A 72,089-nucleotide genomic window follows, 5' to 3' on the forward strand; every position below is an offset into this window, starting at 1 on the left:
AGAACAACTGACCAGAGGGAAACATTACTGCACAATCTATAAAATACTGCCAAGGTCAGCAGAACCTCAGCTTTTTTTTTTTTTTTTTTTTTTTTTTTTGTCTTTTCTTTTTTTGTGGCAATGGTTGTTGAGAAACTCGTTTCTTGCAAGCCTGTCTTAGATGTCATGTTTAGAAGTTACTCAACACCAAGGATTTGGAAAGTACTTTTATTTCCTTTACTAGGTGATGATGGGAATGAGTTAAAAATATGTTCAGTAAATCTCTGTTTTGTAAAAAAAAAAAAAAAAAATTTATGTGGCTATCCCTTAATGTCAGTGCTCTTTTAATTTGTTCATTCATGCTGGATCCTCTGGTTTTCCCTTTGCTTTGAGATTCTGAGATTTCTCAGCAAGTTACCATGCCTCAAAGATTTCTAAAGCCATGTTTTTTAAAAGTCCCAAGAATGCAGTTTTTAAATAAAGTGTCTTAGCTGTGTAGAATCAGAGTTTCAAAGTCCCACATGGAATATCTTAGTACATTTATGTAAAATTAATAGGCAAGAATTTTAGCTTAAGACTGAGCTTCAGCTGGACTTGTGGGGATCCTGGCCTCCCTCTGTCCCAAGCTCTTCCAAGCTTGCTTTCTACTTTTCAGATCAGTGGGGAAACCTGTATTTTCTGTGCTTTTTAAAAATGCTACCACCATAAACAGGATCATTTTTGTTTTGCTTTGTTTTGTCACAATAACTGGGTCCTGGGTTACCTGTGCATCTGGCTGTTTTAAGCAAGAGAACACCTTCCAAGGCAGATGGCTGGGTTAAGGACCAAGACTTTGGACCCCAGAGGAAAGAGAAGCAACCAGGCTCACATTAGAATTAAACCTGGGACCTGAGACCACATCAAACCATTTCACTCAGAGACTTCAAGGAATTTCCATGCTTTCTGCACATTAATCCTAGGCAGTATCATGGCTTGTTTTGTTATCAAATGGCTCAATCTAAGAAAACCCTGTTTTCTTCTTGCTATTTGAAATCATAATGAAAATCTCATATATGAAGATTTGTTTTTCTTTGAGCAAGTACTACTGCCCCAAATCCAAAAGTTCCAAAGTAAACTAATTCAGGAAAAGTTAGGCCAGATTTTATAATCTTCTCTAGACTAAAGAACAAAGCTGAAGTGTAAGATCAGAAAGTGGATAAGAAAAGACAGATCACATTTAGACAAAGACATGGTTACTTTTTTATTTGAAGGAAAAAAAAAGTATGTTTTAATAAATACTGCGGAAACATTGACCAAACAAACATACAAAGTGACTTCAACATTAAAAAAAAATGCAACGCAAGTTCTGCCTTACAGCAGTTATAACTTATTTTCTTTTTACAATATTTAAATACAGAAAGCACTTGCCAGCTATTTTGTAATACTGCCCAAAGCATAATGCTGCACCAATCAAAGCATATTATGTTGGTAAAATGTCTGTATTTCATGGGAAATGACTGGAATGGTATTTTCTTGCAGAGACAAAACAAAGTGCTTGTAAGACACAGAACTGAGTGTTGTAATTACCTTAATCTCCTCTCCTGCCACAACTTAATGGGAGCACGGCTTCAACACTTCAAAAATGAAGCATTATCATTGGAAGGAAAGCTTGTTTTCAACAAGCGCCAACAATAAACGGGTTCCATCAGGTTTATTTTCTGAAAGAATCTCTAAAAGGAACTGGTCAAAAAATATCTGTAAACTGGTTTAAATGCTTATTATTCTATGAAACAACAATCAAGTTTTGAATATGAACCCTGGCTGAATGTGGTTAAGTGAGGTTCAGCAATCACGCTCTAGAAATGGCCTAGTGTTACGTCAGGACTGACATTATATAATTTTCTACTAGGGATTCTCTAAAGCTTGGGTAAGTGGGTCCTTCTCAAATTGAGGTTCATTTAAAGAAAGTGAAAGAAACTGCAGATCATTAGATGCTGTCAGTTTTGGAGCTTCATCCCCAAATTGTCCTTTTGCTTTGTATATTTGGTAACTTGTTCCAGACAGCTTTACTCACAAACTGTGCTTTCTGTTACTATTCCTTCATTACCTCTCCTGGTGAAAATAGTTACCTACATTTTCCCTCTTGGATCATTCTATGACATCAAACCAAGACAACTTTTATTTGACTTTGCATTTTTATCAACGATGGAAAAAACAAAACAAAACAAGAAAATCACACACCCTCTTTTCTAAACAGCACACAAAAATATTACATTGAGCAATTTACCACTTGTTAATGACAATCACAATGATGAACAGAACATCCGACTGAATAAAAAACACTTTTTTCTATTTGATCTATGCGATCTGTGCAGTGCTGGTCTACACATCTTGCAAGGCTGCAAAAGCCTTTCTTTAGAACCATCTCGCTCAGCGGCGATCTTCAGGAAGGCAAGATTTCAAAGCCTCATGAAGTTTTCCTCTGGAATCCCACGGGTTCCGATACAATTTCCATTTTAATGATGAGCTAGGAGGAAATTAGATCACATCCTCTAGAAAACTAAACGCTAAGGTCACAGTGCCAGTTCCCCAACGAGGATGGTATATTAATATATACTTTTGTAAAGGAGATTAAAACGTTTTAAAAATTAAATCAAAGTAAAGATTCATGAACAGATTGGAACAAGAACAACAAAAAAGCCAAACAAAACAACAAAACAAAACAAAAAAAACCGCAAGCACCATTCAGAGTGTGATTTTTCTTCTTGGAGGTACTCGCATTTCTCCTCATCTACCTCTAGCACATTTGAATCTCACTTTTTTGGCATATTTTTCAAGTCACACTTCAAAACTCTTCAATGTTTTCACTTCTCAACACTCGGTCTACATGCCGAACCTAAGGACAGGATTCCAAAAAGACAGGCAACCTTTCAGGGGCCTCTAGCCTGTGGGACACGTGACTTTGGCTGTGCACTTCACTGGACTTCAGCTTTTTGTTTTGCTCGTGTTGTTTTTTTACACTAGATTCCTTTGTCCTCCTTAAAGGTAACGCAAGTTTCACATCACACTGCAGCTCTTCGCTTTGTCCTTTCGTAAGTCCGTAGCAACTGCCGAGAGTTCTGGTCTGCTAGGCATGTGTGAAATCCGCTTTGTGGCCCTCTGTGATTTGTTCCGCTTAACGTTTTTATTTGTCTTATTTACACATGCCAAGGTGGCAACGTGAAAAATGTCTCTGACGCTGTTTTCTGACTGTAAAGCTGAGCATTCAATGTAAGTAGCTGCTCCAATCTGTTTGGCCATATTTGCCCCCTGGGAAGTAAAAGAAGGGATTTTAATCAGCAGTATGACTTTGGAGGAAACTAACAAAGTATCTTCTAATAACACAAAACAATCCGGCATTGTCAAACATTTTCTAATACGTCAACACTATTTTCCAAGTGTCATTACAAAAAAAAAAAAAAAAAAAAAAATGCTTTTTTAAAAAAACTGAACTGCTTTATTACTTCATAAGTATTTGCAGTAAAGATCCAGTTCTGAGATACTCAATTGTCAGTACTCAACAGATACTGCTATGGCTTCCCATGGATGCTGAAGCCGATCCAGCATCACTGGGTCATTAATAGATGAGGGCCCTGAGCATCAAATATTTAATGTGAGGTGAAGTAGGAGAGGAGTTAAGGGTACAAGTCATCCTATCAAGTGTAGCTAAGAGTCATTGGTTCATAGGTTCTTCCAGGGTCACAGAAAAGCATAAAATCTTACTACTGAAACAAGCAGCCCAAGATCATGAACACAGACTCTGCACTTGCCACACAGCTCCAGCAGGGGCAATATGGCCCCTCATGAGGACTTACTTTCCTTTCTATAACTTCTTGACTGTAAATGGCAGCTGAAGGTAGTCAACAGGTTGAACAAAACACAAGGACAAAGATTAGAGTTTAAAAGCAATTTTAAATAAATTTGTGTTTGTGTCCTCGAGTAAGTTGAGAAAAGGATTAATAGTATTATGACATCAGTTATTTTATGAAACATGAAATAGCTCATTTCTAAATGTGGATGATTCTAGCAGTATATACAATAGTAAGCATGTAAATGATTTCTTTAAAGAACTACATTTTGGTTTATTAGAAACGCACAATGAAGAAAATAAGAATATTTTTTCCCCATACTTTTGTGGCACTGAAGATCAAACCCAGGGCTGTGCTCATACTAGGCAAGTGCTCTACCAGTGCATCCACAGTCCTAGATGGTAGTATTTTAAGTGATGAGTACTAACTATCTTTCTAGCTATTTCAACACAAACTCTCTTTAGAATCTGATTATGGGCTTTAGAGAATGAACTTTTGGAACTGGTTCAGGGTTTCATGGGAAACTCCTGCAGAAATGAAGAATCTCTAAAAGATTGTTTTATGGAGTGGTCTACTTTACTTGCAACTGCCTATTTCAGTATTCTGTTGGGCTTCTGGGTGTAAAAAAAGAATACCTCTCTCTTTTTAAAAAGAGTACCTCTCTCTTTTTTAAAATTGTTTCAATTTCTTCTACTTAGTTATACATGACAGTAGAATGCTTTTATGCACTTTGACATCATATATAAATGGGGTATAATTTCTCAACCTTCTGATTGTACAGGTTGTAGGATGGCATCAGTCATGCAGTCATATATGTACATAAGGTAATAGTCTGTTTCATTCTATTATCCTTCCTACCCCCTCTCCCCTCCCCTCCCATCACTCCCCTCTACCTAATCTAAAGTTAACTCCGTTCTTCCCTAGCACCCCCACAACTTGTTATTGTGAATCAGCTTCCACATACACATGAGCCATTGTGAGACCTCACATCTAAACCATATCAGAGACTCTTGTTCCACCACATCTTCTTGTGTCTTCAGGCTTTCCCTTGTACTCTCTCCTCCCCATCAAGAATAAAGGTTCACAAATCTGTGACACCTTGAAAACATTAAAACTTTAATCTGATGTCACCTTGAGGTACTATCCTGTTTCTCTCCTGTCCTTCACAAACTATTTGAATGAATTATTTGGACTCATTGAACCCACTTCTTTATCTCCCACTCATTCCCCAGCCCGCCTCTACCTGCCTCATACCCTGCCCCGTATTCATTCTTCTCAGAATTGTGCACCCATTATCATACTCTAATCTTAGAACATGTTCACCACCCCTCAGTAAAAAAAGGAAAACTTGTACCTCTGAGAAGTCAAACCTCATTTCCCTTCCCGCTAGCTATAGTCAACCATTAATCTATTTTCTTTTTTCTTTCTTTTTTTTTTTTTTTTTTTAGTTAAGAACTTCAGATTGCCTCTTAGTTTCATTGATTTTTAATTTTTTTTTTGTTTTTTTTAGTTGTAGATGGACACAATACCTTTATTTATTTTTATGTGGTGCTGAGGATCGAACCCAGTGCCTCACCCATGCCAGGCAAGCACACAACCACTGAGCTACAATCCCAGCCCCTATTAATCTACTTTCTAACTCAATAGATGGGCCCATAGTAGACATTACGTATCAATGACTTTGTTCACTTAGAATGCTTTCAAGGATCCCTCATGTTAAAGCATGTGTAAGTACTTTATTCCTTTGTTGTTGTAGTTGTTCTAATTGGTTATACATGACAATAGGATGTATTTTGACACACTGTACACAAATGGAGCATAACTTCTCATTCCTCTGGCTGTACAGGGTGCTGAGTCACATCCGTAGTGTAATCATACATGTATATAGGGGAATAATGTCTGTCTTATTCTACTGTCCTCCCCATCCCCATCACCCTACCCGTTCCCCTCACTCTCCTCTGCACAGTCCAAAGTTAAGAGTACCTCTCTTCAAGAGAACTATTGATTTTGACTACATTCTCTCTAAAACTACTGAACTTAAAACTCAAGGGGATTGCAGAGACACAGAAGGGTAGCATATGATCAACCAATTATGTACTCAGATATCATGTAATTAACATACTGAATGACAGGGCACTTCACATTCCACAGTTGACCACTGGCTGAGTCTTTAGAAAAACAGCTATATTTTATTTATTATGAGTGATATTCCATTTCTTTCACTCTTTTTAAAATCTACTTTTACACACTGACAACATACATACCTGGTCATATGACACTGGTGTCTGCCTGTGATTTGAGAGCTCTACCAGTGTACTAACATCTGTCCGCAGATCAGACTTGCAACCAACCAAAAGCATTTTAGTATTGGGACAGAACTCTTGGATTTCACCTTTCCACTGTGAGGGGGAAAAACAAAAGATAGAAAATTAGCAGAGCACCACTATTCACAGAATGAGAACCATTTTTCTACTGGCAGACATTGGAAATGGGACTTTCAAAAGGACATTAAAATGAATGTTACTTCAGATAAAGAAGCAAACTTGCATTTATTTCCTAATATTAAGTTTCACTACTTTTTAAAGTGGATCCATTAGAGAATGTCTATGCATATTATTATCCATTCCCTCTCTGTAACTCATGTGCTCCTATAGTAAGAGGCTTATTGGGTATTGTCAGAAGGTAGCCTCAACAATTTCTTAATCTGGGGGTAGTTCTGAAAGATAAAAGTGCCTTAAGAATAACTACAATGAGTGACTATGTCCTCAGATATGTTGAGCAGGTAGCTTCTAGGGAGAAGGTTGGAAATCAGGCAGAGGCGTGCACTCGCTGGCTAGTCAGGGAAGACTGACACATGCCACATGCGTCAGGGCTCTGTCCTAGGACCTGTGCTGGAATTAGTAAAACAGAACCCGCTGTCTTCAAGGAGCTTCCATTCACGTGATTGAATGAACAGACAATGGCAAGTACAATCAACCATTTCTTGGGTTATCAGCAAGGTCTAGCAACTCATTTGCCCTTGAGTTAGTTTTTAAGGTACACAAACTGTAAATATTTCAATATAGTCCAGTTTGACTAGTAGTTTCAAGACCTAACCAAAAGTTATTAGAACCTCCAGAAATGTCTGGCAGGGAATGCTAACTGTGCTCTTTAAAAACAAGCAGATGGTTTTGTGGTTTCACTTCCTGGGGCTTTTGCTCTTGGCCATCAGGAGGGGAGTCAGGGGTTCCAAGTATCTACAAGTTATCTCTGGCTCTCAGAGACCCAGGGGTGAAAGGGGCTGAGGCTCTTCCAAACCACATTCACAAATCTGTCCTATGTGCTCTAAGAAGGATTATGGTGATGACAAAGATGCCTAAGACATAGCTGTTTCTCCCAGAAAGAAATTCATAGAACAGCAGGGTTGGTGAAGTCATGCATGTGACACTAGACAAGAGGGACATCCTGCAAGAGTAACTCAAGAGACCACCAGGAGGCAATCCCAGGTCTAGCAGTGTGCTTTGGGCAGTGAACTCTAGTTAAACACCCAATTTGTACTCCGATGTCTTCCTTCCCAGGATTTCTTTCCAGAAATTGTTTAAGAGCATCTACTATCATTAGGAAGCACTGGAGTCAGAACTGGAGATGAACTGAAAACAAGAATAAGAAATTTTTCCTGCTTCAAGTCAAGCTACCCTCTTCAGTTAATTGAGATGAACCATAGCAGGGGGTTATCTAAGTCTCAAACCTAACACAAATGTAAAATATACTCAGTAGAATTGCTAAGGCCAAAGTCAGTATTCATTTGGTCTTAGAAGACAAAAGCAAAAAAAAAAAAAAAAAAAAGCCAGGAGAGAAAGCCTGTTCATCATAAATTATGCATAACCTGATAATACATCAAGTAAAAACCCAGTAAATAAGCAACCTCTTTTATCTACAGACAGAACCAGACATGCCGTTATGTTGATCTTCAGCTGTGTAACGACTGTGGCCTCCCTCTTCATGTCTAGCAATTGTTTACAAGCATTAAAGACAGGAAAGGTGTATTCCTGCCTGAATCTGACAAAACATCAGCCCTATTTGTGTTTGATATACATTACTCAAAATCAAAAGGAGTTAAGTTTAAAAACAACAACAAAAAAACCCCTTTGTTCTGTTCAGAAGGTCACATTTCCTTGAGTTATGTTTGCAATGTACAGTAAAGACAGAAGGATGATTAATTTTAAACTCTAATTTTTTTTAATGGCACAGAAGCCAAAATCATTAAATACCCCAGAGACGTACAAATTAATAAAAGCACAAAAATTTTGAATCCCACTAAAGGTAAAAACCAAAAGAACCCAACCAAACCAAAACAAAAAAATAAACTCCAGCCCTCTGTAGGTGTTTGTCCTCCTCTACCCCACCTTCCATGCTCACTTTGATTGGTGATCACTTGGTTGATCCCAGCTGGCTCTCGACAGCCTGTGTCTAAGCCACAATGCATGGAGAGAGGGATGCTCCAGAAAGAATCTGACCCTGATTCTCCACAACACTCAGTCCAGGGTTGAGAAAATAGCTCATGGCTAATCAATGCTGCCCTACTGACACACATGTGCCTCTGCACCTACCTGAGGGCTGAGTTCCAGGCTGCTGGAGGCCAAGGGACATCTCTTCCTTCCACTGGCCTCCCTAGGACCTGTGGCCCATCCTCAACTGGTCCCTTTCCTTTTGATCTCCCCGGGTCCCTTTGGTATGCAGCTGCCTCAAGTTCCTTTTCCACTACAGAACCCGCCTTATCTTTGCCTCCAGAAACTGGGAAATGTGATAATGTACAATGTGCTTATAACTACTGTCTTGATTAGTATCTGACACACCTAACATCACTCACACTGTTCCTTGTCTGGAGATGTACCTCTGTTTCTCTTATATCAGTTCCATTTCTGTTTCTAATAAATAACATCATGACTGAAACACAGCTTCTTTATTAAAATATCCTATTAGATTCAGCTTAATAGTTAAGCTAAAGTCAAATATAAATCTATAAACTAAGGCTTAATCTGTCTGGTAAATGAAAGAAGGAGAGAAAGTAGGCAGGAAGCAAGGAAGGAAGGAAGGAAGACAGGCATAAATGATAGTACTCAGACATAACTATTTTGAGCTGCATCATTTCCCCTAAACAAAACAAAACAAAACTAACATGGAAGCTTTTAAAGGGTATTTTGTCTCAGAGCTTTGAGAAAAATATTTCAAGCAGATTCATCATCAAAATGGTGACACATGTGTGTGGGAATCCTGTTTGGTGTGTCTTTTCTGGTGTTTGAGTTACAAAATATAAGGCAGGGAACTAATTAGAGTCTTGGAGCTCCCCAGCCAAGCACAGGTTTCTGTCTTACACGTTGCTTAGCACTGAGCTGTGTCACCAACTCACAGCACTTGCCTTTTTAAGGACACTGTCCAGGGTCTCTGGTCTACTGATGTCAAAGCAAATCAGCACAGCATCCGAATCTGGGTAAGAGAGGGGACGGACGTTGTCATAGTAAGGAGAACCTGAGAAGAAACAAAGACACACAAGTTTCAGATTAAAGTCCCCTGTGTCTGTCATGCATTAACTCTCTGCTTTTAATCTAAATTTCTCAAATGTCACAGTGCAGCCCCACCCCTACTTTCTGGGAAAGAAACGCAAACAAATATACAAAAACCATGTTAGTAATATATTCATTTCTACCAGAAGATGAATGACAACTCACATGTACCTGACCTGAATCAGAGAGCAGGACCAGGATCTTAAAGTGAAATCTACACAGTTCAAAGACTAGAAGCTGAAGGCACCTAGGTGAAGTGAGGCAGCACCTGGGGCCAGGTGTCCCCACCTCCACCACCAAAGTGGGAGGGAGTCTGGTAGACTTAGGTCTCTGTGCCCCTGATTCGTCACTTATAAAATGACAATGATGACAGCACGTCTACCTGGGATTTAAAAAAAAAAAAAAACAAAAACAAACCCAGGCAGTGCCTGGTATTTAGTAAAGGATCAGGAACTGACTGGGATTACTGTGGTGGTGGATATCACTCTTGTTAAAATCTGAGTGGTAGCAAGCACCCTAAACAGAGCTGCTTCCTGGAAAGAAGACCAAAACTCAAGATTTGCCTGATATTCAGACAGGGGAGAGGGAGGAAGAGGGTAGGTTCAACCATGCAAAGAGAATCACAGTAAACCACATCAGTGGCCCCTTATCTTTAAGATATAAGTTTGGTTAGGCCTTTGACCTTTGAGCTTACTTACTTAAACTTATTCCAGGCCCTATATAGGCTTTCTTCCTGTTGTAACAAGGAATGTAGTAAATGCCATGCTAGATCACTTCACACAGATTCACCTCCAAGAGTGACTCTGAGGCATAATACAAGGATCCTAGCTTGAGTTAAATCCAGGGTACACTAAAAGTTCACACCACCAGACAGTTAATTTAACCACAGAACTCTCCGGTCGTTTTAACTTTCTTTTACTCCTTTAAGAATTCTGAAGGATGGGTAATTAAATGAGGCCAGTAATTACAAAGTAGTGTGGCTATAAAATTAAATACAGCTTGCCAATTGCTACTTTTTTAAGAAATTGCTTTTAGTATACTGACATTTCACAAACCTTACATGAAAACCATCTTACCAGGCAAACACATATACACATACATATTTCACTGCAGAGAAAAGAAAACTGAAAGCACCAAAGTCTTTTTGAAACTATTTAATTTTGACATCATTTTCCATTTCTAGAAGAAAAACATGACATGTTGTCCTCTGATAAGTCAAAACCTCAACAAAGACAGGAGAAGAGAAAGAAGCTTTAAAATCATCTTTTATACTTCTATCAAAATGAAAAATTTCAGAAGTTTGTTCTTGATACCTAGAAGTTACTGTGTTAGGACACCTCATCCCATGTCCAAAATGTCTGAGTCCTAGGCATTCACTATGGACCCCAGGCAAAACTGACTTTAGGGATGGAGAGTAGTAACTTCAAATCCGGTGTGTCTGCTACCAAGGAAGAGTGTTCCAGAAATCAGGAAGAAAAGTGAGAATAAGCCAGAATGGTTCTGGAGCCTCAGTAGCTGGTGTAGCTGAGCTTGACAACTGAAACATATTTCCTCAAAGCTCACAGGGTGTAAGCTTTAAAGTTTAAAAAGTCAAGGCATTAAAGACAGTCACACATCAAAATGAGGCTATCCCTGAAATTGACAACCTGTGCCTGCCACTTAAAAGAAATTTGAGGTCACAGGAATAATTCACAAACAGTTCACCCATTTTTGAGAGGTATCAGAAACAAACTGGCTTAACACTATTTATGGATACACTGGTATCTCTATATTAGTGCTAAAATGCAGATGGTCTCTGTTGCAGCCCTCTTTGTTTCTGTGTCCAATGTCAAATTTTGACACAATTCCTGCTGTAAGCATCAGGGCAGGCATCGCTTTCAAAGAGTCAGAAAATTCCAGATCAGAGTGGAAATGCAAACACTGGATGTTTCCATTGCTCTTCAAAGTTAGCAAAAAATGACCCGACCCCAGACTCATAGTCAGAACTACCGACAAGGTTGTCCAAACTCTGAGCCAATCAGGAATCTCCCCTTTCTTGGAAGTTATTCACATTAACAAAGACAACTCTCTGGATGCTTTCCAGTCTCAAATGGACCTGCACTTGAAGACAACCCTCTCCAGGTGTCTCACTTCTTCAGGAGATGCTGTATGATATAAGCATACTTCCTCTTAGTCTGGTAATTTTAGAGTACCCTATATGACATTGTAGACCATCTTTTCCAAATGTAAAAACAAGGAAAGGTGGTGGAAGAAATCCAAAGGGGACAAAAGTAATTTAATTAAAATTGGGACTACCAAGAAAAATGCAGTGGAATAGTTTTAATATCCAGGTCACCACATGGCTGCAGAGAATAGCCTACCCTCTGTAGACTGATTCCCCTCCCCCACCCATTTTATGGTCACAAAGGAGATCTGGCTTTGTGTTCAGCCAGCCCTCTATCACAGGCTGAAGACTCTGCTTGCAGAAATCAAGTGAGCCAGCTTCTGTACTTAGTGAGCCTATGCAAAATTTAGACTCCAGCTTGAATTTAAAATGAAACAGATTTCTCAAGCTAAACCAAATTCTCATGGAGTTTGGTTTTTGCTTTTGTTTTTATTTGGTTTAACAGTCTGAATGAAAATACATATGTAGTGTAAAGGTTCATGAGAAATAAACCTCGTTGTTTGTGGATGTGAACAGGTAATTTTTAAGGCTTTTACACAATCTAATTAGCAATCACACTTTGATCTGGTGCTATTACTTCTGTTAATAAACAGTGCTGCTTTTGGATCAACAGGAGTGTCCAAGAGTACTAATAAAACCAATCCCTGCATTTATTAGTTTAAGCGTAATTTGCCTGACCACCAAGGATAAGACTAACTTGACTTTAAAAATAACAAGATAGCTTTTCATTTTATTTTTTGGTAAGTTAGGGTCAAACTTTTTTTTGAATAGAGAAAACTATTGCCTCTATTTTTTCCACAGCAACAAAATGGATACAGAATTGTAAAAGAACCATTCTACCAAGAAAGATTTAACAATTCATCAGCTAAAGAGGAACTTCAGGGGAAAAAAATCTTGTGTAGCTTTACAGTGTTTACTCTGAGTTTAACCACTTTGAATTTTTCCCTGTGAAGCCCAAGCTACTGATCGAAGAATGCACAGCAAAGCTGGAGAGGGCCTGGCAGTCCCAGGCCTGTGCAGGCTATCTCCCAAGCCAAGAAAAGAGGAAGAGGAATCCCAGGAATGCCCATGTAAGTGAGAAGCACAACAATGAAGCACACATGACATCCAAGGAAGGAGCCAAAAGTAAGCCAAGAAAGCAGGAACCATACCTGCCCTGACTCATGCATCTCTCCAGAAAAGCCGTCCAACACGATGTGAAGGCAAACAACAAGGTTTCTACAGATTATTTTTTTGAAGATGCACATGAAAAGCTTCCAAGGTACTAACTGTATAAACACAACACACGAAAGAGAGCTGAACGTATTTTACTGTGTATGCAAGTATTAAACTTTAATTGCACTACACAGTGGTGTGCATGCAGTCTGTACTCAAGGACCTAAGAATGCACTACAGTTAAAGTCCAATAAATTTAGGCACTGAGCTTTGCTTGTCAAATAAAACTTTTTCTCAGCATGTGGAACAGGCTTCATGCATATGGAAATTCTCAGATGCAGCATTTCTCTTATACTCTATGAAATTTTAAGCCCACAGCACTGTTCCATGGTCCTCACTAAGTAACCTACCAGACCATCAAAGGGAAAACTGCAGGAAAATCCATTATTGTTTAAAAAAATAACCACATTGCATATACAAAATACATCACCCCCTCCCTAGCAAAAAAAGTATAGTTGAAGGGTTTTGTTCTGGTGTGCATTGGAGTATGTGTGTTTTGGGGATTGTTAGTTGCTCAAGTTTGCAAACATCAGCAAAGTCCTAAAAGGCTTTTGAAATTGCAGTTCTACCCATCTTTGTCTTCAAGATCATTAATTTCAGGTGAGAGCAAAATTTCCAGACTAAGAATAGTCACAAAGTGCCTCACCCAGAAACTAATTCTTCAGACACATACCTACCTGTTGAAGTCACCCTTTTACAGAGATAAAACACACCATATATGTACATAATTAAATGTATATGTCAGAAGATTCATGCCCAAAAGGGAGGCTTTATGGACCTTTGCAAAACCGGTTCAAACAGTGGGAGGATTTAGAGGAGTTTAAGAACCGAGAACTCTTCTTGTTGAATATTTCATAACTCGAGCTTCTTAGGTTTGAACTTTAATTTGAAAAGCATCCCTTTTCCCCATTAGAAATTCCTACCAGGAACAGTAAGTTAGGGATATTGTAAGTTTTGGGCAGAGAAACTATATTAACTTTTGGTATTTTTAGTGACTGACAAGAGCACATCTGTACCAAATAGCAACTAATGTGAGACTGCATGATCTGCCCAATTATTACAAGACTGCACTTCCTCATGCCATCTCTACCACAGTGAAAACTTCAAATGAGCAGCAGTCTCAAGAATGTGAATCAAGCCTGGGCAGAACTTTTATACCTGGCTCACTATAAGACTTTATTTAATTCTTTTGCCAACTGTTGACACAACAAATACCATGCCCCAAAATACGCCACAAATATTCCCAGGAATGATATTTTATTTGTTTCTTCTATAGAATCAGACTTAATGTTCAGAAAACTTGTGGGCACTTATATGATGTTATAAAACTTGACACAATATTTTCTATTTCTGGGGGCAATGAATGCAGTTGGATAAGAAGTCAGGATTAGGATGAAATAAAATTGCTATTTTGGGGCTTTAAATGAAATGTTAGCTTTAAACTCTAATCATGTTGAGAGACTTAAAAATATAGAAGAATCAAAATATTTTACTAATCAAAATATTTTACTTGCAGTGGAACCATGGTGAGTCATAGAGTTTAGAGATAAAACTATGTAGGCATAATTTTTTGAAAATTACATTATCATTCAGTAACAGATTGAAGCTTTTATGTTTCATATGATATATGAGAATCAGATTCCTCAGAGTGAAGTCCCATGAGTGAATTCCCCTTTCCACATACTTTGTCATCAGGTTCATTTTTCAAAAACCAATGTGCACAACACCTGGTCAAACTCTGGAGGCAACTCACATTCCATGTCAGTAAAATTCCTGTTTTTTGCCAAAGGGGACTCTGAGAAATTTGCCAATATGTAGTAATTGAAAAGATATTTCAAGGACACCAGAAAAGGACTGAAGCACTGTTAATTCATTTGGCATAGCCCACCAGGCACCATGAACTAACTGGAAATAGTATTGGTCCTTGGTGTCATATTTACATGCAAAAGAACTGGACTAATGAGGAAACATCTGGTTATTTCAGATGGCATCAGAATGACCAATCTGGACACCTCACTGAAATGCACAAGTTAACAAGAAACCAGATTGGAAAAACACAGCATTAAATGGGGTTTAAAAAAAAAAAAATCTAGAGACAGATGAAGACTTAGGAATTCACACCTCCTCCTCTCTTTTGGGGAGATTCCATGGTCTAAATGGATATTGTTGCATGGTAAACAGATCTCCAAATGCAGTATTCTGTATTGCTCATTGGAAAACACCACCCAAGCTATCTGTTTTGCCTTATCCTTCAGAGTGTGAACACCCAATTTAAAAACTGAACCTGGTTTTGAAACCCTAAGCTCTCAGTGATCATTACCACTTAACGAAAAACCTGATCTTCTGCAATTTTATCCTTGATAGTCACATCACCAGCACACATGCTTCTGTGCTTTTCTCTAAATTTTTCGCCCTTTCCCTTTCAAGTTGGAATTCTGAACTTTTGAAATCTTGTTTTCCTTGGTAGCCATTCCTGAAATCATGTTTTCAAGTGGGAGGGATGTAAAGGCCTCCAAAGAACTGAGTCAGCTTCAAGAGAAGAAAAGGAATTGCGTCTGGTTCCATGAGCAAGAAGACCTGAGTCAGGGGGCTTGGGCTGGCCCGGCCTTCAACAAGACTTTGGCTCTTGTTGTTACTTGGAAATCCAGCTTTCGGAACTCTAGGTTCACTCTTAATGTTTCCATGCCCTCCATTTGTCCTGGGAGTTTTCTCAGAAAGATGCCAAGCCAAGAATTCCTTACCCTGTTCTAGCTCCAGTTCACAAATATTTCTTCCCATCTAACCTCCTGACCCCTAATCTGGGTTCCTCACCTGGTTTCTGACATTACCCTAGAAGAACCTGAGTATTTCTTATTTTATAGTCATCCATTCTTTGACCTTTCTAATTTGTCTCCTCACTCTAACTAGATTGTGAGCGTCTTTTGGGCAGAAGATGCTCTTTCTCAGGTGGGTACCAACTCCTGATCCCAATAGCACTAGCTGTGTATGCACAAAGTCAACCAGGTTGACAGGTTTTGTACAAGTCTATAAATTTTGCCCAGATATATCCATTTATAAGTCAAATCACAGAAAGGCAATGTGGGGAGGGGAACCAGTGATCTCTTTTTAAGCCACTTTTCTGGATTAATTATATACTTATCCCCAAAGTTGCTGAGATACTTCCATTCCTGTTAAGAAATATTTCACTGGAGCACCTGTCACCGAGACCCTTCTTCAAACTTGATGAGCTATAAGTTTAATCACAGAGGTAGATTTATGGTTATAGACGGGGATGTCTTCCAAGTGAAGCCATAAGGTCATTAAGATTTTTCTTTCCTCCCTGTTTCTATATAAAATTTAAAGAATACCACATTCTCTGTTAATAATGCTAAAAAATAATACAGGAAGTGCTAACTTTAGCCCTCAGGGCCTAAAAAGATTCAAAAGAGTATTCATGAGACATAGTTGTGGAGAATTTTAGTAGCTGAATTGAATATTTTAAAACTAATAATATGCCTTAAATAATATGTGCACTAACTTGCCTTGGTTAAAAGCTGGCTCGGATGATTATTACTCCCTAAATCATGTGTGCTGAAATTACACTGCAGTCAAACCTCCTAGAAAAAGATATGGTGATCCTTAAATGACTAAGTTTCTATTATTAGTAGGGATCTGGCTTCTTGCTACAAATTGCTTCTGTGCTTGGCAAATGTGGCAGACTTTGAAGCACAAGATACTAGGATTACTTTGGTCTCACTTATCACTTTAAACTGTTGAAACCATTGCCCACCGTTTTGCAGAAACTCATTGGGAGAATCTGAAAATCATACAGAGCACTTCTGTAATGATTAAGAAAAAATGTTTATAATAACATTTGTTAGGAAAAATGAAAAAAATATGGACCAAAGACGACCTTTATAAATCTCCCATTTTAGATAATTTCGGTGGCACTTTTATGTTTACTTTTGGGAAGGCTGGAGTGAAACCAACAGGCAAAGTGCCATCTACGGTTGCTTTAACTGGCATGTGCCTGGGGGATGGGGGGATTCCCTACCTGAAGATAATCTAGAGGATCTATAAAGTCTTGGGAAGCTGATAAGGGAAATACATAGGCAACCAGGTGGAAAAGGGCACTAGGGCTCAAGATCTTGACAATATGGGGCTCCTCATAGGTTGATTACACGAAACGGGGAGATTCCTTCTCCCCACTGCCCCACTGGGCTATATGGACAGAAGGGCAGGACCATGTTTTAATTAGCACTGCATCCAACAGTCTGACAGAGGGCCTGCTTATAGTAGATGGAGAAAAAAAGAGGGAGAAAGGAAAGAAATATTAGGTCTTAAAAGTAAGAAATAAATTATGTCCTTTTTTACCAGATGCAAAGAGTCACCATGATATCCTACTTTCATTCAATCTTTCCCATGTCCAAGTTGGCAGCGTTTTGTTTATGTATGATCACATAGTTGCTGGGAGAAATGTGATGAGATGCTGTGCAATTATGAAGGCCAGATAAGAGAAAAATTGCTTCTGTCTCCTAAAGGGTTGTCCCATTGGTAAGAGGCTGAACAAAACAGAATACTATGCAAAGCACAAAGTTTATGCTATTCTATATGTGCGAGGAATGAAGTGCACCCAATTTTCCAATAGAAATCCCTTTCACAAAGTTCTGAGAAGAATAAAAAATTGACATTTAGGACTTTACAAACTAGGCTTGGGTCCTTTCTCCAGTTGATAGCAATTGGAAAAACTAAATATATCAAGAGGCATAAGGTACATGCAAATATTTTCACAACTTGAACTAAACAAATGTCTTCGAGGGCCAAAGTTTGACAAAAAAATTAATCCTGTTCAGAAAATTGTGATGTAAACCTTGTGATGAGATGGAGAAATTCTGAAGTTGAAATGATTCCTGCTAGATGCATTTTATTCATGACAAACCATTTTTTATGTGAACAGGCTATTCTTAAAGCAGTGCTTGGTGACTGTTTAACTAACATCTCACCTCACAAAATACCATAATGGACTTCTAAATAATTCTCTTACGTCTCTGTTTCCAAGTGTATAAGTCTAAGTTTCTTACATTTCTCCCAGCAACTATGTGATCATACATAAACAAAACGCTGCCAACTTGGACATGGGAAAGATTGAATGAAAGTAGGATATCATGGTGACTCTTTGCATCTAGTAAAAAAGGACATAATTTATTTCAATGCATTTCAATCCTTTTGGAACTACAGTCTTCAAACCTTTATATTTTGTTAAGTATGGATAGGTTTTTGTTTCATTTAAAAAAATGCAAGTGATTATTTCACTACTGACTTCATTTCAGGTGATTATATTTAACTTGATGAAAGGCAGTATTTCTAAAGTTGCCATTCTTAAAGCATAGGTAATTCAGTGGTAATAAATGTCAGGAAACCTCATCTCCTTGGAAACCATGCATATCATTGTTCGTCTGCTCATTCATCAGATTTTATTGGGTGACTACTGTGTACAAGGCATTCTGTTATGTGTGTAGACTGAAAAGTTTTGTTTAAATGCTTAAAAAATATCTGAAGTGATATTTATCTGCATGCTTGAAGAAAAGTTCCAACTATAAACTGTGCCTATTTTGTTTATTTTCTACTCTTTGAAAAAAAGTGCCTCTTCTCTCCTAAAATAAAGTCAATTTTTCCCTTTGAGCACCTAATCTAAAATCTCTGTTGGTGGTCCTGTGACTCTTGAAGCTTGAGACAGGGATGCATAACCCAGCATTCCTATAAGCCCGCCCATTCCTCCTTCCTATCCAAATAAGTCTCATCCCTAAATTCACCAGGAAGCCTGGCTCTGGGCAGAACCTGGCTTGCTTTGTAAGCTGTGAAAACTCCATCACAGGACGCCAGATCCACTGGACTAAGAGCTGAAGCCAACCAACATCCTGGGAAACAAAAAGACTTGCCTGTCCAGTGTACTAAAGCCAAGAAGTGCACAGCTGGGACAGACCCTGCACATTATCTAGCTCAGAGTCCAGTTTTTACAAACGATGAAAATGAGACCCAGGGAGGTAGAGGATTTACACTCAGAAATCCTGGTAACCAGGAGCTAAATCTAAACACAGCTTTGTATCAAAGACTGGATCAGATCCACTGCCCCACCCCATGCCTAAATAATTCTTATCAAGCATTAGGTCCAAACAGGATTGGGTGGGGGAGAGAATTCTGGTGTTAATTATTGGTACCATATCAGCTGTTCTGACCTCTAGGCAAACGATTTCCATGGTATGTCTGGGAATTGGAGCCCATTAGTGCAAGGCTGTAAATAATTCCGATGACAGTAATATTGAAATAAAAAACCACTGGAATTTCGTCCATCAACATCTTTTCGATAGTATCAAGTCTGTGTGGGCAACCCCCAATACACAACACAAAATACAAGGTCCTGGTTCTGCTGCCCTTGACGCAGCTCGAGGAAGAGCCTGACTCTCTACGGGGAAACTAAATCTGCAGCAGTGGGAGCATCTGGCACCCACCGTGAGAGGCGCTCGTGCGAGACTTCTCGCTTGCCTTTGTGCCTGCACTGCCTCTGGCGACCCTGTTGGTCTGGCCCCTTTCTCCTGCTCTCTAATCCCCCACGTCTTTCAGGAGCTACAGAGGTTCAACCCAGGGTTGTGGGAAGGCTTACAAAAGCACCTCCACGAAGCCACTCCCAGCCGAGCCCGGTTCGACCTCGGGGCCTCCCCGTCTGACAGCAAAACCTGCTTGTTGGCACTTGTGCACTCCTCCTCCCTAGTTTCGCCCAGCATTTGGCTCGATCCACCAGCAGATCAGTTCCCTATGCGCAGAGGCCTTTCCCTTGCCTTGCCTGGTAGTTTTGCTCCCCCATAGACACCCTTTCAGCATACAGCAATTCCTTACAGCCGAGCACTGCAGACCAGGGCAATAGGTACTTGAATCCCAGCCCCAGATACTCAGGTGGTGCGCCCGCCCCCACCGACCTTGACCCGGCGTAAAGCCTTAAGGTAGAGAGAGCTGGAAGCCTTCCCATTCGGGGGTATTTGACCCTCTCTGCACAGCAAACCAGGTAGGTGGGTGGGCACATGGGAAGGTAATAACCCGACCTTGAACCCCAGACATTTGAAAATAACCCACCACGGCGCCAATAATTCAAGTAGACGGGAAGGTCAAAGGGAAGAGTGCTAGCCGCGGCCCCGCGGACTAGCGGAAGGCGATGCAACAGGGGTAGTGAGGACCTGGCATGGTGTAGGGGAGCGGCGTGATCACTGGGAGGGGTAAGAGGAGGTTGCGTGCAGGTGGCAGCTGCGGAAGCGCCCGCGGAGCAAGCAAGAGGCCATCTCCTACCGGGATCCTGCGCTGCCCTCGCCGCCAGTGCATTCCTGGCAGTAGGCGTCACGGGCGCCGGCAGCCGTTTTGCACGTTACTCTGCCCCAAGCGCGGAATCCGCTTGTAACCGCACCGCTTGGGGGATTTTCTCCCACCTCCCCCACCCCCGCCAGCGCTCCCCGCCTCCCAGCCAAACAGCAGGTCACATTCAGTAGGGGCGCCCGCCGAGTGCCGGTAGTTCCACCCGGGCGCGCGCACTCTCCCAGCCACCTTGGCAGCCCGGAGGCCACTTGGGCAAGGCCGCGAAGGCAGACCGCGCCCGGCCACCGGGCCAGGGGCCGCCCCAACCTCGGGGTCACCCTGAGGGCACACAGCGCCCTCCTCTCCCGATTGCCACCCCTCTCCCCACATTGTCCCCCGCCCCCAAGCAGAAAGGATAAAATTTTCGCCCAGCAGGGGCCGTGGGAATCCCTCACGGGGGCAAAATTAATAGAAGGGCGCAGAGAGCGGGTGGAACAAGCCCGCCGCGCACCCCCCAGCGACTAGAAACCCGCCCCGAGCGCCACGCGGTCCGATGACTCTTACCCGAAGTGTCCCAAAGGCTCAACTCTATTCTTTGTGTGTCGATTTCAAAACTGGCCGTGTAATTCTCAAACACTGTAGGGACGTAATTCTGGACAAACAAAACAGACAGAAGAGGAAGGAAAGGGGGCAAAGAGATTATTTTAAAATACACGACACCATCGAACACTGAAATTATCTCCTCCCCAGCTCCCAGTGGGAAAAAAAGATAACACGCACACACAATACACACACAAACACAAAATATCATACATCAGACTACACACTAAACACGTGGACTCTGTCCGAAACCCTGTCGGCCCACCCGGTTCTCGGAGACATGCTGACCCAAATCTCCCTCCCTCCGGCTCTGCACATAGAAATGAACAAGTTTCTGGAGCTAAAAACCCAGTGTGCCGGCGCGTCCCAAGCCCTGAAAGCTTCTAGTGCACTTTCCCTTTCCGAGCGGTGTGACCGGGGAAAGTGGGAAAGGGTGAGAAGCGAGGGGAAACGCACCTCGAGAAGGAATATCTCATGGGTTGCCCCCTAAGAGCCCAGGCTTGCCTCACTCACCTCGGGGAAGCAGTCCTTGGCGAAGACATGCAGCAGCGCAGTTTTCCCACACTGACTGTCTCCCACCACTACTATCTTGCATTTCACGTTCTGGTTAGGATCCATGATAGATTTACTGGATAGTTTCTGGCTGGCTCTTCTCTCCTTCATTGATGTTGCCTTATTTTCTCTTGAAACAGGAATTTTCTCTTAAGAAGAAAAAATATATATATTTCTCTCTATATAAAAAACATATATAAAAATAAATCGCAAGGCTGGTGGGAACCCCTGAAGCGCAGCGCAGACGAGGAGGAGAACGAGAAGAGCCGGCTCGTTACTCCCCTCCAACAAGTTTTATCCCTGACTCCACACCGCGCCTCCCAAGTCCAATTCCGATCTGACTGCTTTGTTTCACGCTCTCTGCGCGGCTTTATACGCCCAGCCTTCCAATCCTCTTCTTTCTCAATGAGAGAAGGAAACTGATCCGCCTCCTCCCCTTTTATGGAGCCTGGGAGCGAGCGCTGTAGCTTTGCTTGCGGAAAATGTAAGCAGCGCGCCCTCTAGGGTGGCTGTGCAGGATGGATTTCAGCGCCAAGCTCTGGGACACCTAGAAGACCCCAAGTAGGATTTTCTGATGGATGGGACTGAACAAGTCCAGAGGAAGCAGAAAACAGATATCTGTGCACATCGATTTGCACAAAAATTCCTTTAAAGAGGTTTTCACAAGTGATCTCCAGAAGCCTCATGAACATTTTTGTGAGAACTTAAGTATTTCCCACCCAATTCAAGGCATATTTTAAAAACATAGGAAGCAAATCCTGGGTGCCAAAGGGTTAAATGGTTATATTACAAAGAAAATTAAAAGGTCTGTGTCAGGTCCATAGTCCATGGAACAATAGCTAAGCCAGGCTGTTTCAGATGCAAGCATTGGCTTGCTGGGTCACAGTAATAGGCTGGCTTCTGAAACCTGGCAATTTCAGTCATTCAAGAAGAGACAGAAAGGTTTGGAGAAGTGGGAAGAGAGAGGGTGAGGGGAGAAGAAAGAGCAGCAGAAGATGCTCATAACTGAGTGACAGAGGTCACTGGAAACAGCCTTATCACTAATATACCAAATACATAGCGTCAGTCTCCTGCCCACCCCTACCCTTACACCTCTTCCTTTAATTCCTTAACCTGTAGCCACCATCTCCCTTAGAATCAACCACTCTCAGATGGATTCAGAAGGCCCACATACCCTTAGATGAAAAACTTAGGTACAACTCTCCAGCTCTCCCCACTCCCTCCTCCACGTGGGTATTCCTAGCCTTCCAACTCTCCTCCCAGCAAGAACCTCAAAAACACCAAATGGCCCACACATTTTGTTCTTTTTTTCTATGAAAACTCATCTTCATCTCTTGTACCCCCCCATGGTCAGGAGGTTTTGGTTATTAAATTGTAGTAAGGATATTGGCCCAAACCAATTTATATATTCTCCTATGGAAATTTCCAGACTTCTAAGTGAGAAGGTGAGGAGAAAAAAAAATGTTCATTGTGGATAGTGGAAAGGCACAATGAAGGACAATTAAAACACCGATGGAAGTAGAAATGGCTGGGACCATGAAGTGTAGGGCATCCAGGAATGGTATCCCCTTCCATTCAGACCTGAGAGCATTGGAGTGTCCCCTGAAAGGACAGCCCGGACTTTGACTGGATTTATGGGTTTATTTCATACAGGTGCAGAGCCATGGAGAAGGGTATAGCTGGCCCTGCTAGGGTTTTCTAGAGCATCATTTTCTGGAGTTGCTTTGAAGAGCTTTAGCCCTCTCCTCACACAAATGGTCCCTTAACCAGTTTGTGAAGACTTACCAGGCACTTAGATTTGTTAGGGACATGAAAAAGTCCTATAGAAAAGTGGCCCACTTAACATAGTTTAAGAACCTAGCATTTCCCAAACCTACTTAAGCACAAGAAACTTTTATCAAATTATTTACATGTTTATTTGAGAAGTTGTGGGCATAATGGTTGGGTAGGGAGATCACAAAGAAGTGTATTTGGATCCTGAGATTCACATATTTTGGTTATGTGACATTGGATGAATTTTTTAAACTTTGTAAGCCTCAATTCTGTCATCTTGAAAATAGGAGTTATAATAGTATATATGAGGAAATGCAAATGAGGCTTGCAGAAGAGTTTCTGGCACAGTAAAGAGCCCTGAAGGTATATTTCCCTATAACTCTTATTTCCTTTTCCCAGAATCACTGAACACATCTTGGGCAATCCTGTTTTCATTTGTGAATTTAGTCATTGGAATTGGGTCCATCTCATCTTTTTTCATTTATTTGACTTGTGAAGTTGCCCATTTCCATAGATAGAACTTGACTTTTCATATTCTTTAATTATTGTGGCCTATGTGGTTAAAACACTCTGACTAGCATTAACAGTTATTTGTTTTGAATTGAATTATTAGTGAACAAGGTGACCACATAATTTATTGTCTAAGCTGGCATACTTTGACAAGCAAACTGGGCACTACCAATGGTTATAACAGGAATACAGGTGTTAAAAGGTCTGTCCCCAGCAAGACCAGAATCATAACCACCTCGCTGGTTAATAATCCCAAGTCATAATAGATGGAAATCAGGTGACCCGAATCTCCAAGAATCTGCTGGTAACTGAGTGAATTTGAAGAATGTATTATAGAGTTGAAAATCAATGGCTTTATGTCCCCAGCTTTTAGTCTTTCCAAGGTAGGAATTCTTTTTGTTTTGTTTTGGGTTTTTTGTTTGTTTGTTTTTTGATTCTCTAGCACTCAATGTGTGATGTATATTTAATAGATATTTCAAATCATCTAACATTTAGTTTATCAATTGTTTACCAAGTATCTACTACATGTCATGTACTATTCTAGGAACTACAGATATAGAGTAACATGCCAGACCTGTTTTCTGCTCTCATACAGCATACATTCCAGACAGAAGATAAGCAATATATAAGGAAGCAAGTACCTAAATAAGAAAGAACATGCCAAGGTGTGTGAAGAAAAACAGAATGGAATGATAAAGCACACTAGTGTGTCAACTAGACCCTGAGACCTGGCAGTACCTCCGTATAAAGGTTGAGTCTTTAATGATGAGGACAAATCAGCCATGAGAAGGACCAGCAGAAGGACACTTAGGCAGGGAACAGACCGTGGAAAGGTTACGTGGAGGGAAGAGTTGGCAGCTTTGAGGAACAGAAGGAAGGCAGAATGGCTGAGGTCCACTGAAGGAGGGGAGGAGGGGAGCAGAGGTGGGGACAGAAGGATGAGCTGTGATTGAATGACGGATCATAGGATCTGGACTTTATTCTCAGGACAATGGGAAGTCGGACACCGGAAGGCCTGGAGCAGGGTAGCAGCATGATTACATGAATGAATAAGCAGACGAATAAATGGCTCAAGTTCTAGGTCCGCATAAGTCACTCACTAGCTGAGCTGTCTTAATGAAACTGCTCATCTTCAATGGGAATAGGAGATCCAAATACATCAAAAGTCCTAGAGAAGACTAAAACATCAGACTGCGTTGAAAAATTTCCCCTAAGAAACACATTTATTTAGAAGACATAAAGCCCCATCTAGGGGATCATGTGTTGCCTGATGGTCTTCCTTTTGTTAGTCTTCCTGTGTTTCTTTGTCTTCTTGTTACGTTTCTCCTTTCTTTGATTTACCCCTAAGACCAACAGAAGAGAAAACAAATGGCAAACATTTCTATATGGTTTTGTTAATAATGTATAATCAGTCTCCCCCAAAAGATTTGAGCTTAAAAATGATTTTCCTTGCAATTAACCCTAACTAGGAGGAATCTTCCTCTCATGGAAACTTCATTCCCTCTGACACAAAGAGGGTTGATCCCAGGCCTGAAGGGAGAGCTAACTGAGAGATCTGTATGTAGGGATGGTAGAAGACTGATAAAACAACGGCTCTTTGTTCCCTCTTTGAGCACTGGACTACAAGTCAGGGCCATGGTTTTAGCGCAGGTTAAACCAACACACTGCCTGACCTTGGGCAATCCCAAAATTCTCTTCCTTTATTTCATCCTAGGGAGTGGGGGCGGGGGGAGGAGATTCTATCTTACGTTGCACAATAGGGCTGCTCAGAAATTCATGCCCTATCCTTTGGAATATTCCTCTTTAGATGGATACTACAGACACCTCCCTTTTCAAATTCAGAGTCTTCATGAAGATCTCAGCTCACAGTGGAATACCGAAAGGCATAATCTGATTGTTTATTCTTGGTCACCTGCCTCTCAGATTCGAGCAGAAGTGTTTGAAGAAGCAAGCACACAATGAGGAGAAGGCACAGGTCACTTACAGACAACATCAGAGGAGCAGAGAGAAAACTGATGCAAACACAAGAAATTGGGATGCCTTCACAGACATTATGTCAGAAAATGTGGATGTGAGTCATGGGCTTTCTCTGAGATTTTAATAAGATGATTGATATTAGATAGTTTTAAAAGCATGAAGAGTAAGGGCAAGAGTATAAAATAAACTCTGTACTAAAATGGTGGCAATTTCACAGTTGTCTATTTTGGGGGCATGATCAAAAGAGGGTGATCCCTTAACTACTTATATAACAGCTACAAAATAAGAGGGTTCTCCTCCCCTCTCCACCTAAGAAAGAGGAAATGAGAAAAGAAGGTTCATAAAATTCAATAGCTTGAACTCACTATTTGGGAAGAATTTGTTCTCTTGGAAAGGAATCTTTTATTTTCTCTTAAAATTAGTCCAGTCTCGCCTGCTGAGAGCATTGATCAGTTGTCTAGGCTATATGGTAAGAATCCTCCAGCCTTGGTTGAAGTATTTGGTCTTGTTTTTCCTCATTAACACTGACTGCTAGTAAGATTTATGCTGCTGTGTGACTATAACCTTTATATGGTAGCCAACAGGAAATAACACAGTTGTGTGAATGCTGAAGAGTAAGTCAGTGCCCAATCATCTGTCCATTTCTCAGTTTATAACAAATTTAACACAGAATTTGTTGCATTTATTTATTTATTTATTTATCTATTTATTTAATGGACAGGGTCTTGCTAAGTTGCTGAGTCTGGCCTTGAACTTATAATCCTCCTGTCTTGGCCTCCCAAGTTGTTGGAATTACAAGCATGTGTCACTGCACCAGGCTTTGTTTTATTCTTTAGAGACCTGTACCATACAATTTTAGTTGTGCATATTACAGGGCATGCATGAACCTTTTCAACTGCCTTTCCCAAATTTGTCTTTGATTCTTGATGAAATGTAATAAACAACAGATTAATACCAAACTATCTTAATATATTAAATATTCAATTATTTTTATATCAACTTATTAATGTAAAATGAACAATATTTTAGGAACTTCTCTAAGAAAAAGTTTAAAGGATGGTTTTTTTAAATGAATTTTTCTCTTTGAAAAGCATATAGTATATTCCAGAGATATAGCTTTTCCAGCATTTTAGAAGTATTCAAGGAAAAGCAATGATTGTTACTGAGCAAAAGTCAGAATATCTTTCGGAGACTGCCCAAGCTTCAGTGCCAATCTAATGAGATATGACTGAGCTGAGTTATTTATGGCTATGTACATTGTCAAGTGGCATTTGATATTTTAATCTAAGAATTAAAAGATGGAATCAGAGATGTCCTATTAAGTTTCTGGAAAAATCCTTTCTGGAAATTCTTACATTAATGCTGAAATATTCAACAAAAGAGTATATAAGAACTAAGTTGAAATCCTTGCATATTTAATGAAAAAGCAATAATTGTTAGATTAGATTTATAAACAATAATACACATACTAACCACTATTTTATCATTTCTGAACTCAAAGTAAAGAAGCAGAAAACAATTGACATGGCTACCTGGAAAAGAGTCATTATCTTAGGCAAAGGCAAAGAGGAGAGTTTAAAGCACTGAATCCCAGCTTACTCTTCAGATAGCTCTAGAATGTTTGGGGTTTGGCTATTATTTTGGTCAAAAAAAAAAAAAAAATCAACCCACCGACCAAGGATAAAAAAATATATAGATGTTTTCTGGAGAGATTGAAAAGAGATGGCTTTTGCTCTGTCTGTAATATTTATTTGAAAAGTTGAGGTCCTTAAATGAGGTTATGTTTGAACATGAATCCTTAGTGACCCATGAACAAAGGTCATAATGACTCACTAGTGTTTCCAGACAGACCTAGTATATCAGAACCACTCCTATGTACTTTTTTTTTTTTTTTTTTGCATGGTAGGTGGGATGTGTGGGGAATGTTACCTTTTAACTCAACCAGTTTGATGTCAGTAGAGCTGACTGAACCTCAGATTGAATTGTCAGCTAAAGAGGCATGACTATACTTAACCAATGAATCTATAACTTATCTGATAATAACAGTGAAACTATGAAAATATTGTTGCTTTCTAAATTTTTGTCACAGAAGTGGGAGCATAGTTATTTCATTTTGCTTTCACTTAATTATTCAGAAGACTTTCTGTTCTTATCCTAAAGGCACCTTTCAGTTAAATTTTTCTTTATGTCCAGGTTGTAAATTGAAATTCCAAATATTATTCTTTCCTTTGAAGGGTACTATTTGGGGGAAAGGAGGCATCATTGAAAATATGCTCAACTGCTTAAAACAGCATTAAAAAATATCTGAGGTAGGGTAGGTCCAGTCTGCAAAACACTGTTTTTTTAAAAAAAAGATTTGAAAGAGAGAAGGAAAGTACCCTTATGTAACCAACAAGAATCTTGCCTTTTCTAAGTATCTTCTAGTCCTGAGGATCCTCTCTGCGCTTTTCCACCACAGCTTCTAGAAGCTCTCCCTGAAAGACACTTTCTCCAATGCCAGCTGAAGTGTTACTCATTCATTGAGCACTGTGCAATGTGATTATGAACAGTTAGTACCTTGAAAGTGGCCATGTAAGTCAAGGACAAATGACTCATCACAATCTGATCCCGGCCTTTATGCAAGACTCTTCTGTAGGTCATATCATTGTCACCAAACTAGGGCAGACTGACCATAGGTTAAATGAATATGAAGCATTCTGATGCAATGTTTTGTGACTAGAAAGATTAATCGATTGTGAGGGTGTGGGGGGAGGAACTGTCCTGTGTTTTAAAAGCAAAGAAGAGATTCTAATACATCCATGATATCATTCATCTTAATTCTAACTCAGAATGAAAAACTACCATCAGCACGTAGTATGGAGCCATGGATCATAATAAATATTTACTGAGGATTTATGTCAGTACCCTTTGCTCTTGCTTATAGTCTCCATGCTGCCTCTGAAAATGCACTGATCTGGTTCCATATTGTCACAGCAATAGTGACACTGCTTTCAGGAGTGTCCTGTATCATTGAGTCCCACACATAGAATTCTAGGTTAATATTTAAACTATGTAAAGTCACTAAAGTTTCTTAAGGTAGCCTGAGGGCACTTAAGGTGGTTCACATGTAACTAAAATAGGTCTGTGAATCCCAGTTTTGTGGTGCCTCAGAAATCAAGCCATGGTGAGGAAAGAAAAACAGGAAAAATGTGAATTATTTACTTTTGTTGAAACACAAGAATTAGAAAGAAATGCAAATACTAGCATCATTAAAGACAGGTTTATTTATTATAAAGTACAAGGAAAATCATTCAACATTGATTCATTTTCCATAAAAGCTAACAAGTGACTTTCTAATTAACAGGTCTTGGAAATTTTCCAAAACAATACTTGGAATTTTTCAAAAGTTTATATAAAGATTTTCTGGGGGAAAAAAATGTATATATATATTGAACTTTTGGTTTTATTTCCCCCAGCCTTCTCAGTGTGGCTTCTGATCCTCCTTGAATGCTACATGGCCTATGCTCCTCAGTCATTCTTCCTCCCTCCAGCTATTCTCTGCCAAGCTTCTCCCTTTTCATGTGACTTCTTCACGTCTCCTGCTTGCCGAAAATTAGCACACAGGACCTGAAAAGGCAGGTGAAAAAAGGAAGTTGGAGAAAAGGAATCAGAAGATTTTGCAGTTCTTTGGAGCTCACCTCACTGAGGCAGCCCATGGACTACAAGATTTCTTAAGTCTTCCCAAACAGACTGGTAGTGACAGAATTTATCACAGGATTCCCACCATTCTCGGGTGAAAGGACAGAGACTCTGGGCACTGCCATCAAACCCTGAAAATCTGTTTCTATCACAGTCTAGAATGTTTCAGACCTACAACAAGGTATAGGCTTGGGGACAAGAACAAAAGTCCTCTGAAGGGCAAATTATTTGCGTAATTCCAGATCCCTGATATCCAGTTTCCAAACAGAAGCCTGCCAAAGGCTTTCACTACTACGAGGAAAATCAGTTGGCTTTAAAATGTAAACATCGTTAGACTACAAACCCAGTCTCCAAAGGAAATCTGGGACACAAGCAAGATCTCTAGGTGTTCTAAAATTACACAGTGACAACAAATAATGAGGTTAAAATTTGGAAAGCAAAGTTTTGTTTATATCTTAAATATATAAATGTTCCTTAAATATCAAAGAGCAAGAATCCATTATATTACTACTTTTAAACTAACATGCAAATGAAATGTTTGTGTTCCCCTTGCAGAATAAATGTAGATTAAATTCAGTGAAGATCTTAAAACCACTGCAGTGAGGTTGCAATAAAAACCTGAAGCACAGTTAACTTGAAATAAAGTTCTTTCTCAGTCATGAGCCAGCCCTAGAGGGTGATGAGCTCAGGCAAGCTGACACACACTCCTCCCTTTCTAATCGAAATCTGGTTTAAATACAGATCAAAGGGAACCTTAAAGGGGTTGGAGACACTCAAAAGTCAATGTTTAGACTGAATGCCCTGATGGTCCACTCACTTTGGTTTTGAAAATGAGGAATAATTGATATAGCTGAGAGAAGCATTCAGATATAGTGACTTCTCATAGTGTTGAGAATAAGGGTATTTTGAATTTAGTCTCAGATTACCAGTAACTGACTGTGTGTTCTTGGGCAAATATTTAGCTTCTCTGAATGTCAAGTTCTCCATCTGTACAGTTAGAGTTGGCCTGGATGACTACTAAGGTATTGTAGGGTTCTAGTATACCGTGGCCTTCAACCAAAATTGTTTTTAGAACAACAGGAAGAACTGTGTAGTCTATTGCCTACCTCCCAGAAACCACAGAATCTAGGCTCCTAAATAGAGGATTTGGGATATTTGTCCTATATTTCTAGGCCTTAGATTCTTTGCAGACAGTTTTATATTTGGACTTATAAATCCAACCATGGAACATGCTTAGATCACTGGCCAATAAGGCACAGGATTTCCATTTACTCTAATATCATTTAAATGGCAGTGAGAAAAATCCATTCAAATCTAATATAGAAGAGTAGATTGTAATATGGTCAAGCAAAGTGGTTTCTTTATGTGCACCCACACAACTATAACTGCATAAATATGTCATATCATATATGCCAGATTTATTTTATTGAGGTATAATTATATACAGCAAAAAGCATAGATCTTGAGTATATGGATGAATGCGTTTTGACAAATATGTATGCTCACATCATCAATAACCAAAGCAAAACACAGAACACTGCACTGTTTTCTCATTTCCCTTCCCAGTCAATCTGTCTTCCTCTAGGAGCAACCATTATTCTGATTTTATCTCTGTGGATTAATTTTACTTATTCTCAAACTTTGGGTATTGCATAACATCAACATGATGGTGTTTAGATTCATCCATGTGATTGCATGTATTTATAGTTTGCTCCTTTTTATTGTAAGTAGTATTTCATTATATGAACGTTATACAGTTTACTTATCTATGCTTCTGCTGAAAGACTCTTGGATTGATTCCAATTTTTTATAATCATAAATTAATTTTCTTTGCACATTTCTGTATGTGACTGTTTCTGGACATGTTTTCATTTTGAGGGGTAAACACTTAGGAGTGGAATTGCTAGGCCAAAGCTTATGCATATGTTAAACTTGAGAAGAAATTTTTAAATAGTTGTCAAGGAGATTAGATTATTCTACTTCCTATCAGCAATGTGTGAACATTTCCATTTTTCTACATTCTTTCTGGTATTTTCATGTTAGCCCTTCTAGCAAGTAGATGATGTTTTCTCTTTGTAATTTCAATTTTCATTTACCTACTGTGTTTACCATATTTTCATGTGTATATTGGCCAATCATATATTCTCCTTTATGAGGTCTCCATCCAAAACTTTTGCCCATTTTGAAGGTATTTTTCTTTCTGTTGATTTGTGGGAGTTTTTAAAGAAGGTATTCTGAATCTGTTGTCAGGTATATTCACTGTGAATATTTTATCTCAGTCTATGATTTGAATTAATTTAGTATCTTTTGAATTTTGATAAGTCCTGTTTGTACATTTTCTTTTTATAGTAAATGTTCTTTTCATTCTGTCTATAAATATTTGCCCACCATAATGTCACAAAGATTGTCTCCCAGTGTTTACTGAATAGGTTTACTTTAGCTTTTATGTTCATCTGTAAAACTTATGTGATTGATTTTTTTGTACGATGTAAAAAAAGACAAAGTCAATTTAGTCAGGTGCAGTGGTGCACACCTGTAATCCCAGCAGCATGGGAGGCTGAGACAGGAGGATATTGAGTTCAAAGCCAGCCTCAACAACGTAGTGAGGCCCTAAGCAACTTAGTGAGACCCTGTCTCAAAATAAAATATAAAAAGGGCTGGGAAAGTGACTCCTAGGTTAAGCACCTCTGGGTTCAATTCATGGTACTAGGGGGAAAAAAAAAGAAAAGAAAAGAAAAGAAAAGAAAAGAAAAGAAAAGAAAAAAGTGTCATTTCTCACTTTTGTTGGTATAAATATTCAGTTTCTCCAGCATTTTTTGTTTAAAAATTATTTTATCAGTTAATTTTTGACATCTTTCTAAAAAAACTTTTTGAGCAAAAATGGAGGAGACTATTTCTAAACTTTATATATTGTACCAATAATCTATTATCTAGTCTTACACAGATATAACACTATTTTAATTGCAATCGCTTTACACTAAATCTTATGGAGTTCTCCAACTTCATTCTTCTTTCACAGGACTGTTTTGGTTATTTTAGGCCCTTTGTAGTTCCATATAAATTTTAGTTTCAAAAAAATTCTGCTGGGTATGTGATCATATATACAAATGAATTTGGGGAGAATTGGAATATTAACAATTCAAAGTCTCCTAAATTATGTTAAATAGTTCATCTCTCCTTTACTTGAGTCAATTTTTTCAGCAATATTTTAGTTTTTGATGTATGAATCTTACATGTATTTTGTTAAATGTATCTCTAAACGTCTTAAATTTTGTGCTATCACAATTTAATTTACAGTTGCTCCTCAATAGTACCTAGAAAGATAATTGGTATTCATATATCAATTCCAGTTCCTCAGATCATGCAATCACTTATTTTATTTTGTAGATCTAGTAGGTTTTTTGGTTTTTGCTTTTTTTGTGTAGATTCTTTAGGATTCTCATACAGATGTGTTGTCTAAAATAAATTTTTATGTCTTAATGCAATGGTTAGGACACGTACAATGTTGAATAGAATTGGCAAAAAATAAACATTAATTAATTTATTTCTTGTCTTAGTGGAAAAGTATTCAGGATGTGAGTTGCATGTTATTCAAAAGTTCCTCTTATATTGAAGAAGCTCCTTTCTATTCCCAGTTTCCTGGGACTTGTTCAATTTTCCACATTGAAATGTCCATGTGATTCTTCTCCTTTTTCCTGTAAATACAGTAATTTATATCAATCGATAAATAAATATATACATATATATGTATAAACACACATGCACACATATATATGTATTTATTTATTTAATTGGTACCAGGAATTGAACCCAGGGGTGCATTACAACTTAGCCATATCCCCAGTCCTTTTAAATTTTTTTTTTTTTTTTTTTAAATTTTGAGACAGGGTCTTCTAAGTTGCTTAGTGCCTTGCTAAGTTGCTGAAGCTGACTTTTAACTTGTGAACCTCCTATTCTGCCTCCAGAGCTACTGAGATTAAGGCATGTACCATTGTGCCCGGCTGCATCACTTGATATTTTCATGCAAAATAATATTGTATTCTTAAGATAGATACTATTTGATCATAATGCAGCATACTTTTTTACATATTGTTGGGTTACAGTTACTAAAATTTTGCTGTAGATGCTTTCATGTTAGTGAAGGGTGTTGACCTATAAATTCTCTTCCCTTATTCTTTTCAGATTTTGGAATTAGAGTCGTACGGTTTCATTGGGATGTAACCCCTACCTCCACATTTTCAAAAAAGATTGGGTACAACTGCTTTGTTTTATTTTTTTTATTTTCTCTTAAATGTTGGACAGAATTCATTCTTAAAGACATCTGTGTAGATTTTTTGGTGTGAAATTTTCCAAATTTTAAAATATATGCAGTTATATAGAGATTATCATCATTTTTGGATGTAAGCTCACAAAGCATATTTCTTCATCTTTGTTGTCAAAATTGTTGAGATAGAGTAATATTTTTTTCTTATTATCCTTCCAATGTTTGTAGGATCTGTGGTAATAACCTGTTTAATTCTTTTTTTTTTTTTTTTTTTTTTTTTTTTTTTTTTGGTACTAGGGATTGAACCCAGGAGCCCTTTTTAAAATATTTTATTAAGAGACATGTTCTTGCTAAGTTGCTGAGAGCTTCACTAAGATGCTGAGGCTGGCTTTGAATTAGTGATCCTCCTGCCTTAGCCTCCCAAATTGCTGGGATTACAGGAGTGCACCACCATACCTGCTCCCCTGTTAAATTCTTGACTTTGGTGTTTTGTGATTTCTCTCTTTTTCATGAACAATTTTGCTAGAGATTTATCAATTTTATTAATTTTTGAAGGAACCAACTTTTTAATTTTTTAATTTCTTCTAATTTGAGATTTATTTAATTGATTTCTGATCTGTTTTTTTTTTTTCCTTCCACTTCCTTAAATCTTAATTTTCATTTCTTTTTTTTTCTAGATTTTTAATATTAAGGGAATATTATTGATTTTAGGTCTTGTTTAAAAAACTGTTAATTTCCCTTTAGACACTGTTTTAGGTGCATCTTACAAGGTTCAATGTTTTACTCATTATAGTTCAGGCCAAAATATTTTCTAGTTTCTTTCGTGACTTCCTCTTTCATCAGTGGGTCATTTAAAAGCAGGTTGCTTAATTTCCAACCTACTTTTATTAATTTTTTTATTGGTTTCTAATCTAATTCTGCTTGGATTGGATAATATGCTCTGTAACTTCAGTCTTTTGAAGTTTCTTGAGTACTTTTAATATTTTTGTCTTTGTTTTGGTTTGTTTTGCTTAACATTCTGTGTGGTTTTGAAAGGAATGCATATTCATCGTCAGTTGATTTTAGTGCACTATTATAGGACACAATAGTGCTGTTCGAATTTAATGTATTCCTATTGATGCTTTTATCTACTTTTTCTGTCAATTATTGAGAGTGGACTGAGTTTAAAGATGATTATTCATTTGTCTGTTTTTCTATTTAGTTTTGTCTAATTTTGTTTCATGTACTTTAAAGCAGCTATTAGATATATCTCATTCAAAATTGTCATTTTGGGATGAATTCAGACTTTTATTATTATAAAATATTTCTCCTGTCTTTAATGTTTCTTGTTAAAAGTATAATGTCTATGATATAGATAGTCATACTAACTTTTCTGTAATTAGTGTTTAGATGATGTATATTTTTTCTATCTTTTTACTTTCAAATTATTTTCACCTCATATTTAAAGATGTTTCTTTTTGACAGCATGTAGTTAGGTCTTGTATTATCATGTGTCTCATAATCTGTTTTTAACTGGAGTATTTAACCCATTTGGATTTAATGTAGCAATTGATATAGTTCAGTTTGCTATATTTTTTTATTGTTTATTTCTTTCTTTCCATGCTGTTTTCTTTTGTCATATGTTATCTAAATTTGTTCCTAGGTGTCATTCTCTCTGCATGGGCTGCTTTCTGTCTCTCAAGGGAAGTAGATCAATAGAAGACATAATGCACTAAATAGAATTAACCCAATAGGGAAGTGGAAAATAAGCAAGCAGAGAGCACAGGTTCTAGGGTGGATCACCGAACTCAAGGCCACACAGTGTGCAGGACTTATCAGAAAGGATCAGTGTCAACTGTGGTGCTACTGGGCCAGCACCAGCACTGGCAGTGGTAAATATTTTCTTGGGTGATTTGTAAGAATAGTTATTAAGGGAGTAAATATTTGTATTACTAAGTGGAAAGGCTGGTCAGTTTGGGTTGTCCCGATCATATTATAAAATGATATGTTGGAGAAGTAATCAGTCACAACCCAAAGGAATGTCATTTAAGTATATCTTCACCTGATAGGCTAGAGAAAAAAGCTAAGCATTTCAAAGCTAATAGAATGATCAAGATTAGCAGGAAAAAAATCTTGAGGTCAACAAAGACAATAAAGTGATTCTTTTACCCTGGATGTCCAATAATTTTAAAAGACTGTTGTGAGACTAGGATTCAGACACAATAGCAATGTAGGTCAGATGACCACACGACCTCTCTGCACAGATTCAGTGTACTGCACGCAGCTCTGGAGTCCTGACTGATCTGGGGGAACTAGATGGACTTCAGGGTAGAATCAGAGCTTGACTTCACAGATACAAGAATAATTAGAGATAATTCAGTCCAAACTCCACATTTTACTGATGAGAAAACTTAGAGAAGTTGAAGATATTCAGACACACAGTTAATTTGTGGCAGAATTGTGTGTACAACATTTTGGGGGGCAAGCGGAGGACTGAACTCAGGGACACTCGACCACTGATCCACATCCCCAGGCCTATTTTGTATTTTATTTAGAGACAGGGTACACTGAATTGCTTATTACCTTGCAGTTACTGAGGCTGGTTTTGAACTCTTCTGCCTCAGACTCCAGAGCCTCTGGGATTACAGCCCTGTGCCACCGTGCTCGGCTACAACCTTGATTTTTAATCCCTTCTTTTGCTGCTTCCAGTTCTCAGTGTAAACAGAATTTTGAAATTAGATGAGGGAAGAGTCAGGAAAGCGAGATTCTTCACTTTAGAAAGCAAATTCTAAGTTAGATACAATATCCATGCAAATCTGTAATTAAAAAGATGGTCACTAGAAAATCTCCAGATTCTTTGACGAGGGACTTCATTCCTACTGAGGACTAAACAAGAGGAAATATATAACAAAATGTAGCAGGAGGAATTTAGGAAACATGTTAGGGAACTATTCTAATAACTGTTATTAACATCATGTTTTTTAGTATCTGCTCCCCAGAGATATCTGCTAATTTTTAAAAGTAAATTAGTGTGTATATTTAAAGTATACATTATGATTTTATTTGTGTTTTTAAATTAATAAAAATAATATATACAGGGGGTGCTTAACCACTGAGCCACATTCCCAGCCCTTTTTATTTTTTATTTGAGACGGTGTCTTGCTAAGTTGCACAGGGCCTCACCACACTTACAGCTTCACTAGGTTGCTAAGGCTGATTTTGAACTTGTTCTGCCTCCACCTCCTGGAGTCACTGGGATTACAGGTGTGGGACACTGTGTCCTGCTACAACATGATTTTATAAGATACATATATAGTAAAATGGTTACTGTAGTGGAACAAATTAGCATATCCATCATCTGGCATAAATTATCCACATTTGTGTGTGTGTCGAGAGCAGTCATGTTCTATTCACGCAGCATCCTGAATTCAATGTACTAGTGTTAACTGTATTCCTCATATGTTAGATCTTTTATAGTTTCTTCCATCTATGATGGTAAGTAATATTTAGAGTGGGATGAAGAAAGTATTTAAGTATTTGTTAAAGATCCTTAAAATTCTATACTACAGATTTTTATTTGCCTTTTTTTTTTTTTTTTTTTTTGCACTTCGTACTTTTCTTACAGTATACTCAAAGAGAAGCAAAACTAGAAGCCAATTTAATATTCTTTGCACACCATCCAAAAGCATTCCTGGAGGGAACTGACTTCCTCACTCATTGTGGGAGCATCGCTTTGATCCTTTATTATGAAATGTAGGGTTTTTGGTGTTAGTGGGACAATTTACTTATGCACTCATCTTGGCTCCCCAAAATGTGCTCACAAGATACCCTGGAGAGTATGAATCTGTGCATCGATAGCAAATGGGATTCTTGATAAACACTAGCAAAATTTTAAACTGTCAAGCCGTGAATTACTCTACAGAATAACCCATCCCCAGTTTATTGGGAATATAAAATCCTGGATACTAGAAGCTACATAAAAACTATAATTAAAAGTAATTACCTGTTGGAGATTTTGCTTATATGACAGAGTAAATAACATTACAATCTGAATTACATAATTTCAGAGACATATAAAGTGGGAACAACTTGAATGACTAGAAATTCAGAGATTGCTTTTGGTTGTTATTTATCTTCTCCCCAAAATAGTCCATGCCATGAACAAGACAATTTAGCATCTTTGAAAGTTGAAAGTGAATTGAATTTCTTTTTTAGGCAAGTACTTTCAGTCAAGAAAAATAACTGTTTTAGTTTATTTCAAGGTTGATTCTTTTCCATTACAGAAGATTGTTTACAAATGATACTGACAAAGGGCACACAACCAAGTCATTATTTTTCTTTTGAGAATGTAGCTCTGTACAAGATAACAAAATGAGACCCAACCAAGGAAGTAAATAAGTTTGTTTACTTCTCTTGAACATATGTGGGGACCATGTGACTTGTCCACATCCCACCTAATTTGTAAAGGCAGAAAAACAATAACACCAAACAGCTGGTTGTTTAGAATAGCTTTAGTGTTTTTAAAAATAGCTAATATTTTAGGTGGTTTCCTACTGAGTAGTATGTACATGTTGGAGGATGTTAATAAATAGTTCCCAGTTCCCTGACTCTGGCGGCATTTTTCTTAGACTCCGCTATGTTCACATACAGCAAGAGGATTTATGCATAGTGGTCTGAATAAGAGCTTGAACAATGAAATTTGAGAGATCTAGTTTCAAAGTTTGACTTTCCCTTGGCTTCCTGTGCATGAGCACTGTGGGCAAGTCCCTTAACTGTTCATTTCTTTCTTCTTGTGTATGGGCAATGGCTTGATTACATTCTCTTAATTGGAAGGTAGGATTCACGCCTGACAGCTCTAATATTTTTGCTTGTCATGGTGCTAACTCACTGTCAGAAGGCAGAACAACCTCTGCAAGTCCAGGGGAATTATACCATGCTCTCAGTACTCTCCCACCTCAGAGGGAGCATATGTGACCCTCTCAATCATGGTCAAAACAAATCTCTCTCTCCTTTTTTTTTTTTTTTGTACTGAGTATAGAACTCAGGAGGTGACCACTGAGTAACATCCTCATCCCTTTTTTTGTATTTTATTTAGAGACAGTATCTCACTGAGTTTCTTAGGGCCTCACAAAGTTGCTGAGGTTGGCTTTGAACTCATAATCTTCCTGCCTCTGCCTCTGAGTCCCTGGCACATTACCTGACTGGTCACCCTACCAAGTCTTATGATAATTAGAAATATGCCAGAGTCAGACCTTCCCTTCCTCAAAACAATAGAGTGCATTTTTATTTTTAGAGTTAGATGCCACAATTTATAAGGCATTTCAGATGGCATTGCACTAGAGCTATTCCGAGGACTCCCATGGATTTCCACTCATAATATTTTATTCATTTCTGGTACTTTTAATGCATATGGAGAATGTTTTAGCACAGATGGGCATAACAAAATACCACAGACTGTATGGTTTAAACAATAAAAAAAATTTTTTTTCTTACAATTCTGGAGGCTGGAAAATAAAAGATTAAGGTCTGGGAGGACTCAATTTCTGAGAAGGACTCTTCCTGATTTGAAGATGGTCAGCTTGTCATGGTCTCCAGAGACTGTCTCTCCTCTGAGCACATGCAGGGGCACCTCTCTCTCTCTCTCTCTCTCTCTCTCTCTCTCTCTCTCTCTCTCTCTCTCTGTCCTTTTTTATGAGGCCATCTGAATAGGGCCCTGTTCTTTTTGTTTTGTTTTTGAAGCTCATTTAATCTTAATTACATCCTAAAAACCCCATCTCCAAATATAGTCCCATTGAGGATTTCAACATATGAATTTAGGGAAGGGGACACACACAATCAGTCCAGAGCAGAGAATAAATATGAATTCTTAGTGGCATTGTTTCAATTACTTAAATATTTTTTTCCCAAAAAAGGCAGTTAAGTGTATAACTAAATGCGATTTGATTTTTATATCTTTGCTAGATTTTTTTTAAAGGCAAAATGCTTTGTATCTTTGTTCAACTTTCTGGACTTCTGTATTTATAAAATACTTTTAGACATTTCATATACTAGAAAACAGCCTTTGTTTCATCACACGCTACTGGGTTCAGGAAGCTTTAAAATGCCTCCAGAGGAACTACATGAGGTGAGAAAGCATTAGCATCATATTATGAGGTCAGAAACAGAGTTCAGGGCCTGCACTGGGAAGAGCACAAAGTGGATATCCAAAGAAAGCCACAAGCTAATTAGCTTCTGCAAATCCACCAGCCTTTTCACTCTCCATTTTGCTTTCCTCATTATTTCATCCAAAAACCTTTCTTCCTCCTCTCCATATTCTTTTAAAATTCACAGTAAAAAATAAAACTCTTCTGCAAAATGCATTCAAGGTGCAACCTGAATCTGTAGCTGAAATCTGGTGACTGTAAGTGGTAGCTCACCTTTGACCTCAAAAATTGATCCAATGAATCTGGATTTCAAAGTAAATAGAGATTTGTAGGAATTCAATAATTCATAAAGTGACCTTCCTTAGAAAAATAAATAATGTAATAAATATTGTTGGCATATTTAGCAATCATCAGGGAGACTAGAATGTTGGTAAAATATTGTATCGGGTATTTTATGAAATTCATTTACCACAGTTATCTAATCAGCAATTGTCATTTATTCAGTACCTACTGGGAGGGCAGTATCGACTAAGAAAATGGCTCAATGATTCTGTTTTTCAAATTGTCAGCAACTTTCCAGTGGTACTTAAGGAGTCTCAAACTAATCTGAAAAATATTCAGTATTTAAAATTTGAAAATAAAAAACATAGATATTATAAAGATAGTAAATATTTTTTTATATCTAAAATAGTACAGTGAAAACTGCTAATTCACTTGTCAGTACAGGTTATAGAGTTTGAGGAAGAACAAAAGGGAAGGAAAAAGGATCCTAAATAACTGCCTATCTTTGTTAATGTCCACCCAAGTCTCTCCTTAAGGTGCTGAAACCCACCCCCCAACTTCATCATATTAACTTGTTAAACTTCCACTGGTCTCTTGAGTCAGGGCCTAAGTGAGATGAGTAGAGAAAAATAACTCTGCATTCTGGGTGAGTTGTAAAATACCTCTGTTAATAACAGTGCAGGTGTTCACCTGGTTCAGAGGGAGTGAAATCAAGGGCATGGAACATTCCTGCTTTGGGTGGAAGAAATCTCGTGGTATTATAGAGCCCAAATGTCATGCAAACTGCTGAAAAGCAATAATTAAACATGCCCTTTTGACTTTGTTAAATGAATTATCTAAGAAGCTCCACCCCTTTGGGAAAAAAAATAAATTAAGCAGTGTGGGTCTGCTGTTAGCAAGTACAGTGATTATATGGAGCCTGTAGTTTAGGAGTATTTGGATTAAGAACTATTTGTATGTATGGAGTGCTCAACTCTATGCCTATAGGAAATACTGTGATTCTTCTAGGACATGTTCCTTAGTGTATATTACACAATACATCACGTAAAGCCAAAATCTCCTGAAGAGGGAATCAGTTCACTTTTTGTAGGTCTATGTGGTTGTTTTTTTTTGTTTTGTTTTGTTTTGATGGATCTTTATTATTCGTATGCAGTGCTGAGAATCAAACCCAGTGCCTCACACGTGCTAGGTGAGTATTCTACCACTGAGCCACAACTCCAGCTCAGTCTATGTGTTTTTAAAAAATGAAAAAAAAAATTAAAATACTGAATTTCTGTATTATAAAATTTTCCTATATGATTGTGATGAGGGAAATGTTGTCATATAGGCTAAATGGAGGAAACAGTGAATTAAATTCAAAAGTCAAGGTTTTCATAATATAATGGCAACAAACCTCAATATAGTGGCGGTTTTAAGAAACTAAAGAGACCTCATTCAATCAAAAAGGGGAAAGATTAATGGATTAATAGCATCCAGTTGTTAAATTATGCATCTTCTGTCAAAGATATGAAGTTTGTTAAGAAGAATCTATGAACCTGAGTTTATCTCTGATTTAGGTAATAAATCTGTGTGTGTGTGTGTGTGTGTGTGTGTGTGTGTGTGTGTGTGTGTGTGCATGTGTGTGCATGTGAGATGTTTAAGGTCTTCCTTTTTTGTAAGCTCCACATTAATCACCTGACTCTTTTCCATTATCTTTTACTATAGATTAAACAATTTTCTAAGGCAGACTGCCTTCAACTGTGTCTGCCATGATAGGCTGAATGTACAACATTCTGGACCAGCCCCTCAATGAAGAACCTTCCCTCTGGAAGTAAGAGTGCCATTTACTAATTGATCTTTACTAAAGAACTGGAGAGTAATCTTCTTCTTGGGAAAATTGATTCTTACCTAGAAAAAATTGTTTCTGAAGAAAGGTTTTCTTACTTTGTGTTTGCTCTGTTGAAATGTCACTAGCAATTCATCTTATTTGAAGAAGTCCAAAACATCACTGGTTTCTGGTCACACCAAGTTCTCTAGATATACCCCACAATTACCTAGAGGCATCTCAATTAAGTGAGTGTGACTGTCCCGATTAGGCAAGAGTCCTCACTATTAAATATCATTAGATTTAATTTGGTGCCTTGGGAAAATTCTTGATGAAGTCCATCCCACTAAGGGCAGGGCATTGTATACTTAAATCTAAAGCAGAATGCTCAGAACATACAATAAAGTTCATTAAGTCTCAAACAAATATCATTTGGAGACATGTGCTCTAGGCTGATAGGAACATAAACCATGAAAGCTGAAAAGAACTTTGGAAATGTCATTGCACCTGACACTCTAACTTTACTGATGAGTAAATAAAAGCCTATGGAGGTGTGGTTAATAGGAGAAGTAAGACTAGATTTTAAATCTCCTGACTCTTTCAGCCAAGGGCTCTTTACCTGATACCATTGGACATCTTCAACCATGCCAGTGACTGAAGTAGATGCATATCTAAGGCTATGACCTCTTAATGTAGTTGTGTTGCTGGTGATGGTGCACTGATCATGGAGTTGCAGCATTTAGAGTTGCGATCTAACTAGTATTTTAACAGGGAGCACGACAATCTTTGGCATCTGATTTTTGCTCTTTGTAAATTAGAGATAATTTTGTCTATCTTATGAAATTGTGGTGAAGAGTTAAATCATTGCATGATAGGATGCTTTGAAAATGATAAATCTTCCTGCAAAATATATTAAACTAGTGTTGAAAATTCTTCTTTAGAAGCTTCTCTGCATCTTTTGATTCCACAGGGCGGATGGAATACCCATGTTTATTCCCTTCCTGCCTCCATCACCTCAACTCACATGAAATGCCACTAAAAATAGCAGTAAAGAATAATGAAGATAGAATTCCACAAGAGTGAGAAAGTATGGGGGAAGACATCAGCAGACAAGGATTTTAACTGATTTTTGGAAGATAAACATAGATGATGGACCAGCGGATGGTTAAAGTGGTCAGTGGAAAACATAGCCATGAGGACTCATGGCCCTGACTAGAGCTTATCTTCTCTGAAGACTCCTGAAAAGGATTAAGAAAAAATAAAATAAAATAAAAAGCAAGCACTACTGAAGATAAAAAAAAAAAAAAAATTAGTGGATTGACAGCAGAGAAATTAAATTCTTGGCACAGCCCAGTTTGTAACAAAATGCCTGGCATGGAGGCATCTACACACCACCACACCATTACTGGCACAAACACAACAACCAAAGCGTTCTTTTCTAAAGTAACTGAAGTAACTATCCAGAGGAAAATAAGGGCAGATAATGTGGAAGTTGACAATCCACCTGAAAACCTCCAAACTCTGCCATTGAGAGACAGCAAGGCAGGGTAGCTAGCTCTCTGCTTGTTGGTTGATAATCCCCCTCTATGCTGGAGCTCACAGTGAACTGTTATGTTTCTCTTTTCATTAGTATGATAATGTAGCCAAAAAAAAGTATTTGTGGAAAACTTGCAAAATGAAAGAGAAGGAAGCAGATCAAAAATCTAACTTTGGAATAAAATAAGAGAATTCAGGAAACAGAAGAGAACAATAAAAACATCTCTGAAGAGCATCCTTAGATTCAAGAGGATATATTATTTCCTTGATAAAGAAGAAAAGAAATAAAATGGTCAAAGAAAAAAAAAAACTTCCTGGAAGTTAAAAATCATTGCTGAAATGAGAAAACAAATAGCAACACAAAGTTTGTAAGAGAAAGTATCTAAAATGTTTTAGAAAGTAAAGTCAAAAGACTATGTGTGGATGAAAAAAATAAGTGAAAAATTATTTTAAAATTAGTCTAGCAAGTGTATTGTCCAAATAAAGAGTTTTAGAAGGAAAAAACAGTAAAATCAAATGAGAAGATATTTTATTATAAAATAACAGAAACAAATTTCTTATAAAGAAGGACATGAACATTCAGATAGAAGGGACTTAATAATATCTACACAAAATGGAAGAAACACACATACCTAAGGAATATCTGTTGGGAATTTCAGAACATTTAAAATAAAGAGAAATGTCTAAAAGCTTTCAGCGAAAACATATGCATATGTCACTTTGAATATGAAAAGTCAATGAAGCTGGGGAATGGGGTATCCAACCCAGCCAAACTATCAAATAGCATGGTATGTTAGTCAGCTTTCCATTGCTGTGACAAAATACCTGAGATAAACAACTTATAAAAAAGAAAAGTTTATTTTAACTCATAGTTTCAGAGGTTTCAGTCCGAGATCAGTTGGTTCCCTTGCAATCTGTTGTGATGTAGAACATTATGATGGGGAGATCATGGTGGACCAAAGCTGCTCACTTCATGGTAGCCAGAAATAGAAAGGGAGAGAAAGAGAAAGATAGGGTCTGACGTCCCAGTATCCCCTGCAAGATCATGCCCCTCCATTAGACTCCTTTCTCTTGAAGGTGCTGCCATCTCCTGTAGTGCTACAGACAGGTAACCAAGCCTTTAGCATATGAACCTTTGGAAGACATTTAAGATCTAAATCATGGCACATGGTTATAGAATAAAATTCTTTAAACATATTCAGCATTCCAAACAATGACACAAGAACTCGAGTAAATAATGTCTCCAAATGAGGAAGACTGCTGAAGGGAGTCCAAGAAGGCCAGTTCCCAGGAAGGTCACAGGGCAACAGGACGGACAGCGGGAAGAAAGTGCTCCAGGGAGGATCACTCTGACAGCGACCAAAATGAAACTACAGAGAATAAATGACAAAGAAAGACTCTATAGCAACTGAGGATATGATGAAGGCAAATGGACCAAGAACAAAAGCAGTGAAAATGTCAAAAGAAACTTATACAAAATGAGAAATAATGACACTGTAATAAGAACAGTATTGCTGATTTTTAACCTTCGGTAGTAACCTGTAGTCAAAGTACAGAAAACTTAGCTCGGCTTATTAAAGGTAAGTTTACCTATGTTTCTAAAATGCTATGAACATGTCAGTATAAAAATAATAGATGGCAGAAATTGGGGGTTGATAGTCAAGGGAAAAAATCTGTAGGAGGTGCTGGGAATGGGTAATACCACAACAGAGAAAGTGTGGTCGTAAGATATTATCTTTGATGGGTTGAACAAGAAATTATGTGTATATATATATGTATATGGGGTATCCAACCCAGCCAAATTATCGAACAACATGGTGTGTAGAAGTGGTGGTAGAGATGGTAAATAAACTAAATTCCACAGATAACATCTAAAGGTAATTAATCAGGATACAGCACTGTAAGAATATCATTTAGAAATACAGTGGTAACTAAAGAAATTAAAAGGAGTTAAAAGTTGTTCCTTAGGGATTTAATAATGACGTGATAGGCAAAAGGGAGCTATTCCTTTTCAGGATAAACTCTAGTTGCCATTGTTGGTTGACTATCCAGCGTCTACCCGTTCCTCCATCCTAGAGCAACCCTGACTTTATTTGTATTCATGAAGCTGGAGTTGGGGGCTGGGAAGTCCTACCTAAAATTCCAAGGATAATCTCATTTCCTTTGTCTGTGATGCTAATCTGGCCAGAGAAATGAGAAAGGGTTCCAGGTAGTGGAAGAGATAATTTTGAGAAAAACAATTATGTATTTAATATTTAATATCAAACATATTTAATATTAAAACTGAACAACATACCTAATCGTACAAATTTTACTCTAAGCATTCAAAGTTTTCACTCTGCATTTCACAGTTTTGAAAAGTGTTTTCAAAAATTATGAAGTAGCAACTTAAGTCAATGCAAAAGTATATAAAAAATAAAATGAAACTGGCTGTCAACCTTAATGTCAGGTACTTTTTCAGATGCTAACATGTATAGTTTTTGTTGGGATTATGTATGTTATAAAAACATGGGAGCATACTATATATGCTTTTCTACCGCTTTATTTTTCTTATTTTTATTAAAATCTTTTTTATTTTTACAGACTGCATTTTGATTCATTGTACACAAATGGGGGACAACTTCATAGCAACTCAATTCACAATTGCTAGATTGTGGAACCAACCTAGATGTCCTTCAATTGACGAATAGATAAAGAAACTCTGGTATATATGCACAATGGAATATTACTCAGCCATAAAGAAGAATAAAATCATGGCATCTGCTGGTAAATGGATGAAGTTGGAAAATATCATGCTAAGTGAAATAGGCCAAGCCCAAAAAACCACTTTCTTTTTCACCCTATTTCCTGGTTATATTTCCTTATCAAGAAATTATTTTTGTGACTGCACATATTTCTACACAAGGGCAGGTCATAATTTATTTAACCTGAACCTTCTTAATAAATATTTAGATTGTCTCCAGTTCTTCACTAATATAACAGCAACAAAAATGCTGCCATAAACTGGTACACACTACTTTATGTAAGCATTTTTCTAAGATAAGTTGTAAGACGCAAAATTACTGGTTCAAAGCTCACCCGTTATAAATTTTAATAGGTTAGAAACTGAAAAGTCTTTTCCCTAAGTGAGCAGTATCGTTTTACACACCTACTAACAATAAGAGTGGCCACTTCCCTCAACCACTGATCTTATCAACTATTTAGAATTTGGCTCCATGAAATACGCAAACTTAGAAGTTTATTGATTTTTAACTTTTCTTTTCATATTTTCACTAGTCCTTTGTACTTTCATTCATCTTTTAGTGATTATTATTTTTCCATTTGGCTATTTGAATTTTTCTTGTTATAGTGTTATTCTTTGTCTTTTAGTAATATTCCTTTTCTCAAAACGATGCAAATATTTTCTCCCAGGTATTTTTAGTTTTTTAATGTATAAGTCTCCCAATATTACCATCAAGAACTTTACAGAATTGGGTAAGATTTTTATTTGTTTGACCTTTTTCTTTATGTGCATTTAAAAATAAATCAAGATAGTACCAAACTATTGAGCAAATTCTTACTAAATGCTCACTGTTCAGTAATAAAAGAAATTTCTAAGGTGAAAACAGTCCCTGTTTGCAAACAGTCTCTAGTACATGAGCAGAAATACCTGTAAAGAAATCACTATGACAAGTTTTTAACATAAAAACACACTGGGGACAAAGGAGAAAGGACATCTAAAACTACCTATGGATCATCAGGGGAGAATTCAGAGAAGGAATGATTTGTTATTTCCATGTTCTTAACAGTTTTGTACACACTGGTTTGACTAGACTGTTGAATTTTTAGGATATGTTAATTTTATATGATCAAGAATAATTTGCAAGTCCATAGTAGACTGGACTTTAAAAAAATTGATTTTCAAATAATTTAATAAGAAATTATTCAAAATCCAGGTATCTTATTGCTATTAAATTTTGAAAGTTTTAAGAATTGAAAAATGAATCTTAGGAACGTGAAAAGTATATTCTTTTTTTTTTTTTTTAATTATTCCTCCTAATAGTTTTATTCTCATTTTTAATAACCTGAAACTTCTTATTTACAGAAATGTGAACCATCTAGCAACTGGGAACCATTTTACCCAGTTTTCTGAGAACAATTTATGAATGCATGTGATCATGAAAAGTGACACTACCTTCCCAACACCCCTCACAGCCACTCATCCAAAGGCACCACTTGGAAAGAGGGAAACACATTAGAGTGTTTCTCTTAATCTTTGAGAACATCCTTTGATTGCCCTCTCCCCTCTTTTGGCTTTGGTATTTGTCTAGTCTTACATTATCCCACAACCAACCCAAAATAAAGCGATGAGCACACTGCCCGTAATGTCTCCATACCTTTTGTTTAGGGTATTAAGTACAGTGGGTAGGCTGGCCAGCTGTCCACAAGTCCCAGGCTGGCCTACTGTCAACAAGCCCCGGGTCTTGAATGAAAGACTGGTCACATGCCAACCTACAGCCCAATTTTGTTGCTGTGACCTTTATAGCACCTCCCATTCTTATTCTTCTCTACCCTATGTCATTCTCAGTTCTGTCTTTTCTCAAGTTCACCTGAAAACCACAACTTTCTTCAATAAATGCCTGCTTGTTACCCCATTGTGACAAAGACAGAGTATAACCTCGGAATGCCTTGAATTTTCTAATAATAACAACAACAACAAAAAAGTCTAATTGGCTCTACCTGCAGTTCCAAGCAATCAGAGACTTGTTTCTAAATAGCTCTGGGGGATTTCACCATATGACTCCTATTAATGGAAATTGCTGAGCTAATCTCTCTGTGTGACATTACAAATATTAGCTTCCTGTCCAACTTTGTTTGAAGCTTTTCTGTATTTCTTTTGCTGTTAGAACAGGAACTGTAAATCTGGAAAGGATTTTCAAGATCAATCAATTCAGTCTTCTAATTTTACAGATGAAAAAAATGGGTTTTTAGGGGTTGTTACTGTTAAATGACTGTATATTTTGAGCAGTTTGATCCACTGGCTTTACAGACTGACTTGGAATTTAGGAAAGATGTTTTTAAACATAATCTACATGAAAGATATGAAGTGATGAGGAGACTTGGAGAAGGACCCAGGCTGTCTGAAGTCAGTATTTCAATGGGCTTCTTTTATCCTGAAAGCATTTTTTTTTTTTTTAATTAATGGACAAGTCAGTACTCAGAAGTTGCCCAATTAAAAGATCATATTCTAGAAAACATGGTAAGGGTTGCTGATCATCTAACTGAAGGTTTGTTATTATTAATAGGACTAATATGGTAGAATAATCTCTCTGGAGTGTATTTTCCATGGTTACCTAAATTTAAAACCTGAAAATTGCAGTAGTATCATAAAAATTAGACTTTAACAAGCTTTGGCTGAATGGTTTCCTACTGCACAGGTTATTATAAACTCCTCTTGGATTTTTAGTGAACTTAAGACAATTCTAAATAACTCTTGAATTAGTTATGGACAAGCCACAAGAGAATGCAAACAACTTGTGTTTTGCATGCCACTAATTCTCTTTCTCAGAAATATTGCAGTCCTTTTCAGCAACTTGAGTAATTGAAATTCTTCAACTCTTACAGGTTAAGTTAATTTATTTAGAGCATATGAGACACCCTTCTTTTCTTTCGAAATATTCTGGTTTGGTTTTTTTTTTTTTTTTTCATTTAATTTTTTATTTTAGACTCTCACCTTTTTGTGATTTTTTTTTTCAGTATTCGGTATTTTAACACATTACTGGAATTACGAAGAGCATATGGTGTACTTTACAGGCTCTCATTTCCTTTTCAAATATCACCTCAGGTGGAAAAAATTTGCATTCATTTATTCATGATTCAGGATCATTTGACTTTGTATTTATAGTGACCATAGTGACCTAGGTCATAGAAGAGGACTTTCTATTTTGGTTGAAATCTATTTTTTATCTTTGTCTTTTTAGTTTCTGTTCCAATTAAGGTGAAATACTGTGGGAACCAGTAGTTCATACAGTTGGTTTCACCTCAGGAAAAGGCAAATGTGTGACTAACTAAAAGGAAGTCCATTAGTATTGGTGTAACATGCTTAAACTTAAAAGTTTCCCAGAAAAGAAATCCTTTCTCAATGTGTGTTTCTATATGAAAACGTGCTTTTTCCTCAAATATTTCTTTTGAGAAATGCTCACTTATTTTACTCTGCAAATATCACAACACAATTTTTCATGTAAAGATTTTTGGTTTTTTTTTTTTTTTTTTTTTTGGTAAAGATCTTTATTTCTCTGACTGCCTAGAAAACAGTTGATTTTTTAATTCACCATATTCTGGGTTTTATTGTGGTGCAAAGATGATTTAATAATTGCAGTATAACTATGCATGCTATTCCTGCTTTGTACTTTCTTAGGAGTGGCTCATTACATGATGTCAAAGCCAGATTCCACAATTAGAAAAGGGTTTGTATTAACTGGATTTTGAAATAGAGAAAACAATAAAACTACTCAAAATTCTTCAGACAACAGAAGGGAAAATACAGCAAAAAGAGTCTCATGCATTTTGGCATTTGCTTATACTTCTTTTAACCCTTGCTCCTTCATAAAATAAAACATGGAGGAACTCTTGTGAACAGATGCTCTTCATGGCAAAAATATTCTTTTGTTGTGTTGGAAAGGAAATGGCAGAGAAGATTTATTGAGTCTGGACAAAGCATATTTGTCTTACATTGTTCAGTTTTATTATGCCTAAATACTTGTTTAGAATCTGAATTTAGTAATGACACTATTGGACTCTTCCATATAAAGTGTACAGTGAAGATTAGTGAACTCATGACAACCAGTCAACCAAACAAACAAAAACATACTTAGAAACACAAGTTGTGAGGCACAGCTCATGCAAGGAAATTCCTCTGTAGGTATGTGTCAGCTTGGAGAGAAGCCTATGCTGCTAACTTCAGGCAGTGCCTTTTAAGAGGCACAGAGATTTGTGTATACAAGCATTACTGGGGTATTGGTGACAGGTGACTGTTCTCTAAGTGGGACAGATAGAGGAAGTTAGGTACAATAGCTTACAATTTTCAGATACTGTGATTTTTTTTGTACAGATGGAAGCCATTGTTTTTGAAAGAATGTGGTTTCAATGATGCATATTTGATTTATGACAAATATTTTTTTTTTCTCTGTGCTATGTTAGCTCCCTCACGTAATTAGTTTTCCTCTTGAAACTTAGATTGGACTGTTTACCAAGGAGTAAATGTGACATTATTAAAATCTGCACGTGTACATAATCATTGAAATAAGTGCAGAACTGAGAAAATGATGTGGACAAAAACATTAGACATATGGATGATTGAGATGTTTCCTTTCTTGGATTTGAGGTTAAATCCATCCTTCCACCATGCTTGGCAGACATAGTTAAGATGTTGGTTTGAATGACGCTGAGAATCCTTACTTTCAGCTGCACCTCAGTTTTGTCAGGATGACATGGGTGTGTGAGCTTAGATGGATTTAACTGGATATGAACCTGAGCACATATTTCAAATGCAAATCAAGCCTCCATTGTTTTAACCATAAAAGGTATGAACATGAATTCCAAAGCTGATTTCACATGAAATGACGTGGGATAATAATATTACTTCCTTTTGTGGACCTGTTTCTCCTCCCACAGGACTTAGAAGGTTTTTACCTTTCTTGAGACTTGTCGGCGCACGTCCATAAACATTTATGTCAATAAACTATAATTAAAAAATGCATCCTATGCATCCTAATTCTTCAGTGAGTAATTATATTGAGTATTATTCACGCTTTGCAAGAAATCCCTTTAAGATCTAAAGAGTGACAGCCTCATCAGGTCTCCATTGCTCACCTTGATGCATTTCCATTTTTGGAAGTATCCTCTCACTTTCTACTTTACATATGGGCACACGAAAAGAAATTCAAAGGAAGGTACTTTGAAAGAAGAACTTCATTAAATAATTATCAAATTAGAAAATTACATACTCAAATATCACACACACACACACATAAGAAGATGAGATATACATGTGTTTGCATGTTTGTACGGGATATGCAGTCTCTGGCATATATAAATATGCATAATTTTCTCATATAACATAATTAGAGAAAATTACATATCTAGCCAATTAGTCTTCAGAACAATTTTCCTCATATTTTCTTCCTCCTGAGCCAAAATGGACTTGATAACCCTACCTTCATTTTCTGCAGTTTCACTCTCACCCCCTGCCCTCCTCCTCTGCTCCACAGTCCTTCACATTCCATGCTTTCCATACAGAGCAGCCTGCTCCCCTCCAGTTCATTTGCCCCAACCCCTTCCCAAGTCCCAGATACTGGGCGAGATTCCAACTGTTTGTGGGTGGACAAAACAATTACACAGAGACTCTAATAGAAGCAAAGCTGACTCTCTGTCTGATGTCATGGGTGGCCCCAGACCACGGCTGGTTGTCTCCATCTCTTTGTCCCTCAGCCACAAAGGGGAAAACATGTCATCACCCCAAGCAGAAACTGATTGGCAAAGTGTCCTTCAGTACCAGTCTGCTGGTTTACAGAAGACCCAATGTAGTCAAAGACTTTCTTGAGTACCTCCACAACCTATAGGAAGGGAGAGACATGAACCTTCGGAGAACCAGCACTTAAGGCTAAGCTCAGCTTTGCTTGTCTATTTCTGGATGGAGAGCAATGCTGGGGGAAGCCCAGCTCTGTCCTTACAAGCTTGAGTTCCAAGGAGGACCATGAGAAATCCCCACCCTCAAGCTTAACACGCCACTCCAAAGCTGCCTGAGCCTGTCACTTCCCCAGCTGCCACCCAGCAGGCCGTCTCTGAAGTCTGCAAGACTGGGAATTTCATACTCTGCCTTAACTACCTTCGGCCTTGTTGGAGCAGATGCTACAGGATTCAGACAGTTTCACCTTGGCTCAGCGACAGAGTCAGGTGGGGTTTTCTCATGAATTCCCCCTCCCCCTCTTTCCACTTCCCCTGTGAATGCACTGCAGCAAGGCTGAGGCTCCTAAGCTACTATGACAGCATTTCTCAACCTTTCTCATCTCATTGCTGTCCTAAGGAAATAATGTCAGGACATTTTGTTCCTAACATAGTAGTAAGTTTAAAATTTCTCCCATGACAATTTAATACCACAGATATAGTATATATTTATGTAGTGTGTATATATATATGTTGTGTTTTATGCGTAACACCAGGAAGATCTTTTTATTCCCCGAGAACCAATCGTGGAGGTGATATTGTTCCCATTAAAATGTGGACTGTGTGGATTCTCTGGGTCTCCGAGGTAAGGTCTGACACTGAGTTCAGCATATCAGGATCCACAGCCTTTAGTATGCCAACCTTGGATATTCTATGCACAACATTTCACTGCATACTTTCAGCAGTAGTTTATTTCATTTTGTACCCCTGAACATTAGGAAGTACCGGGGATCTCCATAGGGCTGTTTGAGGTCAGAGGGAGGGCTGCAGAGGGGATAGGAAAGGTCCAAAAACAGCGTGTAGAACATTCCTGTGAAGTTAACCAGTGTACTAACCACAAAGCGTCCCCTTGATCTCAGGCTGTTTGTTCTCTGGTTCTTTATTTAAATACCAAGAGAGAGATGGTGTGCAGTGCATGCATGCATCGTTTATGAAACATCCCCAGGGTAACAAGAGTTGATGACAGAGGGGGCTTATCTGTGGGCTGGGATGGTGGCAAGGGGTGAGGATGAAATGCTGTAGATAGCCCTAGTGAAGGAGACACATGATAGTCTCTGTATTGTGACAGTAGACACTACTGGTTTTTCTAGAGTACACAGACTATGACTAAATCCCCTCTTTGCCTTTGTTCTATACAGTACTTCAAGATATCAGTATGTGGTCAGGATTGCATTTTAGGAACCTCAATCACTACTTTTTAAAAATACTCTTAGTTCCTTTCAGTTGTCTGAAGATTGAGGTGCATTTTAGGCCCTCCAAAGAATGAGCGCACTTACTGATCTGTTACTGGCCTCTGAGCTACAATCTGCATTCTATCTGTAACCCTAACTCTAAACCCATCGTGGCCCAAATGTCAACTCACAGGCCTTTCCTGAGGCTGTACTGTCTTCTTATAATAAGCTCCCTTTTGCTCTGGTCCAGCTCTTCCTGCACCTTCACGGTCAGCCTCTAGAAAGCAACATCTCCTATTTCCAAACAGATATGAATTCTTCCTCCTTCGAAATCTCATTTCATCCCTTTTCTGCATATATAAAAGAAGAAATTGATTATAATGAAAAGCAAACAACTGAACTCAACACATCTTTTGTTCCATATTTCCAGCTTGCTTTTTTTCCCACTGAGGTTCTCTGACAAACTTTTTCTGGATAATTTCCTTCCAGTTCAGTCCACTCAGATTATTTAAACAACGTAGCTGAGTGCAAAAGTCTAGGAGGGTAGAAGATGCATGATTTTTATTTGACTGTGGTATTGTCGCATTGTTTTTGAAGGGAAGAAGCCAAGTCTTATCCAAATCAATTGAAAAAAAAAAAAAAAAAAAGATGAAACCATCTAGGAGACAGTGTTCAGATGAAAGTCACTGAGAATGATGAAAGTGTGTGGGACTGAACAGCAAAGCAGTTGAAATTTGAAGTATATTGGTTATTTTCTCCCCTTTTCGTAACCATGGGGATAGCAGAGTAACTTATATACCAAGCTTGTGGGAAGGAATAACCTTGGAATTCTTCCGCTGAAGAATGATTTAAACCTTGTTGTGACACGTGAATCATGGGGTGGTGCTTTCTGTCAACATTCTTCTGAACCAGAAAAGCCAGTATCTGTCTGGTTACTGGAGCTGCCACCATTGCTGGGAAATGGCACCGTGACAACAGAGTTTTTAAAAAATCATTCTGAAATCATTCTTAAATAGTTGCATGCGCCCAGGGACACACAAGTGATATTTTCATCATAGGTATTTTTGGGAAATTTTGACATTCTGAACTATATAAATAACATTGTGAACAACTTAGTTTTTAGTCTTAACTCAGAGAAGGAAAAACTACTCCAAGAAATTCTTTTAGCATCTGAACAATACCTAAGTGTTTGATATGACTGAAGTACTGGGCTTCTATTTGTTCATTTTAATTCAATATTATCTTCAATCTGATTCTCTAAAAGTGTGTATTTATGTGTGTATATATGTATTATATATGTGTGTGTACATATGTGTATATATATCTAATTCAAAGGAGCTATATTTTTCTATTTTTATCTTTTGTGGAAATGATTGCTTTGAAAATAATTTTTCTTTAAACACAGGAATAAATGTGAAGATTTATTAAAATGTTCTAGACATTATTAAATTAGGTCTCTAAATATAGTCTCAAAATATTCTAGAAATTTTAAAATTAGATTTCCTCAATGGATTTTATACATTAAACAGGAAGAGGAGCATTTGAGGAAAATATATATGGATAGATCATGCAGTCTATTCTTTATTTGCTTATTTGAACATATTATCAGAAAGCATTTTGTGGTTTTCTTTGCTGTTTATAGTTCTTTGAATAATGGCTTCTATGTCACACCTCACTTTACTTTTATTTTTATTAAGAAAACTTCATCACAAACGATTCCCCCAATAACTCCATTAAAAAGCAAACAGTGTTGACTTTAAAAGTCTTTTGTGTATCAATAGATAACGTTTTCTTTCCTGACTTTTCTATCATCATCATCTCTCTTTGCCACAACTCAAATACATGTTTGTCTAAAACCATGTTCAGTGTCTGAACTCACAGGGCACCTTCTACTCCACTTTCCCCACCCCCAAGCAAAGGTTGCTACCCTGTGATCTCCTTATTCCCCAGAGTCACAGGAAATCGAGTATTCTGAATCCATCAGGTTCACGTTCCTCCTCTCTCTAGATTTTTGACACTATCTTCTGTTTTCTTCACTTAAAGGTGGTTTCTTCCCGTGTCCAGTCCACCCTTAGCTTGGATGACTTTCTGGATTTTCTCTTTTGCCCATTCTTGCCCTGAATGGTGAGCACAATTGCGTGTAAATGCTCCAACTATTTGGCTCTGGGGCCAGATCCTAGGATCCCACGTGCAGCTAGGTGATTGCAGGCATACCTTGCTATTGATTCGTGCACTTTATCTTCCCCTGTCACTGCCACTCATTTCAACCCTGCTGAACTCCCGGAATCTACTCTGCCTCTGAACATTGACTACTGAAAACAGTTTCACCACCCAAATGGATTTTAAACCAGCCCTGCTTATCTGCATCACCCATACCAAACTGTCAGAATACCTTTAACACTCAATCATCTTCATTTATTTGCTCATTCCTTTTCTCTACAATATTGCCATTCCCTTGAGGAGGAGACAGCAATGGTTTCAGCGCTGTGTCCAGCCCAACACCTTACTCTGTGCTCAGCATATTACTTAGGGCCAATAACTGACAAATAAAGAGAATTTTCTTTCCTTTGACTGACTCAATTTTTAAATAAGAGTTCAACTCTTATTATCACTTTGAAAACATTGTGGGTTTGCAATAGAAAGTCTCTAAATTATAAACTGGTTCTATTTCGGAAAATACTTCTGCGTTTGTATGAAACAGAAACCCATTAGCCATCTGTGGAGGTGGAGTCACCACGGCAGTGCGCTGGGTTGGGTCCAATGAGTGTGGTGAAGGGACTGTGTGGAGTTACCTTCTAGGAGCAGGTGGCATGGACAAACGCAGGAAGGAAGAAGACAAGAAAAGAACACTACTCGTGGCTTTGTGAAGATTCTAAAGTAGAAAAAGTTCATTTGGGATATTCTTCCATGATTTTACAATTTGTTTTATTTGCAATTGTCTCCCAAATCATGCTGTCCTGTTCCTTCCCATTCCTGCTCCCCACCCCAGAGTGACTTTTTGTTGTTTCCTACCTTCCCTGCAGAATCTCTGCAGGGGGGGGTGAAGACCAAGGCTAAAAGAGGAAGCCGATTTTAATGAGAATGACAGCAGCCCAGATTAAACTAATATTCATCAGGATTTGAATGACTAAGAGCATTTTTAATTCCTCAGTTATTTGCATTTTGAAGTTTTGCCCTATGGCAAATTATACCAGTTCCTGCTTTCCATTGCTTCCTTTCTCCACGTTTATATTCCACATCCTCTGTTTACAATGGAAAAAGATAGGACACATCCAAGTGTCCTTCACAATCTCTATGTGATGAATCAACACTTTTGCATAAAGGTGAGTGTGGGTTCTGTGGAAATGGGCTTCTGTGAGCTGGACATTCTAATGGACGACTGTGTTTACAAGTCAGGAATGCATAGTATGTGGGAAAACTTTTCTGCTCAGATCCCCTTTTGGTTTCCATTTCAGTCTTTGCAGCTTAAAAAAATAATCCGATGAAAATCTTTGGTGGGGAATGTAGCCTTCAAACAAGTTTCCTTTATTCTTTTGTGATTCTAGAAATTTGATTATATCAATTAGGTAAGGTTTATGTTTCCTAAGTGTCTCCAGGGAGTTTCATGTTTTACTCTTTGGGTAATTCCCATAAAGTTATGAGTGTGAACGAGCCTCAGTCATCAGAGCACATTGCCAGCTTCCCTGAAGAAATAATAAAGGAACATTTTTGGGTTAATAATATGTGACATAAAGGAATATATGAACTGCAATGGTATTGTCCTACATTGTTCTCCTTTATAAATAATGTGAAATGTATAAAAATTATGTAGCATATTTATGTAGTCATGCTAGATATGCAAAAATTTATATGTAGAATTAAATATACATGTATACCTGAGCAATAATATAATACATATTATATATTTGTATATTATGTATGTTCTAAATGTTGTATATATTTGTGTATGTTATATAATATATATGTCTGTAGATGAATGTGTGGCATGTAGACTAATTAGAATATGATTATTTCTGAATCACAATGTTTATGTTACATTAGAAGTGTGAATATGAATTATTTGAAGCCCTGTAATGGGCTCCATCCTCCAGCTCCTCTTTCCGATGACACCTGTGCTATGGAAGGGCATGGCCTGAACGGTGGGATGAGCACATTGGTCCCCAGGTGCCTCAGCCCTCAGCCTGCTGCCTGTATCCTATCGAGAAGTTGGATTACAGGGTGGGTTGGTGTATGACTGTCTCTTGTTGACACATCTTCTTTGCTCAACTATTCTCCCTCTGTGGTCTAAAACAGCAGGTTCTCTGCTTTAGCTATACTCATTGCTATTATTTTTAAATATGTCTTTGTATGGTCAGCACATTTCTCAAGGGCCTGCTATGTGCAGATACCAAGTTGAGAATGGCATTCCTCTTGTTTTTAGGTGGCTCCTACTTTGGAGAGAGTCACTGCCTGGTATTATACTATGGACCTACAACCAACCTTGTGATATACTGATGAGTTTCAGTTTAGTACTTCTCTACAAAAGGCCTTCACAGGCAGATGTATTGAAATATAAGATGATTACATGACACAGTGGTATGCAAGTAATTCTAATTGAATCTCTAGGAACTAAATCTTTTCAAAATTACTGTAATGAGAAGATAAAACTCATCTTATAAATGAAAAATAGACGTTAGCCTGTGAAGAAAAAATAACAATAAATTGCATTTTTCTGACAATGATTGGTGAGTTTCTGAATATCTTGAGCCTAAGTTATTAAAGTTGAATAGTAAGGCAATATATCTTCATAAGTCCCTGTGTACTTTGACTTTATAACTAACCATGTTATTGATCAAATGTGGTTTCCTTTTTCTAAGAAAATAAAAGGCCTTTAAAAATCTCACATAGCTTGTTGGTGATCAAGAGCCTTGTACAAAGTAACGCTCTGATAAAGAAAGTGAGAATAAATCAGGAACATATGAATTACATTACCTCCAAATACCTGAACATTTTTTAAGAAGTTATGGGGTAATTTCTGGCAAAATGTCCCTTGATTTGGAGTATGAAACAGATCTGAAAAATGACACAAAATGGTTGGTATTAGGAAAGCTTTATATTCAGACTCTGCCAGAATTGGAATTGCTTTCCAATTCATAAATATCTAGGACTATTTTAGAAATATATAGACAAGTCCTGGAATGAATGATTCATGTTAAAAATGCAGTTTTGCATGAAATTTGCAGAATGACTCCAAAAGTAATCTGTTTCACAACTTTACACATATTACCCTGAAAAATATGGAATCTCCAATAGGTAGCTTGGAAAACCTTTTGCCAGTGTCTGGAGGAGTATACATATAGAGTACATGTATGGGTGTGTGTGTGTGTGTGTAAAATATCTTTTACCAACATGTTTTTGGAAATAGGGCATTTACATTTCAATAGTTCATTCCTCTACGACATTTTCTGATTTAATTGTATTAATTTCGTTTGCTTATGCAATGTTATCCATGTTTGCTTAGTTAGCATAGACTTCTAAAGAGCTAAGTGTGCACTCCTGAGCCTTCAGAAGAGAGCAAAGAAAGAGACTAGGGCACTTTCTCCCTCCTGTGTAGGGACAGTGACATTTTTGTGGTTTTCTCTAATGTCTGTACTTCTCTCATTCACGCACAGCCTGTGTAGGAGCGATTCCAAGCTTTCTAAAAGAACAACAGAATCTACCTTTTACCTGCAAAAGCTCCTCAGGGCAGAATGATGACACAGTGTTCTGCGAGTTTCCCTGGAACTAAAGCGCATCACCTATCTTTCCTGCATCTCCTCCTAGGCAGGAGGAGGACACTGTAAAGCTCCAGGGTGTGACCTGAGGAGATGATTTAGAAAACAGAACAAAAGTAGGGCAGCTAGGGTGGTCCTCTAGCCTGAAGTGGTAACCTGAGTACAGCTGTAGGGACCAGGTGATCAGAAGATGGCCCCCTCCATAAAACCTCCTGGCTTAAGTCTTTCATAACCTCCAAATGTCTTGCTTCAGCACTGCACTCAGGGTTGACTCTAAAGCCCAAGGAATTACATTTGCGGTTTTAGAATTGAATATGCACCTGGGGCAGAATGGGACCCAGAATTACCCAAGTCATTGTCTCTGATCCCCAGAGCCAGCCGCTCTCCCTGCATGTGGCTTCTCTGAGAGCCAGGACTTCCCTGCAGCCCATGATGTGCAGAGTGGCTGGTGACAATGAAGAATAGGCTGAACTGCTTACCATACTCCAATAGAAACCTCTTTGTGCAAATTCTCCACTGGCATAAATATTCTTCTTTGCTTAATAAGGTACAATACAAACTTCTTGAGTGATAACTATTATTTTCTTGGATAATACCAGACATTAATCACTTTATGTTTTCTATGCCATGATTATAATTTTTTCCCATGAACATCATAAAGTTTCTGATCTTATAACCTTGTTTTAGAATTTGTAAAACATCTGTCTCATTCTGTTCTGACCAGAGAATACAGAGGGGCACGATTCTCATTCTCTCTTTATCCCCATAAAGGGACCAATAGCACAACCTTTTAGATACCAGCAATAGGAAAGCACAACTTCGCTTCCTGCCTACAGATCTTGATCTTTGTTAATCCAAGCTTCCACCCTAGAAGAGGAGACAATGCTTTCCAAGTCTCTAAAGCATGCATGAATTCTAACAGAAAACCTCATAGGAAAACCTCAGAGCTTCACAGCAACCATATCAATTGCAGACCAGCAATCCTTGTTTCTGTGACCACCTCCACAGAATCCTTGTTTCAACATACTATAAATAAAGTGGTTAAAAATGGAACAATGCATCAAAGATTTGGTGCTGTTTGACCAATAGGTCTCTAGATACTCAGACTGACTTGTCTCAAAAGGAAATGGAGAGTGATGTTGACTGCTTTTTTTTTTTTTTTTCCTATTTTGCTTATTAATGTACATGATGCTATTGGTGCTCAGGAGTAAATCATGGTGGTGATTTTTAAAAAACATTTTGTCCTCTGTCCAGTACAACATAACTGAACCTGTGAGAGCACAAAGGAAATCTGCTCATCTGCTGACATTCCTAGCCTTGTCATTAGCTCTTGGCATTGTGTACCTCTCTGCTAGGCTGGATGCTATTGGATGTGTTGATTTCCCTAGGATAGACTCTAGTCATCTATTTATGCTGAAGGATTATTTATTTTGCAGTTCACATAAAGACAAAAAAAGAAACAAAATATGTCTATACTGTTCCTTATGCCTTGAAATAAGTTTTCCTGACCAGTAGTCAGTAGGCACAATGTATCTCCAGTGAAATGATAACTTTTGTGTTGGGTTGGTAAAGCTTCATTCATTAGTCTTACAATGACAGCTGAACTCAACATATCCAATGGCAAATCATAAGACATCAAAAAAACCGGAAGTTGTTCACCTTAACCCAATCTGTGGCCAAAACCACAGTATGGAAGCTGCAGGAATATTTTTTAAAATCATTTCCTCTGCCTCTTTGAGAAAGAGAGAAGAAGAAAAGGGAACTAGTTGTGATTAAGTAGGAAAGAAGTTACAAATATAGGCTTTCAGGAACTTTCAACCCTTCACGTGATTTTTTTTTTTTTTTGGAAATATTAAGTCATAAAGGCCAAATTCAGATTCAAACATCTGTGGGATAGGACTGTAGTAGGCCAAAAGATAAACATGATAGAAAAAAAAAAAAAAAAAAAAAAAGCCCCCTGCCAGATTGAAATAAACTGTCATCCAGAAGAGAATGTTCAAAGTGCTCCCCAGCAAAGTAGAAGCAACATGGATGCAAGATGCAAGTAAATTCCTGGATATAAAGATCTTAAAAAAGACAGACCCATAAAACAATTTACAAGATTGCCCAATAACAATTATAAGGAGTAAACAGTCTTCTAGCACACCATTGACAATATTAGTCTAAAAGTCTAATTGCTATTTGCACAGAATTTCTTCATTAGTGATGATGTGCTGATGTGTAAAAGTGCACATGTGTTCCTTCATCACTTGACTTTTCCACTGCCCTGAAAATCTGCTTGAAATGACAATAGTCAAAGGTTAAAGGATTCTGCTGGGCATCATGACGCACACTGTAGAGCAGTGGCTCAGGAGGCTGAAGCAGAAGGATTGAGGGTTTGAAGCCAGCCTCTGTAACTTAGTGAGGCTGTAAGCAACCTAGTGAGACCCTGTCTCAAAATGAAAAATTTAAAAAAGAGCTGGGCATGTGGCTCAGTGTTTGGTTACCCTTGGGTTCAATCCCTGGTACCAAAAAAAGAGAAAAAAAGTTAAAAGATTCTGGACATATATTTAATTATACATCTTTAATTTTACTTCCTTTGAGTTACTTTGGTACTATTTTTAAGTTAAGCATTTTATCTCACTATAAAACATAAAATTGTACATATTAATAAGGTACTATGTTGATATTTTGATAGGTATATTCCTTGTGTGAAATTTAAAATCAAATTAAACACATCTACTTCCTCAAAACTTTATCATTGCTTTATGGCAGTACCTTGAACATTCATTCTTCTTGCTTTCTGAAATATTTGGTACATTATTGCTATCAGTAATCACCATACTATGCAGTAGCACACCGGAACTTCTTACTCTAATCTAATGCTAATTTAGTACCCATGAACCAGCCTTGTTTGACCCTCCCTCCCCATACTCCCAGTGCTATTTTTAACAGAATAGAATCTTAAATAGTTTTCCATTTGTTTATTTTACAGAAATCTTTGTATTGCAAAGAATAGTTTTTAATCTTTCTCCTGGTCAATCATGATTCACCAATATGTCAATCATGTCTCCTTATCCTGGCATATGAATATGTCTTTCTCCATCTGAGACTTAGATGGTATAACTTCTCCCTCTCTTCCTTTGATAATCTCAAGACACCAAGAAAATTATGACTCATCCAATACATAAGACCTGGAAGAAACTCTGACATAATGTTTAGAGGATATTAAACCTCCGTAAGGCCAACTACTCTTGTCAACCTTGAGTAAATAAGATGATGGGAGCCCTCAACTTCTGGAAGAGAAGCCTAACCAAAGTAGCTGAGGAACCCTGTACAAAGCTTATAGACAATGACCATTAAGACAAAATATTCAGGATGGAGTTTAATCTAATTGGCTAGTCACACCTATGTTCATTCATTCAAAGGACCATTTCCAGGAAGCAAAATTAGCATCTTTTATTGCCAGTGATTGTTTAGGAAGTCAGACTCTTCTGAAAAATCAGAGTACCAAATTATTATTCATCAAAACTCACCAAGGCTCTGTATAGCTCAGGGCTATTTTTTAGATTAATGTAAATATTTGGTCATTATATATATAATATATATATATTTTTTTTCAAGTTCCAAAAGTCAACTCTAGCCATGTGTACTTTTTGCCACTTCTCTCATAACACCCCTCAGGAAAAGCTAAATTTTAAGACTGTTTTATGTATTATGACATCATACAAAATAAACCAAAGCAGATTTTGTGAGCATGCTAAACATGACAATGCATGCCAAGGTATGACTGGTGTCCAACATAGTTCTGTTTCAAACATTTAATCAGAGGAGAAAAGATATTATAATTAATTTTTTTAAAGCTAAGAGGTATTTTCACATGAAACAGATAACCATTACCAAAATCACAGTGCTTTGTTTCCTGTTTCCAGCATTTTGGTTTTTTGGGTCAGACTTTCCATATTTCACATGCAGGACATAAGATAGCTAATAGCGACATTCCCCACTCATACTACTCATGCAAGGTCTTGTGATGAGCAGTAACAGAAGTCACAGTATAAACAAAAATAAGCCCATGACCCTCAAAACCATGGATTGTAATTTACGCAAGTAAAACATTGTAAAAATGTATGCTGGTATCTCTAGTGTACAACAGCACTTGTAACCAAAAGCATTCTTTCCATATGAGACGTATGTGAAATGTAAACATCCTACTTTCATTTTTTCCTGATCCTGGGGGAGACTTAAAGGATACCAGGAATCTTTAAAATGAAATTTCCAAGTGTGAGGTGGTAATACGAGTCCTTTGTAGCCCCCAATCTACCACTGGCTTCATTTCCTTGGGGCTCAATTTACTTATCTAAAATTGAATTTTATACAAAAGGCAACATCTCAGATTGTTTTGCTCTAAAATTGGGGAGGGCATGATTCTTTCAAGACTTCCTTTTGAATTTTGTGTATATGTGACAACCTTCTCCCTAAAAGAAGTGCAAGTTTGTTTTGCACGCGATGTTGCTTGCCCACACGCATTGATCTCAGTGCCGTGGTTCTTACCAATTCACCACTGGAGATGGTGAGTCTGGTGATGCTGTGAAGGGTATTTCCCTGTTGCTGCATAGGCGGTGTCATTAACAAGCAACCACAGACTTATGAAGCTTTGGCAGCATTTGCTGTCCTTCAGGTTTGACTTATGAGTTCTTAGAAATGGAATTGCTGATAGATAGCTCACAGTCCAATTAACAGGAGTAAGATAATTTTTACAAGTTAGATGTCCTTTGTCATTTATACCTCTGAATAACTGGCAGTGCCTAATGTGAAAGCAAATATTACTTTAATATCTCACTTTATTTGTACCACATGTCCAAGATACAGATTACTGATAATGCCTTATTAGTGGATGTTAGGACACTATAGCTCTAAATATCTCCTCAATATTTTAAAACACATCCTCCTCAGTATACTTTCCTAGTTTAAGGATTATATTTAAAGGAGGTGAACTTTAATTTGTTTCTTTTAAATCTCATCATCTTTAAATGGATGTGCTTAGGTTTGCAAGGGAGAGAAAGAATGTGAGGATAGAAGCTCTGTTAACTTAAAGGAAGATTAAGACAGTGAAGTTGAAGGAGGAAAAAATATTCATCATAGTTTGAGGCAAAGACCTATATGTATGTTCCAGATTACTTCCATTTTTAAAAATTTATTCCACTCAAGTGACTATTTTTCCGAGTCACATTGTTTATGTTTATACAAATTAGGTAAGTAAGAAATTAAGACTCCCAATTATATATGATGGGATGAACTTCTTATTTACCTTAACCACCTCCAAAGCCCCACTGAAGAGACAGTAAAGTTGAAGGGCATCAGTGGTGCTGGGTTGGAGCCAGCTCTGATTGTAAGATAGGTTAGTCAGCCTTCAACAGTTGGGTCGAGAATAACAGAAGGGCTATAACTTACAGGAAGGAAGTCAGACAGGTGCACCAATGAGAGTCCATAGGTCACAGGACTGGGGTAATAGAGAACTTTATTCAAGCAGGAAGAACAAAACAGTTACTAGGAAGCTCTACCACCAGTCAAGGAACAAGGAAGCTAAGCTACAGTGCTCCCTGCTATAGAGTTATCGAAAGTCAAGTGGGTAGAAAAGTGGGTTTTATTCAAAAACAACTTTGGAGAAAGTTAGAATAAAACTTCACTATTTCAAAAGTTCTATTTCCAAAAGCTTTCAAAGGAAGAGAGATTTAAAAGGGTAAAGGGAGGCATTAGGACCCCTTCTGAGTCCCTGGAGTCTTATGTCAAAGGGAGTGAGACTTTCCGGGTCCAGTATCTGCACCTTGCAATTTCAGAGGAGGAGGGCTTCCAAGTTCAGTCTTTCAAAAAAAACTCAACTCTGTAAGGTCAATGGTGACCCATTCAGTCTGACTAAACATCTCCACCTTTCTAATAAACTCCTGTCTACTACTCTATGCAATTTAACTGAGAATCCTCCTGTGAGGATAGATGCCTGAGAACCCCTGCAGCTGCTTCAGGTTAGTAGGCAAGTCATACTCTATGATACTGTCTTCTGAAGACAATTGTGAAATATTCCAGACTCTTGCATACCATTGTTGAACTATTGGTAACTTGAACATAGTCATAGTAGGAGCGCTTACACCATTGATATTGGCAAAAACTGTAAATCAGAGTTTTTTTCTTTCTTTTTTTTTTTCCTCAGAGAGCCAATTACAATCATGTCACTGAATAATAAGCCCATGAGGAAGACCAGCAAGGACACGAGGAAGGCAAGAATAGCAGATGGGAATCACCTTAGGAATTAGAATTGAGGAAACAGATATTTAGAGGTAAACAACTCCAAAGGACTGAAGATAACAAAGGTAACCTCAGAGAGGAAAGATGTGCCCCATCATCAAAATAAAGGTTTTCCAGTGCAAAAAAACCCTGTAAAGATTTATGAATTTGAGAACTGTACTCCCTGCAAAAGCAGAAGGACAGGTGGGGCTCAATGTGGGAAGAAAGTCTGAAAGTCTACTAAAAGAGAAAATAAATGCCTGGATTCCCTCAATTACTACATCCTGTCAGTTGATCACGCCTTCCACAATGCAAAGAAGACACAGAAGAATTTAAATAGACAAGCTAAAGTGTGGTACATCAGGGATCCTGAGTTAGTCTGATGTGCCATATTAGAATCAGGGAATTACAGAAAAATAACTTTCTAAATGGAGACACTCAAGCTGTCTTCTTCTATTCAATTTTCAGGATGCTAGCAACCAGGTTCCTAATCTCTGATATGAAATTTGATGACTAAAGTCTGTAGAAACAACGCTAAGGCTTGCAGAATGGTGAGTGATGCTGACAGTTGAGGATCTCCCTGTAAGGGCCTCATCCCCACCAGGTTGCTCTGGGTAAAGACCATTAGCTTTACATGTCAATTGACAATCAGGAATCAATAATTATCATCAGAAAAACTCACATAAAAGGCAATGACCAAAACAACAAAGAAAAAACCTGGAAGAAATTGAAGCAATGTAGAGAGTAGGAAAACCTTTAAAAATTAATTAATATTCTAGGCATATAAAATAAGGCATTACATCCATGAAACAGCAGTATGTGAGAAACAAGAATAAGATCTTTGTAATTAAAAATATGCTAACTTAAAAAGTTCATGGGAAACTTGGAAAACAAAGATAAGTACAAGCCTTAAAAGTAGGACAAGATAAAGAAGGAAAATTAAAGATGAAAGTTAAGAATGATAAACTCTAAAGTCCAATTTTTGAATACTGCTAGTTTTCAAAGGGAAGAATAGAAAAAAACAGAAGAGGAAACTTGTTAAACAAATAATACAAGAATGTTTTCCAGAGTGAAAATGAACAGATTTTTATATTAATAGGCTCCTGGGTTTTTAGAATAATGAATTTAAAAAATTCATATAAAGGTACAAGATTTCCAAATACTACAATGCCAGGAATAGAAGAATCATTAGAAAAAATTGAGAATGAGAAAGAGATATTAGAAATTGGGGAAAAAATAGACCAATTCTTTTTAAAATTTGAAAGAAAATGATTTCTAGGTTAAAATTCAGTTCCAAGAAAATGTAATGAAACTGTGTTATATTTAAATATTAGGTATCCCCCAAAAGCTCACATGTGAGACAACACAAGAAGGTTTAGAGGTGAAATGATTGGGCTATGAGAACTTTAACCCAATCAGTGAATTAATCACTGATAGGGATTAATAAGTAGGGTATGGCTAGAGGAGGTGGATCACTGGGGGATTTATCTTGGATTTATAGTTTGTGAGCTGAGCTGAGCTTTCTCTCTCTACTTCCTAGCGCGATATCCTAAACTTCTTTCCTCTGCCACACTTTTTGCCTTGATATTCTGGCTCACCTTGAGCCTAAAGGAATGGAGCCAGTCTTCTATGAACTGAGACCTCTGAAACCATGAGTCCCCAAATAAACTTTTCGTCCTGGAATTGTTCTTCTCAGTTCCTTTGGTCACTGTAGTAAAAAAAAAAAAAAAAAAAAAACAGACTAAAACAACCTGTGTAAAATTAGAAAATAGTTGCAGGTAGTAAATAAATATTTTCAGTTGAAAATATTTTTAATCTCTCCCACATACTATGCCTTAAGTGATACTAGAGATTGTGCTTCTGGGTAATGAGGAAATAACCCAGGAAAGAGGAAGCCAGAGGTATCAGGGAGCAGACACTGACTGAGAAAGAGAAAAGTAAAGGGAATTCCCAGGACATTGAGGAAGAAAAGTGCTAGAACAACAATTGCCTGCAGGCCAGGAGAGAAACCAGATCAGATTGGAGAGGAGGTTGCAGAGTTCCAGATGGAATAACCAATACATTGAAATGCCTAATACACATTTTTTTTTTCCAGAAAGTTCAAGGATGAATTAGAAATAGATACATAAAAATTTAATTTTGAAAGGGAAAAATGAGGTCATGTCTAACTCTATCACAAGCAAGTCATAAAAATAAAATTATAATTAATAATCTGGTTCATTTGTGACTAATATTTCCATTCTAATATGAAATTGCTTCAATCAGAAAGTAGTAAAGAATAAAAGCAAGTACATCTGCTTATATGTTGGGATGAGGAATCACATACTTTGAGGAAACTGCCTTTTTTATTTTCATAGTAGTAAATCAATACTTAAATCAATAGTTAACATCTGCAACTAACTGGATTCTTAATTCAGTACACATATTACTCTGATAAAAATGTAATGCTATGTAAAAAACAAAAGAACTAGACATTGATTACTTGGAAAAATGTAAAACAATTTTCATTACTTTTTGACAATAGCCATTTTGAAATTATTTGAAAAATTTAGACATTTTTTTTAAAAAGTAAAAGTCCAGGATGAAAAATAAGATGTGATTACTTCCAATGTGGACAGGCCATTTGAGTCACAAAAACAGTATTTTCAGATTACCTCTGAGATTAAAATTTTCCAAGAATTTGATTTGTTGTACATGGACATATAAATTCTCTCCTACTGTATTAGTCTGCTATGGCTGCATAACAAATTACCACAAACTTAAGTATTAGAGACAACAACTTATCTCACCATCTCTCTGGCTCTGGAGTCTTGGCACAGCCTACATAAAGTTTCTGCTCAGGCTTTCATGAGGATACAATCATGGTATTGCTGGGGCTGCAATTTCATCTGAAAATTGCATGTTCAAGGTCATGTGGTTCTTTCCAGAATCCATTTTCTTTTACCTGTAGAACCCACAGCTTCTTGCTTTCTTAAGATCAGCAGGCGAGAGAGCTCTACCACCTCCAGACTCTTTTAATTGCTCACCTTCTTAACTTATGTCTACTAAGTGTAAACTCCCTTTTGATTAAATAAAAATAGCCAATTTGGGGTCTTGACTTCATACTTCCTTCCCATTTCATATAAAATAACAAAATCACAGGAGTGACATTCCATCACAAGCACAGATTCTCCCCACTCTTAACAGGAGGAGATGGTTCAGGAATATAGATTATTTAGAACAGGGATTAAAGATCTGTGAACCACCTTAGAATTCTTCAAATTTGGTTTTAGACTAGTTTTTCCATAGCTAATCTGTTCAAAGTTAGAGGTTGGATACCCGTCCCCCAAATATCCTAGGATGGATCAATTTTTTTTTGCACTCCATTTTTTTCTGTCTCATATTATGTAATGAGAATCTTATTCTCAATTTGAATATGTATCCATAAATATTGTTGAAATTTAAGGGGAAAAATTCAGAGTATCCAAATCCTCAAGGTCAACACTCTGTTGGGTTGATTTCTTCAAGATCTGCCTAATCAAGCTTAATTCTTTCTTAAATGTTATTACCCAATCCTGCCATGCCCTCCCCTATGCCAATAAAACAGCTGTCCTCCAAAAGCTGGGGACTCCATCCCTATGTTTTGTCTGAACCAGCTTTCCAAAAGACCCTTTAGGAATGAAGCATGCATGCTGGTGACTTTTCATTTCTGCAAGTGCAAGTAGTTCATTCAAATTCAATAGAAATAATTTGTTTTTGTGAATAAGCAATGAATGACAAGCCCTGCATTAATGCTGAAATCCATTGTTTTTATACAAATATCACAGCAAGTCCTTATGTTTTCCTCCTTTGGAGGTACAGAACTGCCAGTATTATTTCCTATATGAGCACTAAAAAAGTCAATTTTCTTAGACTATTGGAGCAATAATTTTGAAGGATTGTTATCCTTTAGCAGTGGTGACTGGAAAAATAATAGATACAGGTAGAAAAATAAAAATTTGGAGGATTTATAGACCTTGAATGGTATCTTGAATTCAGAATGCATTTTTCAATATCAACAGACTATTTATCAATGAGAAAGGCGGGGAGAGAGAGGGAACAAACAAAGACAAAGAGAGAGGAAAAAAACAAAGAAATGAAATGTTGTTGCTGAAATTCAGTTTTTGGAACTTATGATCTATATTTTTATAAAACTGAAATTAAGACACACATATTTAATATATTTGGGAACCTTTTAATTTCAAAAGAATTCTTTTTGGAATGCAAAGACTTGCCTTTTGTCCTTTTGAAATTTTAGAGGATGAAATATTTTTAAATAAGGTATACAATAAATATTTTAACTATATGTTGAGTGATTTATTAAAAGAAAGATCCCAGTTGAGGAATTATGATCTTTCAGCTCCCATGAGTAGAAATATACCACTCCTCCAAAAAAGACATCACTTATCCAAAGGGAAAAGATAATGAATGATTTCCATATCTCTTAATCTGTTCTTCAAATGTTTTGTGAGAAAATGTAAATGAAAATTGGAAGGAAATTGTCTTTATGAATCCCAAAGAGTGTTGTCAAAGACTTATTTCGAATATTAATTCTTTTATATCTTATTTTTTGTAAAACTATCTGAAAGCATGTTACTAAAATGAACTGGACTCTAGTCATCTATGTTACATTTTAGATATTGCAATGGTCATCATAATTGTCACTTAAACTATTTGAATTTTAGCCCAAATGTCATGCTTTCTATCCCTATCTTTCACTAAACGGCTTTATTGATTTTCTCCATTTAAAAATAATTACTGTGTTCTAAATGTGTTTGAATTCCTCTAATCCAGATTATTGGATTTTTTTTTCTTTTATCTAGGGTAGTTAATTTGAGAAACAGTATTTTTTGCTAGTATCCTTTATTCGTAGTAATTTTTTAATGATTTTTGCATTCAATAAGGTACTAAAATTGTACATTTGATCAAGAACATAAGTGGTTTTAGGGGAAGTATGTTCAGCATTAAATAATAGCATCTTCAAAACAAGACCGTTTTGAATTTTTTTTAACCATTATTAGTAAAGCTACCATAATGTTAATCTCTATAGGAAGATCTTTTTCCATTTAACCAAAGTACATTCCTTTTATTTACTTACTTCTCAGATAATCATATTAGGATACGTTGAACATTTAGTCCACATAAGGAGATAAATGAGGAAAAAATGAATACAAAGCAATGATAAATAACAAATTCAAAGTCTTGATGATTCTTGGCAAGGAAGTAAATTGATTTAATTGACCGAGTACACAGCACCTTTGATTATAGGACAAATTTTTTTCATAAATGGATATTCTTTGTAATATCGAATTTTGTATATATTCTAACATTGTAAAATAAACCTTTTGTAAACATGAACACAAAATGCGCAAAAAGCATGAAATTTAGAGTCATTTGGATTTTGCTACACTTGGGTGGGTCACGGGACAAAGTCAATTCTAGCACGTTCAGGCTCTATAACTTCATAAGCCGGAAATAAGGACGAGTAATCACCACTTTAAGGTGCATAACCATGTTCTGACCCATCTTGTCTGTAAAATAAATGTTTGCACATAATTAGTTTCAATTTTATTATTTAGCAGTATTGACTCCAATTTTCATAGGCAAATTGTCAGAACTTGCCAGTTAGAACTTTGGAATGGAGTGAGCAATTGTGTAGTACATGTGTTAACACAAAAGCTCAACCAGTCTATGGATGCCAGCAATCTGCTTTTACTGTAAATTAGACAGTCAGAAAATCTATACTTTGTACATAAACTGAACAACTAACAAATTGCCATTTCATTCTACCAAGTGGGTACAGACTCAAATAGTGAGAATAGCAGTATTTTTCTCTATGAAAACTGGAATCCCAGAAGAAGTAAAAATTGTGAAGACATCACTATAGTCAACCCATCTGACCACTGCATATTGTTGCTATATAGATTATTCTCTGACTAAATGGGTCATGTGATAATATGTATGTGTTGTGGGACTATCAAAAGGATTGTGTAATTTTTTGATTAATTAATTCATTTCTTAATTGCAGATTAGAAAAAACTTCACCAAATGCTGGATTTTATAAAGAAGTGCCTTAGGCAGTGCAAGTGAACTCTGTGTTAACAATCATATTTCTTAAAATATGGAATTTGACTTAATAAAGTTTTTCTCTCTACCAGTATTTTTGTGAGAAAAGTCATTTTATGTTCATTCTTAAAAGGACTTCATGCATGAGATTGCCTCTTCACAGAGCATTTATCAAACACAGACAAGCTTATTTTTAATCAATGTATTAGGAGAGGTAAGTTAAAAAAAGCGTATAATCCTATACCTAATAGGCAAGATGAAATTTTAAACTGTAACATTAGAGAAATGTCCCACTCTATAAGCCTAAAGGTCTTCAACTGGAGCTTTGCCCTTGACGGGTATCCTTATGCAACTGGTAACAAAGATAGCATCTTCCAGATAAAATTATGGGATATACTGGTGATTTTTTAAATAAATAGCATCTCCCTAACATATTGAAGTGGTTTTATCTTATCTATACACTTTTGACTAAAACCAGCTTATTTATTTTTAAAAATTTTTATTTATTTTTATTTTTACAGACTGCATTTTGATTCATTGTACACAGATGGGGTACAACTGTTCGTTTCTATGGTTGTACATGTAGATTCACCCCATTTGTGTAATCATACATGTACAAAGGGTAATGATGTTTGTCTCATTCCACCATTTTTCATACTCCCTCTCCCTTCCCTCCCTTCATTTCCCTCTACCCAATCCAAAATTCCTCCATTCTTCTCTTAGCCCCTGCCCTCCCCTGCATGATGTGCCATCATCCATTTATCAGAGAAAACATTCTGTCTTTGGTTTTTTGGTACTGGCTTATTTCACTTAGCATAATAGTCTCCAACTCCATCCATTTACCTGCAAATGCCATAATTTTATTCTTCTTTATGGCTTAATAATATTCCATTGTGTATATATGCCAGTTTCTTTATCCATTCATCTATTGAATGGCCTCTATGTTGGCTACCCAATCTAGCTATTGTGA

General features: G+C 37.4%; 1 protein-coding gene across 1 annotated transcript; it reads right to left on the bottom strand.

Moving 5' to 3' along the window:
- Positions 1-1,206: 1,206 nt before the first annotated feature.
- Positions 1,207-21,566, bottom strand: RND3 (Rho family GTPase 3). The gene is made up of 5 exons (XM_079134393.1): positions 21,162-21,566; positions 20,613-20,700; positions 9,205-9,314; positions 6,071-6,205; positions 1,207-3,267 (listed from the first exon to the last, which is right to left on the bottom strand). The coding sequence occupies exons 1-5, from the start codon at positions 21,309-21,311 to the stop codon at positions 3,016-3,018; spliced, it is 735 nt and encodes a 244-aa protein (XP_078990519.1). The 5' UTR covers positions 21,312-21,566; the 3' UTR covers positions 1,207-3,015.
- Between the last annotated feature and the right edge of the window lie 50,523 nt (positions 21,567-72,089).

Source organism: Sciurus vulgaris, assembly GCF_902686455.1.
Source record: "Sciurus vulgaris genome assembly, chromosome: 3".
NCBI lineage: Eukaryota > Metazoa > Chordata > Mammalia > Rodentia > Sciuridae > Sciurus > Sciurus vulgaris.

What these genes read in the sequence shown, in the direction of transcription:
- RND3 (XM_079134393.1), bottom strand. Translation starts at nt 21,311, where the DNA reads ATGAAGGAGAGAAGAGCCAGCCAGAAACTATCCAGTAAATCTATCATG. An exon ending in CCAAGGACTGCTTCCCCGAG is followed by an intron (nt 20,701 to 21,161) that starts GTGAGTGAGGCA and finishes TTGTTTGTCCAG; the next exon opens with AATTACGTCCCTACAGTGTT. An exon ending in GAGCCTTTGGGACACTTCGG is followed by an intron (nt 9,315 to 20,612) that starts GTAAGAGTCATC and finishes GTTTCTTCTCAG; the next exon opens with GTTCTCCTTACTATGACAAC.